We start from the raw sequence: 72089 nt of genomic DNA, 5'->3' as shown, positions 1-72089 counted from the left end.
ATTCCGCCAGCGTCCCTGCCAGGTACCCATCTCCAACAGCCTTCTTCCCTTTTTTTTTTTTTGAGCACTTGAATTGTATGGAGCCAACTTGAAGGAAAATTGTAAAAGTGGCAGAACTTGGCCAATAGTGAACCCCTTTCTCCCACTCCCTCTCTAAGCTTAGTCACTAACAATTCATTGTATAAGTGTTGTCACTTATACTTAAAATTATTCTGCCCTTTCCTTTCTTCCAATTGTCAGGTCCCCTGAAAGAAGGTTAGGAGAATTTAAAAGGATCCTTATCACCTGTTAGGGATGGATTTTCTTTATTGCTTGCTGTGTTTCCACAGGCTTGTGTGGGAAGTAGCAGGAACACTATTACTGCAGTTTGTTTAGAATCATCACAAGATGCAAAGTTGGTAGTTATCCATAGAAAATTCACCTTCTCTAAATCACTTTAAGAGCAGAGAAAAATTGAGGGGTTGATACCTTGAAAGGGATAAGTCCTGAAGTCTTATTCTAATTGACAACTGAAATAGTCATTCTGAAAGCAAACTAAAACACAGTTTGGGAAATTTGGGTCAATATTTGCAAAAGTGTAAACATAGTTATTCAGGAGGCATTTAAAACAACTGTTTACATATAGGCCACTGTGTAGGATGATTCCTAGTCACCTAGGAGTGCAGATTGTGAAATCTTCAGGAATTTTGTGAGCTGGTTAAAAACACTTGTCATTAAATATTAATTTATTTTAAAAAAACCCACAAATAAGTAGCATCAAGACAAGGCAAATAAAATCTAGAAATGTATCATTTCCTATTTTTTTTACTACATTTTAGTGTTATCAATATTCTTGAGATTGTTTACATCTATTATTATATCTATTGTCTCTTGAAAGTATTTACATCAAAAATACTGTATTAACCAGTGAGCTATTTGAGCATCTCATCCCAACACTGTGCTTAGTGACTTCATGCTGAGGGCTTGAAATCAGCAAATGCTACAAAGAAGTGCTTTTCAGTCCCCCAATGCGGGTGGCTATGCAGTTATCATCACACCACTGTTCACAAAACTTTAACATAATTATATTAAAGAAAAACAACCCTAATAACACATATGTAAGGAAAAAGGAAGACACCGAATATCAGCAATTTTATCAGTGGACCCTCATTCTTGTATGTTCATTTTGATACCACTATGCCTTTTAGCTGAATTATGTTATTGACTTATTTTACTAATAGCTTTTTTATTATAATAATTATGATAGAATATACAGTTAATAAAATGTAAAATGAGAAAATTAAAAATACAATCAAAATAAGTTTGATTATTAGAAGCAAAGTTGTGTCACTTTGTAACCTGAATAAGTTAATTCTTGAAAGAACTTATTTGCTTCAAAATTTTCTATGAGCAAAATACAAGGGAAACTCAATTATAATGTGATTTTTTTTTTCCCCATTTTTCTGAAGCTGGAAACAGGGAGAGACAGTCAGACAGACTCCCGCATGCGCCCGACCAGGATCCACCCGGCACGCCCACCATCGGGTGATGCTCTGCCCACCAGGGGGCGATGCTCTGCCCATCCTGGGCGTCGCCATGTTGCGACCAGAGCCACTCCAGCGCCTGAGGCAGAGGCCACAGAGCCATCCCCAGCTCCCAGGCCATCCTTGCTCCAACGGAGCCTTGGCTGCGGGAGGGGAAGAGAAAGACAGAGAGGAAAGCGTGGCGGAGGGGTGGAGAAGCAAATGGGCACTTCTCCTGTGTGCTCTGGCCGGGAATCGAACCCGGGTCCTCCACACGCTAGGCCGACGCTCTACCGCTGAGCCAACCGGCCAGGGCTATAATGTGATTTTTATGTGAAGAGGCATTTATTGATATTTTTCTTGCCATTGAATACAGGTGGTAATGCATTACATGGGTCATTATGAAATTGGTATTAACTTACATGGTTTGAATGTAAGTCTCTAGGGGCACTAGATTAAAACCTGGTATATAAGCCCCAAATATTTATTTTTTTGAATCAATAAATTCATGAGCAGACTATACCTAAATGAACATTTTTCTAATTATCTATGTAAATCCAAAGTATAATTTCTTTAACATATTGAAGACTTTCTTTGATAGAGTTGGAAAACGGAGAGAAGTATTTATTTTTCAAAAAGTATATTATCTTCTTTGAACTACAGACTTAAGGATTTTATGACACAGATATGTTTCTGGTTCATGAGGCCTAAAACATAAAGTGAGATACTTTTACTATTCTTATTTTTACTCTATGCTGAATGATAGAACCTATTCCGAGTCTCACTAAGACTTGCTCAAAGGCACATGGCAGGTAAGTGGTGATGCCTGAACTGCATCCAGCCAGTCTGGCATCAAATATTGCCTTAGATGCTATCAAGATCTCAGTCTCGCCCTGGCTGGTTGGCTCAGTGGTAGAGCGTCGGCCTGGCGTGCAGAAGTCCTGGGTTCGATTCCCGGCCAGGGCACACAGGAGAAACACCCATCTGCTTCTCCACCCCTCCCCCTCTCCTTCCTCTCTGTCTCTCTCTTCCCCTCCCGCAGCCAAGGCTCCATTGGAGCAAAGATGGCCCGGGCGCTGGGGATGGCTCCTCGGCTCTGCCCCAGGTGCTAGAGTGGCTCTGATCTCGACAGAGCGACGCCCCGGAGGGGCAGAACATCGCCCCCTGGTGGGCATGCCGGGTGGATCCCGGTCGGGCACATGCGGGAGTCTGTCTGACTGTCTCTCCCCATTTCCGGCTTCAGAAAAATACAGAAAAAAAAAAAATCTCAGTCTCAATCAAGTAGCCTCATTATCTTTGTGGTCTGAGAAGAGATCCATGGGTTTACACTATCATGTATATAGGAATCAAAATTGACATTTTTCAAAAGAAAACTTTAAGTAGTAAGTTATTTTCACCCATATGGGTAAGCCAGGCTTCATATGCAAAGAGGTGGCCTACAGTTGTGTTTTAGAAAAAAGTAGGTATTTCTCCACAAAATGAGACAAACTATCTCAAAGGCCATGCAACAGAAAGCTCACAGACCAACTTAAGATGCTTAAATCATACACAATCACACACACCTACGCATACAAAAACAAACACAAACTTCAAGAGCATAGATAATACTGTAATGTAGTAAAATTTGGGGTCAATATTTGCAGATTTATTGCTATGATCCACCAAAACGTTCTGTTTGTTTATGCAGAATAAGTTCACCTATACTGACTTAGACACTCTCCATTTAATTTATGAAGTCAGCATAATTTTAATACCAAAACTATATATCTGGCAAATGTACAAAAATAAAATTATATATCAATTGCATTGTGTAAAAAGGGCAACCTCTTTTTAAAATTTTTATTTAGAAATTTTTTTTTAAAATAAATTTTTAGAAAATTTAACTTAACAGGGTGACATTGATCAATAAGAGTACATAGGTAAATGTTGCTATAACATTTCAACTGTTGATTATGTTGTATATTTATCACCCAAAGTCAAATAATTTTCCATCACCTTATATTTGTCTCTCTTTCCCTCATTACAACCTTCCCCCTACCCACTCCCTCCAAGTCCCCCTAACCCTGGTCATCACTTCACTGTTATCTATGTCCATAAGTCTCATTTTATATATAAAATATATGTGTAATATCATATAGCTCTTAGCTTTTCTTGATTTCCTTATTTCACTCAGTATAATGTTCTCAAGTTCCATCCATATTATTGGAAATGTCACTATGTCATCATTTCTTATGGCTGAGTAGTATTCCATTATATATATGTACTATGTCTTCTTTATCCAATCCTCTATCAAGGGACACTTTGGTTGTTTCCATGTCTTGGCCACTGTGAATAATGCTGCAATGAACATGGGAGTGCATGTATGTTTACTTATCAATATTTTTGAGTTTTGGGGGTAGATAGTAGAGGGATTGCTGGGTCATATAGTAGTTCTATTCTTAATATTTTGAAGAAACACCATATTTTCTTCTATAATGGTTGTATTAATTAGCAATCCCACCAGCAATGAATGAGGGTTCCCTTTTCTCCACAACTTCTACAACACTTGTTATTACCTGTCTTGTTGATGATAGCCAGTCTAATAGGTATGAGATGGTATCTCATTATAGTTTTGATTTGCATTTCTCAAATAGCTCATGAAGATAAGTATCTTTTCATATATCTGTTGGCTATTTGTATGTCCTCTTGAGAGAAGTGTTGTTCAGGTCCTCTCCTCTTTTTTTAATTGCATTGTTGACTTGTTTTTGCTAAGCTTTATGAGTTATTTATATATTTTGGATATTAACTTCTTGTCTGAACTGTTCGTTGTTTGCAAACATCATCTCCCATTTAGTTGACTGCTTATGTGTTTTGTTGTCATTTTCTTTTGCTGTGCTTTCTAGTTTGATATAGTCCCATTCATTTATTTTTACCTTTACATTATTTGCCTTTGGGGTCAAATTCATAAATTGTTTTTTACGGCCAAGGTCCATGAGTTTAGTACCTATGTTTTCTTCCATATAATTTATTATTTTAGCTTATATTTAGGTCTTTGATCTCTGTTGGATTAAATTTTGTTCAGGGGGACAAACTGTAGTTAAGTTTCATTCTTCTGCATGTGGCTTTCCGATTTTCCTAGCACCATATATGGAAGAGGTCCTTCTTTTCTCCATTGTGTGTTTTGGCTTCTTTATCCAAGATGATTTGCCCATACATATGTGGTTTTATTTCTGGGCTCTTGATTCTGTTTCATTGGTCCATATGTCTGTTTTTCTGCCAATACCATGCTATTTTGATTATCGTGGCTTTGTAGTATAATTTGAAGTCAGGTAGTGTGATACCTCTGGCTTCATTCTTTTTTCTTAGGATTGCTTTGGCTATTTGTGATTTTTTTTATGGTTCCATACAAATCTGATAATTTTTTGTTTTATTTATTTAAAAAATAACAGTGAGATTTTGATGGGGATTACATTAAATTTGATATTGTTTGGGGTAATATGACTATTTTTACTATTTAATTCTTTCAATCCATAAACATGGAATATTTTTCCATTTCATTGTATCTTTTTCTATTTCTTTTAATAATGCTTTGTAGTTTTCAGGATACAGTCAACATCGTGGTTCACTTCTCACAGTCTCACTGTATCGTGGATTTTTAAATTGTATATATCAAATTTTGTATTGTAGATTTTTAGCTATATCACAGGACTTTTTGGTATATAGGTATTTTTATATATTATTTTAATAAGTTTTGTGGCAAAATAAGTGTGGGAAAGGTTAATAACAGTGTGGGAAAGGTTTATAAGAGTGTGGGTAGAGTTTATAAAGCCTTAAAATATATATAAATAATAAAATAAATATAAGGTCAATATTTTGCCAATTTTTGCCTATCACAGGGGTTCTGGAACCTAACCCCCACAATGGATGAGGGACCACTGTATAGGTCCTTCACATTCTCTGTTAAGTTTATTCTTAGGTATTTTTGTTGTTGTTGTTGTAATTGTAAAAGAAATAATTTTTTTTGGTTTATTTTCCAATGTTTCATCATTGACATATAGGAAAGCAATAGACTTTTATTATTGATTTTGTATCTTGTAACTTTAATGTTTATTTTTAACAGGTTTTTTTGTGGAGTCTTTGGGATTTCTATGTACAGGATTATGCATCTTCAAAAATTATACCTTTACTTCTTCTTTCCTAGTATGCATGCTTTTTATTTCTTTCTCTAGCCCAGTTTCTCTGGCTAAGACTTCCAGAACTATGTTTAATAAGAGTGGAAGAACAGCCTTGTCTTGTTCTGAAAACGCAATCTCTAAAATAAAATACTACCAAATAGCAATATAGTGAAATAATAATATTTTAAGTAGTGTTCATTCTGGTAGTGCAGGGTAGCTCATTATTTTAAATCTGTCAGAATAACTTTAGTCAAAATATTAAAAAATAAATCTCAGAAATCACATGAAATGCTACCAATGCATTTAATAAAATTCATGTAGAACTGTAACACTCTAGAACATATGCAGAAAACAGGTTACCTAAGTAAGATAAAAATTTAATGTGACACAAAGCATATGTTGTTAATGTATTCCCAAAGTTGATTTAATGGTCATAAAATAAATTTAAAATAAGTCTAAAATACTTTCATTTTCAAATGTCAAGGAAAATATCACAGGAAATTAAGATATAAGTGCTTCACAAGATCCAGATTAAAAATAAAGTGTAAAATCTGGAAATATTAATGTAAATGTCTGTTTTGGGTGTGCATGAAGAAAATATTATTCTGGGAAACCATAAAAGCCAGATGACTTATATTACAAAATATTTTATATCAGAAGCACCAGTTCTGGAACTGTTGCTTGATATTTCAATTTCTGCTCAGGATAAATCTCAGCAAAAAAGTACTTTAGAATTTAATCAGTAATTCCAGTAGCCCCAAAACTCCAGCATCTGTATGTACTATTTCTGTATTAATGATAAAAATCACTTGCATCAGAACTCTGCATCTTTCAAGCTCCTGTAAGAATCCAGACTCACAATGTCGATTGCAAGCAATCACAAGTTACTGAATACTCTGTGTGGGAGTTAAGAGACTTTTATATCTTTCTGTAAATCTTTCAGAAAAGTATTTAGATAATCCCCAAAGTCCTCTCAGTTCTCAGAAGAGTTCTCTTGATTGTATGGCCTCTAGTGTTAGTGCAAGTCCTTTGCTTTAACCAGTTCTCCCACAGTGGGCCAGCCCATCTGGCTGGTTTTTCTCTCTTGCATGATATAGATACTCTGCCCCTCAACATGCATGGATAAAGTCAATATCATTGCAAGTAAAACTAAGTATCCTCCTGTTAAAATGACTTACTTTGCTTAAAAGGTAGGTTTAGGCATTATTTAGATTACTGAAGCCTAGGTTGGAGTCTCATTCTCCATTCAAAGAGACCTTATTTCAAAAGAAAATATTATAATAAAGGGCTCTCCCAAATGGGAATTTTGAAAAATAAAAATGTCTCCACACTTTATAAAGAGGCCTCTTAACTCTTATGTTTTGAATTTGAGCATTCATGAACCTGAGTCTCATTATCCAAATAAAAGAAATAACCTTCAGCAGATTGCTAAAATAAGTTAAAAAAAATATGTATGAAGGCCTAGCACATAGTATTCAACTAAATTATAAATAGTTATAATAATTATTAGACAGAAGTTGCGAGTTCAACTCTTTTATCATTTACTGAAGGTAATAACAGAGCATGAACTCTGAGTTCACTGCTGCATCTTAAACACTTAGCAGTTTTTCTGGAACATAGTTAGCAACAAGAACTAAACACAACACAACAAAACATGATGACAAGGACAAGAACAAAAACTATGTGTTGAATGTTGGATGGATTTTGATTCCTTTAGCTACACAGCTAGGATCCAATTCATTTAGCCTTCGTACCCTTCAAGTTGTGCTATAATCTTACAAGTAGAAGCATCAGGGCACACTTTTCTTGTATGGCCAGTGTGAGGAGCAATATTATTATCCTACATATTTCTGGTTTTGTGACATTATTGTCTAATTAATTCCTGTAGAAAATCAAGTCTAGATATTTAGCATGGCATGCAGAACCAACAAGGAATAAAATAACATTATGTTTACTCTTCTAACTCCATTTTCCATCACCGTCTTTGACATAATACACCCACTAGTCCTACAATACTGCTTAAAATTTCATATAGCTATACCTTTATATATATTTATACATTTGATTTTTTTAAAGAAATTATTTTAGGAGAGCTTTAGAGTTAGAGAAAAATTGAGTCTCCACATACCTCAAACCTGATTTTTCTTATTATTAATATCTAACGTAAATATTGTATCGTTGTTACAATTAACGGACCACTATAGATATACTAATATTATCTAAAGTTTATCTTTTATTCAGATTTCTTTAATTTTACTTACTGTCTGTTTTTCTATTCCAGATTCTCATGCGAGATTCTATATAGCATTTGGTTATCATGTTTTCTTATGCTCCTTTTGGCTGTTACAGTTTTTCACACTTTTCTTGTTTTTGATAGCTTTTAGTTTGAGGCATAGCGGTGAGGTATTTGGTAAAATGTACCTCCACTGATACTTTTCTGATGTTTTGCCGATGTTCAGACCAGTATTATATGGTCTTGGGAAGAAGTCTAGAGAGGTAAAGTGTCATTTCCATCACCTCAAGGTTGATGATTTTCATCTTATGAAGGGTATATACTATTAATATGACTTATACTGTAGATGTTGACCTTGAGCACCTGGCTGAGGTAGTATTTATAGGTTTCTTCACTGTAAAATTAATCTATTTTTGCTCCTTTCCATATCTTTTTAAAAGAACATTGCTGTAAGCAGCTCACATTTAAAGAGTGAAGTGTTGCCTGACCTGTGTGGCGCAGTGGATAAAGCGTCGACCTGGAAATGCTGAGGTTGCCGGTTCGAAACCCTGGGCTTGCCCGGTCAAGGCACATATGGGAGTTGATGCTTCCAGCTCCTTCTCTCCTCTCTCTTTCTCTCTCTCTCTGTCTCTCCCTCTCCTCTCTAAAATGAATAAATAAATACATTTTAAAGAGTGAGGAGTTAACTTTACCTTTCAGGGTGGAGGACATATATAAATTATTTAGGATTTTTCTGCATGGGTGCTTTGTGTTTTTTCTCCTATTTATTCATTCATTCATTTATTAATTTATATCAACATTGAATTATGAATATTTATTTTATATTTATGGCTCTAATTGTTTTAGAGTTAGTCATTGAGAGCTCTCTCAGTTGGTCCCTGTGTCACTTTGACATTTTCTCATTATTATGTCTTTTTCTTTTCTTAAAACACTTTCTAACTTTCTAGAACTACAAGATGCTCCAGGTTCATTTTATCTATATCCTGTTCCAATTCTAGAATCAGACATTTTTTTTTCTAAAAAATCCTGATTCCTTTTATTAGAGAATAATTGGAAACCAAGATCCGAGAACTATATTGGCTTGTTGCTATTGAGATGTCATGGCTCTTTCAATTAACAGACCTGTAAAATATATATAAATACTATATATTTATATAAAAATATATATTTGGCATTTTATATATAACAATTCATATATTAATAATATATAAATAGATATATGTATATGCATTCCACTTTATTTTTTTGTAAACAAATGAGAAACCTGTTACATGAACGTTAAGTCCTAACTTAAGAATTCTTTGTTCTAATAAAACCTTTATACTGAGTAACCCATTGAAGTTAATTACCCCATTCTTTGTACCAAAACTTGATTATTATATTATGGTACTTACTTTGTAAATTTAAATTATTTTTATATTTTTCTATTAGACTTGGCATTTTTTTTTGGTGTCTTTTTCTCTGCTAGCTCATGAACCAAATAAAAATGAGGGATAAAAATTGAGAGACTGTTTATGCAAAACCAATATAAATGTCCATTACATAAAAACATATTGAGTTAGTTTATTAACTATGTATTCTTTATGATAGCAATGCTCTACAGCTGATAAACTTTTCAAATTGTATATATTAAAAGTGTTTTAACTATATAGTTTGATGAGTTTTTACACATGTATATATCTCTGTTTATTAAGGCTTTTTAACTATAATTTTTACTTATTATAATATCTTTGCCAAGTTTCTATTTTAGGGTAATTTTGTTCTTATGAGGGACTTGCAACATGTTCTCTTTTTTATTTTATAAAGCAATTGTGTAAAACCATCATTCATCTCTAAATATTTTATAAAATTCACCAGTGAAATAATCTTGATGTGAGCTTTCTTTTTGGTACAGTTTTAAAAATAAATTTAGTTTCTTTCATTAGTTATAGAGCAATTCACATATTCTATTTTTTTGTATCAATTTTGTTATATTTTTTTGAGAAATTTATCTACAAATATTTTTTGCTTATAATTTTAGTATTTTTTAAGAAACTTTATTCTAAATTGTTAAATATATTTTATATAGTTGTTCATAATATTTCCTTAAAATATCTTCAAGATCAGCAGTGATACTCCTCTCTCATTCTTGATACTGGTGAGTTGTGCCTTATTCCTTTAATTTTTTTTAACCAATTTAAATACTTTTATAATATAGTTGATATTCTGAATGATATGTTTTAGAGTGTTGATTTTTTATAGAGAAATTACTGCCTGACAACTTTGAACTTAAAGAGGATAGATCTTTTGGTTTTTCCTCCTAGTTTTCAATGAATCCCTTGGTCCTGACATATTTTATGCTTATAATGCAGTAATTCTAAGACTTATATAGAAAGTCAGTTTTTTTATCAAGGCCTTCTAACAAGGGTGGACTCAAACTCCAGACACCTTTCTTTATTCTGCCTTTGCTGCCTTTCAACTATTGCTTTTTGCTGGTTCCTTGAAGTTCCCTCCATCATCAAAAACACACTTTCAGTTCAGCCAAAGCTTTCATGGGAGTTAATATGCAAATTTGAGGTTTCCCACTCCGTGGCTCTCTCTCCTTTCCTGGATAGTCCTCCTCTATTTAGGTTTTATGAGAAACTCTAAAATTCATTCTAGGACAGCTTAGGCCAAAAATCCATGCGTCTCTTTCTGAGTTTTAGTCAAACTGTACTACATCGACTGTGCAACTATGCTCAGGAGAAAAATTATATAATTATGAAGTCCACCCAGTAAAGTTCTCTTCTTTCAAAAGTATAATCCTCTCAAGTTATTTCTACTACTGGTAGTATTTTATTCTGACACTAATATAAAGTATTTAAATTAATGTAATATAACATAAATACATTAAATTCAAATAAAATATACAAATTTTATGGTTGTATCCATTGGTCCATTTATTAGTATTTACAAACCTTAATTATTTTAGTTGACTAGTAAAATGAGTCTTTGCTATAAAGCATATCTAATAATTTAAAAAAGAGAACTTACAATGCAAGATACTAAAAGGTTTTGTATCCCCTACATTAGGAATTTTGGGGATTTTATTGTAGAAAACTAATTAATTAATACTGTAAAGGAACTGTGGCAACTAACAGAATTCTAACAAATTCAAAAGACGTAACTTCTAAAGTATTATACAAAATAAAACAGCTGTACTAATGAGCTTTGAATGTGTTTTCTTTTTAATCATATTGTTATTAACTTAACCATGACGCACAAAGTTACTTTTGTCAAAAAATTTTAAAATCTTAAGGAAGTTTCATCTAATAAATGCCTAACCTATTTGCAACTTAACATTATCTATCTTTGGCTTCCGATTTATTTTTCCTGTTTTGTAAATGCAGATTTTTTTTTAAATCAAAAGAATGCGGTCATTATGGGCTTGCCTCTCCCATGAATAAATCTGAACAGAGTTGGAACATAGAAATGATAGATTCAGGAGGGAAGAAAGCATGTTACTAAGGTTTGAGGGTCAGTACCTGTGATAAGCCTCAGCATGCTCTCATTTTAGAGTGCATTACCCAGGTTGTTGGAATCTCTCAGAATCTTGGTGGGGGGTCCACTGTAGGTTCATCCTATGACCCAGGTCCAAAAGTTCCAGCTTTCTCTCCCACTTCCAGAGCTACCTTTAGATCCTTGTCAAACAGCTCACACGTGATGGGCATTTCCAGGGAGCAGAATGGATTCTTAAGGGCAAAGTTTGAGTAAACTTCATAAATCTTTTGGAGTGGGAGAATCTACTGCAGTTTGCCTAGGGTCTGCCAACACCACCAACTTGATCCCTGTCTGAGTCTAGAAGCTGGGCAGTTTGAACGTCTTTCTCTGGCATCTCAATGCCTGTGCCATCCTGATCTGGAGGAAACTGGGAGCTGTTTATCGAATAGCAAGTGGAACGTGTAGGCCAGCATGAGCTTCTCATTGGAAGTGAGGTGGGGCCGGCCTAATTCAACAGACAGTAGTTGGCAAGGCTGCCCAGCTACTCCAGCACCTTTTTTCTATCACTGATGTACTTGCCATCTGTCTCCATGTCATTGATGGCCAGCGCTATGTGGCCCCCTGCAAAAATGAAGCAGGGGTCACCAAAGCCCCACCCTAGGGATTCCACTGAAGTACAGCTATTCTTTATGGTCCTCCACATAAAACTATGAAGTCATGTCTTTGCTGTCATTTATATATTGTGCCATGTCAGCTCTTACTCTCGCCTTCAAGAAGAAGAAAAATCATAATCAGAAACATAGGCACAGAGGTGAAACACAACAAATTCATACTCAATTTTTGTACATTGTTCTATTTGTATAAGACGTTACCCAAATCTGTAATTCTATTCTGAGCTAGATCAGAATCCACAGAATACTCTAGCCCTCTAGTCATGCACTCTGCCCTCTCACTACATGCCTGCCCTGGAAGTATGATATATACTCTGACTCAGCTCCTAGTCCTCAGCTGGGGGTGTAAAGAAACAACATCACCGATTTGAGCATGCTTATACTGCAGAACAAAGCATATGTATGAGGACGAGCAAACACTACTCCTCAGTGAAACATGAAGTACAAAAAACAGGTGAAGTGTCATGAAACTTGAGTTGAATGAGTGACACTTGGACCAAAGCTGGGTCTCAAAGAATATAGACTGTATTGGTGAAAAGAAAAGCCTGCAGTAAAAGAAACAAGTTTTCAAGATCAGAGAGTTCAACCTGAGCAAAGGCAGAGTGGTAGAAAAAGAATGATGTGTGTAGGGCAAACAAAATGAGTAGACTATCTCGGCAAATTGTAGAGGGCCCGTAGAGGGAAAAAGAGGGTGGTATATAACTGAAATATGTGGTGAGTCTGGATTGTACATTCACAAACTTTTTGTCAGAAATATAAAAAGCAGCTTATGACAAAGAGGTAACACCTATCATACCGACTCTTTTAAAAAGTTTCTATTTCTGAAAACTAAAAATTATAAGTGATCCTATTGGAAAATAAAATATATCATCTCTGAGCAAGCATCTTTTTTTTTTTTTTTTTTGTATTTTTCTGAAGTTGGAAACGGGGAGGCAGTCAGACAGATTCCCGCATGCACCCAACCAGGATCCACCCAGCATGCCCACCAGGGGGCAATGCTCTGCCCATCTGGGATGTTGCTCTGTTGCAACCAGGGCCATTCTAGTGCCTGAGGCAGAGGCCATGGAGCCATCCTCAGTGCCCGGGCCAACTTTGCTCCAATGGAGCCTTGGCTGTGGGAGGGGAAGAGAAAGAGAGGAAGGAGAGGGGAAGGGATGGAGAAGCAGATGGGCGCCTCTCCTGTGTGCCCTGGCCAGGAATTGAACCTGGGACTCCTGCACGCCAGGCTGATGCTCTACTACTGAGCCAACCAGCCAGGGCTGAGCAAGTATCTTTTGATGACTAAGCTGATCTCTGAGGTAACTTTGTGTGGGCTTCTCTGTTAATTGCCATTTTTAACTGAGTTCTAGAACACTGGAGATTTATTTTCACAGTACAGATCACACAGGTGTTTCACCAGATTTATCCAATTGATCAGAAGCTCTTAAGATAACTCACAAAAATCAGTAAATTATGGTCATGCAGGGATTTCCTACTAGATAATTTTTTTCTATATTTTGACAGAATGTGTGGTGAATGGATGAAAGGATGGCTATCTCATTAGTAATTTAAAGATAGCTCTTCAGATATAAGATGACTTCAACCATGGGGCACAAAGCCAACACTCATTGTAGTTTGTTGTAACTTGAACTAAGGTACACAATATCAAGGATATATAAAAATTTTTAATAACCTCAAAAATAAGTTGCTTTTATGTCAGCTTGCTATAACTCTACTATTCTCTTTAGAATATTTAGCATCAATATAAAGATTTGGTAAATTTGCATTAATATCAAAAGGAAAGATAAAGTGTTTATGTTAAGAATTCAATGATTTGAGTCATTTAAATGAATATTTATTAAGCACCTGTATTGTATAACCCACTGGTTTTTGTTCTGGAGATAAACAAATATGGGCAATATACAGTTCTTGTTCTCAAGAAATTTGTAGTCTAATGATATGAACAGAATCCATAGCTTATTGTGAGGTAGACAAAATGTGGTAAGTGCCGTACAAAACAAATAAAATATTATGGAATTACAGACAGTAGTACAAGCAGTGAGAGGGAAGGAATTGTGGAGAAAGAGGAAGGAAGAGGAAATGTTTTGCTCTGGGACAGGCTCTGTGTTAAACGTTGTATGCACATTATCTCATTTAATCTTATTAATAGTTTTATGTTATAATCACTATTGTTATTTCAAAATATTTTTAAATGAAGAACCTGGGGCTCAGTAAATTTAGTAACAAACTCCTACAACTAGAAAGCTCACATTTTTCTGACTTTAAAAGTTCCTCCTAAGCCCTGCATGATACTGCCTCCTAGGGGAAAGTTTCATGGAGAATATAACCTCACTTACATGAAGTAAAGATAAAGATAAAAAAAAAAAATTCTGCAAAGTCACAAATATAAGGAAACAGTATGGCTCAGGAAATATTAATAGAAAAATAAACTAGAGGTTCAGGGGTATGATGCTGAACAAGAATAGAATGTACATACTTTATACACACTATGAAACATAAGACTGGACTTGCAGGGCCTCAAGCCCCAGGAAAGAAGCTTGGACTTGACTATATGTGTTGAGGCTCCATTCATATGGAAATAGATGTATTTGAGCTACTATTTGGTGGTTTTAAGTAAATCAGTATCTTCCCCATTTTTATATTTTTTATCCATATTTCTTTATGGTAAGTACAGCATTTTCAGAATGTCTTAACCAGTTTTTTCAAATTTCCCCAAACTGAATTTGATAAATAGAAAGAAATTAACATAACAAAGAAATCATCATAATATTCAAACCAGGTGTTATATTCAAACCTCCTCTCACTTAAAAAAAAAAAAAGAAGAAGAAGAAGAAGAAGAAGAAGAATCCTCAGCCACTAGTTTTATATTGTAATCTGTTAAAAATTGTTTCCATATTGGGTTTAAAAAGAAAACTGTTTTGATACCTTTCACAGTAATGCAGTTCATTCTTTCTTTTTGCGAATGTACAACTGATGTGCTTTTCCAATCCAATAAAACGTGTTCCTCAACTTTGCCGGTTGGTTCAGCAGTAGAGCATCAGCCAGGTATGTGGAAATTCCAGGTTCAATTCCCAGCCAGGGCACACAGTAGAAGTGCCCATCTGCTTCTCCACCCTTACCCCTCTCCTTTATCTCTGTCTCTCTCTTACCCTCCTGCAACCAAGGCTCCATTGGAGCAAAGTTGGCCGGGGTGCTGAAGATGTCTCCATGGCCTCAACTCAGGTGCTAGAATGGTTCCAGTTGCAACAGAACAATGGCCCAGACGGACATAGCACTGCCCCCTGGTGGGCATGCCAGGTGGATCCTGGTCTGGTGCATCTGGGAGTCTCTCTTCTTCCCCACTTCTCAGTTCAGAAAAATACAAAACAAATAAACAAACAAACAAAAAAGTGTTCCTCCTTACATATGTGGATTTTTGAACACATCAATCATTAATTTCTTAGTTTCTTTGGCTAGAGATTTCTTCACAGATTCTATCAACACCAGGTACTCTACCAAATGCTAGTAGCAATAATTTAATGAGGTTGGTTATGTTCCAAGTCCAGTGTTTGATTTTCCTTTGAGGAGTCATAATGGAGAATAGAAGCATCATTGTTGTCTGGCCAATTAAGCAACAAACAGCCCTGCCATTGCCTGGCTTATATAATTTTTAGTATCATACATGATTTTTATTTTCATTTTTTTAACTTTTATTTTAGATTTTAGTTATTCATTTTTATTAGAGAGAGAGAAAGAGAGAGAGGAAGAGATAGAGATAACAGGGGAGGAGCAGGAAGCATCAACTTCCATATGTGCCTTGATCAGGCAAGCCTGGGGTTTCAAACTGGTGACCTCAGCATTCCAGGTCGATGCTTTATCCACTGTGCCACCACAGGTCAGGCCTCATACATGATTTTTAAATTACTTTCAATTTCTTCATAAGATTTTCTTTTTCCTATCCATCTGACTTTGAGAATCACTGAATCTGAATTATTTATCTTCTGAACTCATTTTGGTCCAATTCTATCATTTAAAAGAAGAGCATTCTGATGGCCAGAAAGTTGAAATTATTGACCATGACCTCCCAGCTGATCAATACTCATATGGAATTTGAACCTGAGCTCCCAGCCCAACTATGTTACACTTCTTTTTCCATGACTCTGCCTTCTTGCAGCTCAAGTCATTTCTCACCATCAAGTCTATTACGTGACAAAAGTTTGTTAGTGAATGTATGAATTAGGTAAATCAGAAAATAACTTATTTTGCCCCCAAATTTTTTTGAAAAATTTCACACATACAGCAAAGTTATAAAAAGTACACAATAAAAATACATATACCTTTTTTTTGGGTCATTAATTCTTAATACTTTGCTATACTTTCTTCTCTTCCCTTCTTTCTTTTTTTCTTCCTTTTCCCTCCCTTTTAATATATATACATACATACAAATACATATATTTGAGAACAGAAATATATACATGAAATGTAAATACAAACATATACAACATGTATCCATACACATATGTATTTATAAATGTGTATGTATTATTTACTCTGATAACGAGAAAATATTTCAGACACGCAATTTCACCCCTAAGTACTTTATTATACATTTTGACCTATTTGCCTCTCCAAGTTCTTCTATATTACCATAATGCAATTATCACATGCAAGAAATTTAAATTGATACAATACTATTATCTAATATACAGTCTATATTCAAAAAACCACTGATATCCCAAATTGATCTTATTATACAGTATAACTATATATTTATCTTCCCTTCTATTTCAAGACCCAACCAAGGATCAAAATTATTTGCTATCATTTCTCTTCAGTCTTCTTGCTTCTAATAGAATTTTGCTTTTATTTAAATTTTTTTTTTATTTTTCTGAAGTAGGAAGGGGGGAGGCAGAGAGACAGACTCCACATGCACCTGACCAGGATCCACTCGGCAAGCCCACTAGGGGGTAATGCTCTCCCCATTTGGGGCATTGCTAGGTTGCAACCAGAGCCATTCAAGCACCTGAGGCAGAGGCCATGAAGCCGTCCTCAACACCCAGCCTAACTTTGCTCCAGTGGAGCCTTGGCTGCAGAAAGGGAGGAGAGAGATAGACAGAAGGGAGATGAGGAAAGGTGGAGAAGCAGATGGGTGCTTCTTCTGTGTGCTCTGGCTGTGAATCGACCCCAGACTTCCACATGCCAGGCCGACACTTTTCCACTGAGCCAACCAGCCAGGCCTACTTTTTATCTTTTTAAGTCTTTTATGACATTGGTATTTTTTAAGACTCTAGGTCACTTGTTTCATTATTTGGATTCAACTGCTTTTTCCTCATCATTAGAATAGGGTTAAACATTTTCAGCAGGAACACTGCCGAAGCAATATTGCATTTTTCTCAGTTCATTAATTCAAAAAGCACGTGAAATCAACCTAACCCATTGTTGGTGATATTTAATCAACCATGTAGTTAGGTGAAAAAAGCCTGTTAAGTGGTTAAATATTATCTGCATTCTAAATTTGTTGTATAGTACTGATTGTCTTTATATTTTAATTTTTATATTCTCTATATTTTATAAATTAGAAGTGTTGGTTACATAGTAAAATAGTCCATTTTTAGCATTATACATTGTACCTCAAGGTTGATTTTTCTCAATCCTCACCTCCTTTCTCTATGTTAAGGTTTAATATATGCTGAAATATAAAATTCATTATTTGTATACTTCTAATTTCTGACAACAGATTTTGTTTTAGTATTTTGACATGGTTTTACTTGCTGCTATAGTGGAAAGCATGTCCTTCGAAGTCATTTATTTGATTTGTGTTGTTATTTCTATTAATCTAATAAAATCAAACATCACTAAATGGAGAATATCTTGACCATGGATATAAACATGACATGTTAAGCTTTTCAGCCTACTAATAATATATTTTCACAAAACAAATGCACGGAATTACACAATGAATTACACATTGTGTTCTGTTAATGCTGCATTAAACATCGAGTGATCAATTAATGACATTTTTTAAAACTGTGTGATTCCAATTAACAATTAGCATAGGCATTGAAAACACCAAGGATCACTGACTTTTTTTTTTTTTTTGCACTTTTCTGAAGCCGGAAACGGGGAGAGACAGTCAGACAGACTCTCGCATGCGCCCCACCGGGATCCACCCGGCACGCCCACCAGGGGCGACACTCTGCCCACCAGGGGGCGATGCTCTGCCCCTCCGGGGCGTCGCTCTGCCGCGACCAGAGCCACTCCAGCGCCTGGGGCAGAGGCCAAGGAGCCATCCCGAGCGCCCGGGCCATCTTTGCTCCAATGGAGCCTTGGCTGCGGGAGGGGAAGAGAGAGACAGAGAGGAAGGAAGGGGTGGGGGTGGAGAAGCAAATAGGCGCCTCTCCTATGTGCCCGGGCCGGGAATCGAACCTGGGTCCCCCTGCACGCCAGGCCGACGCTCTATCGCTGAGCAAACCGGCCAGGGCCTCACTGACTTCTTTTTATGGGGTACAAACACAAACACTTGCACATCTTCTGAAGTATTTGCCATGGGGGAAATAATTATCTTTCATCAGTATTATATTTTGACCTGTACTTAGTCTAACTGTATTACATTCACTTAAATCTGATAACTTGAAGTTTTGATAAAAGATAGCACCTGATATTACTTGTAACTTCATTCTAATACCATGTTTGTTGCACTGGAAAACCTTGATTGCCAGTGTTTAGTTAGGAGTACCCAGCACTATTTTTGCTAAAAGGAAGATATTCCAAAAAAAGACTTCCTTAAGAGCTTTGGTGTTTATCTTGCGTCACACTAATTCTCTTGCCAAGATGGCTATCTGTCCTTCAGGCTGTTTGCCACTGTGCACTCCGTGTGTTGCCTAACTCTACCTCTTCAACACTGACACATTTTTCTTGATCTCAAAAGTTGATCAAGGTTTTCACAAACAATAAGACATTAATGTTTTTCAGAGATTTTTTCCTCTTTAATAAAGGCTGGAACTCTAAAAAGAACTAATTTTTTCAATAAAATATGATAAACTCTGACTTTATGCTTCGATGAAAAAAATATCATACTTGGAAAGCTTTTTTCTTAAGGTTGTAAGTAAAAATTGCGAGTAACTCATTCTCCGTATTTTTTTTCTTCCATTATCTTATTTGTTAATAGGCCTCATTGAAGGAAAGGCATTAAGTGAGGCCATATGGGAAAACTGCTCACTGCTGCATGCTTCTTATAGTGCATGCATGTCTCACAACTAGGTGTAGTACCATGCCTAACAGTAACATTTCAGCATGACTACCAGGGATGCTCCATTGTGGCTGTTAACTAAGGAGGAATCACTGCAAACACTTCCTAATAACCTGCCAGATTCTAATGAACTATTTCTAAAACATAATCATCCCATGTGCTATAATCTCATAACAGAATTGAACAGGCTTAGAAAAGATTAATTTTATAATTTGGAAGGGTTATTTAGTTCAGTGTTTCTTAAACCTGAAATATAACCAGAGTCCTCTGGGGAGAGCTTTTAGAATATAGATTATCCAACCTCACACCTACTGAATCAAAAGCTCCAGGAACCTGTGTTTGATTTGTAAGTTTGTTCAGCCTTCTAAGAAGTTAGGAATGACAGAAGACCTAGCTCAATAAACACAATTTTTTTTTTGTATCATACCTCTCACACGGTAAACTATCATGTTAACATGGCACACTTGAATAAAAGGCTGGTGCCACTCTAGGCGTTCCAGGTTCCAACCAGTAGCACTCAGGCAGAAAGGAGCAGCACATGATGTAACACATCACTTGCTCATCAGGCAATGCACCAAACTAGATTTAGCTAAAGGGAAAATCTAGCAGTAGAAATAGTCTGGAGTAAGCTTACTCACAGAGCAGCTTGATCATTTGCTTCTCTCATCTGTTTTACTCAACAAGAGAATGATGTTCAAAGACTTCAAAGAGAAATTTAGAACTGATGAAAAATGTTAGAAACATGTCTTCATTAGACCCTTCCCTACAACAGAGATAGAAACACAGCTCACCTTTGCAGAAAAATATTTTAAAAAGAAGTTATTCAATTTCTTTCTCTGTGTCTGGATTTTGCTTTCCACTGAAGGGCTTCTTTTATAAGCAGGCTTTCTCTACATAACCTTGAGATGGAATTAGATTAGGGAAGTGGGGAGAGAGTAGTGAGGCCCATATTAGAGAGATGTTAGGTACACCACTGTGTGTTTATACTGAATAGAGAACATGTTATTTCTTATCATTAGATACCAGCTTAAACAGAGCTATTTGACTGATAAAGAAGGGCGCTGTCCTTCTGGTTCTAGTTAACAAAATGGTCTGGAATTGTAGAGCAGTGATTGTACAGGGCAAGTTTCTCTCTCAGAGGATTTAGACTCTGCTAATTCAGCACAAACCTCAGCATATTGTAAGATGAGTTTAAATCTATTATAACACTATTATGAATTAATCTGCTCTTTACATTTCAATTTATTTCATATAGTATTTATTACTGGTTCATTAAATGAGAAAAAATTTTATTATAGAAAATATATAATAAAATAGAAAGCAAGCTACACATTCATGGAGAAACCTAATTTTATAGATCACAGGGCTGTAGTCAGATATCAATATTATCCTTGTGGTTACTCACCCCATTTAAAGGTAATTTACAAAGAAAGGGGGATACTGAGCTTTATGAAAACTACTTTTGCGTACATAAATGTAAATGTAAAGTAACATTAAGTATTACTTGACCTAACACAGTCTTCCATAGATAAACAATTGAGTTGCTCTGAATCAAATTGTCATCACAGACTGCTATATTGGGAAGACCCCACCAGGAGAATGACTCCTAACCTCACCAGGTCCTCTGCCAGGGCACAGCCTGTACAAAAAAGTGAGAGAACAAACAAGGGATCGTTAATGAATCAGAACTGTCTGATTTTGTTGGATTTTGCCATGATAATTTGAGTACAGGGCAGTATAGAACATAACTTGTATAAATTTATCTAATAAAATAGAATACCTATGATGACTCATAAGGAATAAACAAATTATTCTTGGTTGTTGAGTTTAATCTGTATATTTAGAGAGATTTATAATGTTGATGCTTATGATGACTTCTTCTAGGTTATCGTTGTTATTTATAGTATTTTTGTAAAGGATATATCAATGGAAAGTGTTATTGAAGAATGCCATCAAATACTAGCAAATTGTTTTAAGATTTGACTTCTAAACTCTCCTTTAGGTTTTGCCTGTGGTAGTATGGACTTGCTAGGCAGATCCAGAATCAGAATCCAGTAGAGTGTCTTGGGCTAAGTCATTGAAGTGTTTTTCATTTTCTGGAAAACTGTGATCCATGATTATAATAACTATAATATTATCTACATCATGGTAATTGAGAGAATGAAATTAGATAATATATATTACTTGTTTGGCATCATGTGTAACACACACTACTGTGAGATATTGATATTATCAACTTTTAAATATTTTTAAAGAAAAGCTACAGTTGAAAAAATCATAAACATATTTTTAAGGTATAAAATACATCTGTACAATTCATCTCACATTTTCATTAATGCTTCAAAGTCAGCATCTTAGTGGTTACAAACATTTTTATATGCATGCATTAACTTATGTTATTCTCCCTAAAATTCCATGAGACAAAACATTCAGAAGACTGGGATAGGTTAAGATTGAGAGATGTTTTCATGGTCATTCTGTTTTTCCAAGTCTCGTGTTTCTATCACTTCAGAGCTCTGTCACCCAAGATTTTTGAGAGTTTTGTATTTTCTCTGAATTGAAGCAACATAGCACTTCAAGAAGTATCATCAATCCTGTCCCTGAATCCCATAATATTGTGTTATACAATAACATACAACGTCTCTTTCTCAATGTTTTCTTTTCTTAAAATGTGCTATATAGAATGTTAGACTTTCATAGTACATTTATTTTAATCTAGTCAGATACAATATGATAATATTTCTTATCCTATGTCATTTTTACCACTTATCTGAAAGTGTTAGAACTACATTAAAATTTAACTCTAACTTCTAAACTCATTTGGGGCAATACCAGTAAGTTAAATATGAAATTAAATTCAAAACTATAGGCTATCTGTGCTGTAAAACACAATATGATATATATATATTTTAAAATAATATTAATAAAATATAATCTTGAAGGAAAAAATTATAACAAGGAATAGTGGTAGAGAAAGGTTATTTTAAATATTGGTATTTGAGGAGGCTTATAGAAGAAGTAGTAAGAGTTAGGTGAGTGACAAAGGGGCATTTATTTATACACTAATACATTTAACAAATATTGATTAACAACTGTTTATTTTCTCATTCATTCATTACTTATTTAGTATATGCCATTCACTGTCCTAAGCAAGGGGATATAGACATCAGCAAAGAAATAGGGGCCTTTTCTCATAGATTGTATATTCCATGGGGCAGGAATAGAAAATAAATAGACAAATGAATAAATATATAATATTTTAGATGAAGAGAATATAAAACATAATGCCAGATGCTTTGAAAAACAATGAAACAGGATGAAGTGGTCACAGGTATTGAATTAATATTCTCAGCCCTGCTTGCACTAAAAGTTACCTCCTGTTTGTTTTCTTGCCTGTATAACATTTCTGGGACAACAGCTGGTCAAAGCTTGCTTATCTTCATATCCCTATTATGTAGCAGAGTGTTTGACACAGAAAAGATCACTCAATATACACTAACTAGTAAGATAGAATCTAACCTGTCTACTTTTTTCAATAACACCATGTTCTTGAGTTTAAATGTGTGTATTATGTATTCAGTAATACACACAATAAATGATTATTGAATGAATGCTTATTAAAGATTCTTTTTCTAGTCCAACTCTGACTGAAATAATTTATACTTTTTCTCCTTTTCTTTTTGTTTCTATTTGCTAAGAATATTAGCCTCACTTCAGGTTAGGACCATATGTTTTTTCTTATCCATCTCAGACTCTTTCAGATGCCTCATATCCTTTTCTTCTCTGTGACCACAAAGAAAAAAATATACCTTCTCAAGTCAAAATCTGTGTAAACAATGTATCTACTGTCTTTTTTTCTGAGTCTTTATTTCTCAACTATATCCGTTAATTCACCCAGACTCCTCCTTCCAATGAGGAGTCTAATTGGAGTCTTTTATGCTCTTGCTAATTTGCCTATATCCAAGTTCAAGTTTGGTTTACATAATAAGAAAATAAAGTATCTAGATCAACATGAAGAAGAGAAAAGAAACCAGAGACAAACTCTGAGTTTTTCTGTACAATATTGTAAATTTCTTGAAGACAAATACTATGTTTATATATCTTTATAATTTCAGGATCCACAGCTTGTCAGACCTATAATAAGTATTAAATAAATGTTTGTTGAGTGAATATCAGCTTAGTGTCTTTGAATTCAGATCAGTTTTTATTTTCATCTAGTGGTGTGATCATAGTTAAATCACCTTTCAAATGAAGAAAAACCAATTCATTTTTAAAGTCTTTTAAGTTCTGAAGTCTGGAATTCCATTATTTTTATTTTCTATAGAAAAGCCTTCCCTGAATTACAATGTAAGATTCTCTCTCTTTAAAGCAGCAATGGAGGAATTTTTCATCAAATGAGTGTTACAGTGACATTATTCTATTATAGTTTAAGCAAAGAATAAAATAACTTACTTTCTTTACTAAGATTTAATCTTTATGAGACAGTGCATTTGTTGAAAGACGATGATGGCAGTGATGATGAGTTATAGTGACCTTCTGATTGTGATAAACCTCTGTGATTTTTGTGATTAGCGAACAATTTAACATTATTAAAAATAGAAAACAATGAATACTAAAGTTTTATATGAAACACATGTGTAATTTTGAAATGGTCATTACATAGAACTAATTTGGAGTAAATTCTTTTTTCACAATCAACAATATAGAGCTCCTAATTATTGCACTTATTTTAAGTAAACATTTGATTTGCAGTCTATTCCAGGATTAGAAGGTTGTAACCATGGAAAGCACCTTCTTTTGTTGGCAAGGAAACAAAATCACAGGATGTTAGTTTACAATTGTGATCTGGAAGAAATAGTAGGGGCATTCATATTGTGAGCAATCCCCAGGGTAACATGGATAAATTCAACATGCAGATATCCACAGAGTTGCTATGTGTGCTTGATAAAAAAGTTCATTTTCATGTCATTTCCATGGCAATCATAAATAAATCTAACTGCTCTGAAATCAACACAGCAACTGCACATACAAACAGATATGTTCAGCAAAAACTGGAGAGTTTAAGCGTACGTCAGTAGTTTGGCTCTAGGCATGCTTGTTTATAATAATAGAGTAAATTGTTGGGTAACATTTACTTCTTAGGTTAATTCCTAAAGCTTCATTTTAGATTTGATTTTGTTCATATATAACAAGGATTTTAAAGAGAGTAGTAATGAGGTCAATTTTCCAAGTAGAAGGACTGTCTCAATAATGGTTTTATTTACTAATGTAAGAAATAGGGGGGGAAATTAGGTTCTATACAAAAATAAAGGTAGTTGGTTGAGCACTCATTTTATTTAACAACAAAACTATTATTTTTACTTATTATTTTCTTGTCAGTATAAGGTAAACATTATGTTAAATTTATTATGTGTATCATATTATTTAGTTATCATAGCAACCTATTGAATTAGGTAACATTGCTATTCCATTTCACAGAGGAAAAAAAAGGTCTAGAGCAATTATATAATTTTTCCAGATCACACAGCTACTAAGAGAAGGAACTAGGCTTTGAACGCAAGTACACAATTGTAATTTAGATTGGGAAAGGCTATTCTAAATAGTACACAGAAATTTAATGTTAAAAAAAAGAAGATGGCTACATTTGTTTACATAAAACTAAAAATAAACATTTGTATGAAAAAAACAAAGTCAGTAGATTTTAAAGAAAACAGTAAATTGTGAACAAATATTTACAACTCACAATTAAGGGTTTATTTCTCTGCTATATAGGGAGTACTTATAAGGCAATAAAAGAAAGATCAAATATACAGTGAAAAAATTGGCAATAGATATAAATAGATAGTACATAGAAAAGTAAATACAGTTAGCTCTTAAATATATAAAAGAAGCAAACATCATTTAATAAGAGAAATTCAACTTAAAACTACACTGAAATTATTTTCTCACCTATCATATTGGCAAATATCAAAAGGGGATAATAATGTATATTGACAAAGGTGTGTAAAAAAGGCATTTGTATATTACTGGTAGGGGTATAAATAGGTACAAACCATATGTAAAATAATATGGAAGTAACTATCAAAACTATAAATTCACTGGCACTTTGACCTAGTAATTCTCCTCTAGGAATTTATACTACACATATATGCATACACATTTAAAAGTACTCATAAATTTCTCATTGCAATAATAGAAAAAGAGTGAAAGTGGTCTAAGTATCAGTAGAAGTCTGGTAAGTAAATTATTGTTTAAGCATACAATGACAGGTACGGCTAATATTTTGTAAACCCTAAAGAATCCCGATTCCTGGTGTTGGCTGAGACACTAAGGCTGTGTGCTCATTTGACCTCATTCTGTTTTCTCCTCATTATTTACCTGATTTCCTTCTACTGTAACCTGATCCGCTTGAACAGACTTTGACATTCTGTCCATTTCTTTTCCTCAAAAGATGATCCTCTCCTTAGTTAAAGCCACATCCATGGAAAGCATGCACATCACTTTGAAATGGTGTTTCAACTGCAACCTACATCTGTAGCTCATCACTTGATAAAGAGGACTCCAGTGTCCTTTTAGGACTCTGAGTACCATATACCTCCAAATATTCCATTTAATTTTTTTTCCTAGATACAAAGCCTTAATCTCTTTATATATAACATATGACAGTAGATTTTTTTTTTCCTTTGGGAGGGATATTTTAGCTCCCTTTTAAATGTGCAAATGATGTTGAATTTATATTCACTTATTCAATAAATATTTATTGCACACTTATATATACCATATAAAAGTTACAGTGCTAAACTGGGGAATGCTATGAAGAATAAATTGGTGGTTCTATCTTAATGAACTAACAGTCCACGAGGGAACAGGGAGGACACAATATGTTATAATGGAGATGTTCTAGTTAGGGGAAGATGCCTAATCTATTTTAGCAAGTGAAAGGTGGGTCAATAAAGGTTTCAGAGAGAAAGTGAGAGTTGAGCAGGGATTGGGAGCAGAAAGGTAAGTGGATAAAGAGAAAGATCTGAACTTCTAAGATACTTTGATATAAATTACTTAACAGGAAGTTTAAAGGGCTGAGGAATTTCTTGTTAAAGTTCACTAGCTGATATCACGTAGTAAATGCTGTCCGTTTAGCTATTTTAGTCTTGAAGAACATTCACATTGGATCAAAATGAAACCTTTGATCTTCTTAGAGCATAATAGAATGTTGATTTTGCATCTCTGTTCTTTTTTTAAACTGATGACAACAATGAATAAGTTCTCTCGCTGAAACTACATTATCAATTTGTTGTAGACAGAAATGCAATTACTGACGATGGACTTTAGCCAGGCCACCTAAATTAATAACCAGCCTGAATCTTTTTGCGCTAAGTGAGGGTGGAACAGAGCTATTTATTGACCACAAGCAGTCATGACTTAAGCTACCTTTTGTACTCAAAATACTACAGAAGGAAGTCAACTGAACGCCGTAACATTTGAATCAAGTGAGAAATGCATGTATACAATCCATGAGTCCAAACTAACACTTTTCTGAAGTTGCACCACTACTTTTAGGTACCATGATTAAAATTTGCTTTTTTAACATTTCTAAAAAATTACTAAAATTTTTTTTGCTATATTGCTACTATTTTTTATGTCCCATGTTAAAATTTACCTTCTTTTGGTGTTTGACTTTTTATGCCAGATGAACAGAAAATGGAAAATACCCAAATTCTCACTTTCTAGTCATGTACATTCAAGCTTGGTTTGAGAAATACAGTCTCAATAGGCAAATTAATCAAATGGTCTATTGCTAGCTTTGATTATATTTGCCAAAAGCTAAAGCCAAAATATCCAAGGCAAATATCCTCTGAGATTTGATTTAACACTACTTTGATTGCAATAGTAGAAATACAATTCAAATTAACTCAAGTAATTAATAAAGTAATTTCTGATCCACTTTACGAAACCATTACAAGAACAAACAGTTGCTGGTCTGGGGAAGTCGAAACCAGGAATTCCAGGGCCATTAAGACTCCTTTTTGGTCTCCCATTTCTATCTTCCTTTGTATTTCAGTTTTGTCACTCAATCTGACATCTCTAGCCTGGCTGAGAAGTGGTCCATGGGTAGAAAAAGACCTATTCTCCTGCTTCATTTAGAAATATTTCAAAAAGCCATTGATAAGCTCAAATTGGCTCATAATTACCCAAGTATTAGGTCAGAAAACTAGGGCTGGAACAGACAAGGAAAAATAATTTCCAAACAGAAGGAGATGTTGCTATGAGAAGCAATAGTACTGGGCAGACAAAACTGTCAACAATCTGTGTGAGTGTTAACACATCAAAACTGCATCTGTTCAAACTAAAAATAATTCTCAATTTTTTTTTTCATTTTTAGATGCAAAAAGATTTGCTAAGGTAGCAGAGTGCTTGAGGACAGATGTATCCTTAAGAGGGAAAGCTGTTGATTTGTTGTTTATTGAGTGATGTTAATCCTTTACAAAGTATAATAGTGCATGTTGGTGTGAACACCAAAACATTTTAGAAAATCCTGAACTGTTTTCACATTTTTTAGTCTTCTGGTAGTTATTATCTATGAAAACAAACAAATTTAAAAATAAATATACAAGAAAGAATAAAGTCATTGGAGAAAGGACATATTTTAAAACAAAACTCAAAATAATGAGTCATGCTTTGCAAAGTTTCTTCCTACAAAATAATATTAGTCATGAACAAATAAGCCAATGCTTTATTTGCTGTGAAAATCAACTCAACATCCATTATTTTCATAATTGAGCAAGTATTTGTTGAGTGATTTATTAATAGTAAATTATTGTGTTGGAGGTTAGCAAGTAAATTCAAATAACTCAAATTCCTGTACTTAAGCAGCATATGATAATTTAGGGATAATCAAATGTAATTGTCAATAGATATAATTTTAAAAAGTAGACATTTTTGCCAAGAAGAGCTTATGGAGAGATATGGACTTATTGTCCATGGTAATGTTTATTGTTATATCTTTTTTATATTTAATCTTGAAGGACTTGTCCACCAAATTAGAAGTCAAAATTATGATCATAATTTTGTTACCTATGACATCTTTGACAGTTAGTTACTTGTCTTTATCCTTTAAGTTGCATTCTTGAAGAACTGTTGTTTGGTGCTGAATGGTAAAGGTGGGAATATTTTCCTAGATATACTCAAAATATTTTCACTTGGTGGGTTGATTTCAGGTTTAATGCACATAAGCATGTATGAATGCAAATATGCACTATCATTTATTCCTGAAATAACTATTGAGCAAATAGTGTATTCATTTATTTATTCAACAAATATTTTTTTAATTTATTTATTAAATTTAATGCAGTGACATTGATAAATCAGGGTACATATGTTGAGACAAAACATCTCTAGATTATTTTGACATTTGATTGTGCTGTATACCCCTCCCCCAAAGTTAAATTGTCTTCTGTCACCTTCTATCTGGTTTTCTTTGTGCCCCTCCCCTCCCCCAACCCCTCTCTCCTTCTTCACCCTATCCCCCCTCCCCCCACTCCCTACCCCTGTTGCCATCACATTCTTGATCATGTCTCTGAGTCTCATTTTTATGTCCCTTCTATGTATGGATTCATATAGTTCTTAGTTTTTTTTCTGATTTACTTATTTCACTCCGTATAATGTTATCAAGGTCCATCCATGTTGTTGTAAATGACCCGATGTCATCATTTCTTATGGCTGAGTAGTATTTCATAGTATATATATACCAAAGCTTTTTAATCCACTCGTCCTCTGACGGACACTTGGGCTGTTTCCAGATCTTCACTATTGTGAACAATGCTGCCACAAACATGGGGGTGCATTTCTCCTTTTGGAACCGTTCTATGGTGTCCTTGGGGTATATTCCTAAAAGTGGGATAGCTGGGTCAAAAGGCAGTTCGATTTTCAGTTTTTTGAGGAATCTCCATACTGTTTTCCACAGTGGCTGCACCAGTCTGCATTCCCACCAGCAGTGCAGGAGGGTTCCCTTTTCTCCACATCCTCGCTAGCACTTAGTCTGTGTTGTTTTGTTGATGAGTGCCATTCTGGCTGGTGTGAGGTATCTCATTGTGGTTTTAATTTGCATTTCTCTAATGATTAGTGATGTTGAGCATTTTTTCATATGCCTATTGGCCATCTGTGTCCTCTTTGGAGAAGTGTCTATTCATCTCTTTTGCCCATTTTTGGATTGGGTTGTTTGTCTTCCTGGTGTTGAGATTTACAAGTTCTTTATAAATTTTGGTTATCAACCCCTTATCAGACGTATTGTCAAATATGTTCTCCCATTGTGTAGTTTGTCTCTTTATTCTGTTCTTGTTGTCTTTAGCTGTGCAAAAGGTTTTTAGTTTGATATAGTCCCATTTGTTTATCCTGTCTTTTATTTCACTTCCCTGTGCAGATAAATCAGTAAATATATTGCTCTGAGAGATGTCCCAGAGCTTACTGCCTATGTTTTCTTCTAAAATGATTATGGTTTCACAGCCTACATTTAAGTCTTTTATCCATTTTGAGTTTATTTTTGTGAGTGGTGTAAGCTGGTGGTCTAGTTTCATTTTTTTGCAGGTAGCTGTCCAATTTTCCCAACACCATTTGTTAAAGAGGCTGTTTTACTCCATTGTATTTCCTTACCTCCTTTGTCAAATATCAGTTGTGCATAGAACTGTGGGTTTATTTCTGGGTTCTCTGTTCTGTTCCATTGATCTATATGCCTGTTCTTATGCCAGTACCAGGCTGTTTTGAGTACAACGGCCTTGTAGTATAACTTGATATCAGGAAGTGTGATACCTCCCACTTTATTCTTCTTTTTTAAGATTGCTGAGGCTATTTGTGTTCTTTTTTGATTCCATATAAAGTTTTGGAATATATGTTCTATTTCTTTGAAGTATGTCATCGGTATTTTAATTGGTATTGCATTGAATTTATAGATTGCTTTGGGTAATATAGACATTTTAATGATGTTTATTCTTCTTAACCATGAGCACGGTATATGCTTCTACTTGTTTGTATCTTCCTTGATTTCTTTTATCAATGCTTTGTAATTTTCTGAGTACAAGTCTTTAGTCTCCTTGGTTAAGTTTACTCCTAGGTACTTTATTTTTGTGGTTGTAATTGTGAAGGGGATTGTTTCCTTAATTTCTCTTTCTGACTATTCATTGTTGGTGTATAAAAATGCCTCTGATTTCTGAGTATTGATTTTATATCCTGCCACTTTGCTGAATTCATTTATCAGGTCCAGTAGCTTTTTGACTGAGACTTTAGGGTTTTCTATATACAATATCATATCATCTGCAAATAATGATAGTTTTACTTCTTCTTTTCCAATTTGGATGCCTTTTATTTCTTCTTCTTGTCTGATTGCTGTGGCTAGGACTTCCAGGACTATGTTAAATAAGAGTGGTGAAAGGGGGCACCCCTGCCTTGTTCCTGATCTTAAGGGTATTTCTTTTAATTTTTGCCCATTGAGTATGATGTTGGCTGTGGCTTTTATCATGTTGAGGTATGTTCCCTGTATTCCCACTTTGCTGAGAGTTTTGATCATGAATGGGTGCTGGATTTTATCAAATGCTTTTTCTGCATCTATTGAAATTATCATATGGTTTTTCTCCTTCTTTTTGTTTATGTGATGAATCACATTGATTGATTTACGAATATTGTACCAGCCTTGCCTCCCCAGAATAAATCCCACTTGATCATGGTGTATGATTTTTTCCATATATTGTTGGATCTGGTTTGCTAATATTTTGTTGAGGATTTTAGCATCTATATTCATCAGAGATATTGGCCTATAATTTTCTTTCTTTGTGTTGTCTTTGCCTGGTTTTGGAATCAGAATTATGTTCACCTCATAAAAGGAGCTTGGAAGTCTTCCTTCCTCTTGAATTTTTTGAAATAGTTTGAGAAGGATAGGAGTTAGTTCTTCTTTGAATATTTGGTAGAATTCCGTTGTGAAGCCATCGGGCCCCGGACTTTTCTTTGTTGGGAGTTTTTTGATAACTGTTTCAATCTCATTTGGTGTAATCGGTCTGTTTAGGTTTTCTAATTCTTCCACATTGATTTTTGGAAGATTGTTTGTTTCAAGGAATTTGTCCATTTCATCTAGGTTGTCTAGTTTTTTGGCATACAGTTCTTTATAGTATTTTTTACAATATTTTGTATGTCTGTTGTGTCAGTTGTTATTTCTCCTCTCTCATTTCTAATTTTATTTATTTGAGTCCTCTCTCTCTTTTTCTTGGTGAGTTAAAGGTTCATCAATCTTATTTACCTTTTCAAAGAACCAGCTCCTAGTTTCATTGATCCTCTGTATTGTTTCTTTAGCCTCTATGTCATTTATTTCTGCTCTGATCATTATTATTTCCTTCCTTCTACTACATTTGGGCTTTACTTGCTGTTCTTTTTCTAATTCTTTTAGATGCATGGTTAAGTTGTTTATTTGAGCTTTTTCTAGCTTCTGAAAGTGTGCCTGTAGTGCTATTAACTACCCTCTCAGTACTGCTTTCACTGTGTCCCATATATTTTGAGTTGTTGTATGCTCATTGTCATTCGTTTCTAGGAATTTTTTTATTTCTTCTTTGATCTCATTCTTTTTTTTTTTATCTTTTTTTATATAAATTTTTATTAATGGTAATGGGATGACATTAATAAATCAGGGTACATATATTCAAAGAAAACATGTCTAGGTTATTTTGTCATTAAATTATGTTACGTACCCCTCGCCCAAAGTCAGATTGTCCTCCGTCACCCTCTATCTAGTTCTCTGTGCCCCTCCCCCTCCCCCCTAACTCTCTCCCTCCCTCCCTCCCATGTCCTCCCTCCCCCCACCCCTGGTAACCACCACACTCTTGTCCATGTCTCTTAGTCTCATTTTTATGTTCCACCAATGTATGGAATCATGTAGTTCTTGTTTTTTTCTGATTTACTTATTTCACTCCTTATAATGTTATCAAGATCCCACCATTTTGCTGTAAAAGATCTGATGTCATCATTTCTTATGGCTGAGTAGTATTCCATAGTGTATATGTGCCACATCTTCTTTATCCAGTCTTCTATTGAACGGCTTTTTGGTTGTTTCCATGTCTTGGCCACTGTGAACAGTGCTGCAATGAACATGGGGCTACATGTGTCTTCACGTATCAATGTTTCTGAGGTTTTGGGGTATATGCCCAGTAGAGGGATTGCTGGGTCATAAGGTAGTTCTATTTGCAGTTTTTTGAGGAACCACCATACTTTCCTCCATAATGGTTGTACTACTTTACAGTCCCACCAACAGTGAATGAGGGTTCCTTTTTCTCCACAGCCTCTCCAACATTTGCTATTACCTGTCTTGTTGATAATAGCTAATCTAACAGGGGTGAAGTGGTATCTCATTGTAGTTTTGATTTGCATTTCTCTAATAACTAATGAAGCGGAGCATCTTTTCATATATCTGTTGGCCATTTGTATCTCTTCCTGGGAGAAGTGTCTGTTCATGTCCTCTTCCCATTTTTTTATTGGATTGTTTGTTTGTTTGTTGTTGAGTTTTATGAGTTCTTTGTAAATTTTGGAAATTAGGCCCTTATCTGAGATGTTGTTTGTAAATATCATTTCCCATTTAGTTGGCTGTCTGTTTATTTTTATATCAGTTTCTCTTGCTGAGCAAAAACTTTTTATTCTGATGTAGTCCCATTCATTTATCTTTGCCTTCACTTCTTTTGCCATTGGAGTCAAGTTCATAAAATGTTCTTTAAAACCCAGGTCCATGATTTTAGTACCTATGTGTTCTTCTATGTACTTTATTGTTTCAGGTCTTATATTTAGGTCTTTGATCCATTTTGAACTAATTTTAGTACACGGGAACAGGCTATAGTCGAGTTTCATTCTTTTGCATGTGGCTTTCCAGTTTTCCCAACACCATTTGTTGAAGAGGCTTTCTTTTCTGCATTGTATGTTGTTGGCCCCTTTATCAAAGATTATTTGACCATATATATGTGGTTTTATTTCTGGGCTTTCTATTCTGTTCCATTGGTCTGAGTGTCTATTTTTCTGCCAATACCATGCTGTTTTGATTATCGTGGCCCTATAATATAGTTTAAAGTCAGGTATTGTAATGCCCCCAGCTTCATTCTTTTTCCTTAGGATTGTTTTGGCTATTCTGGGTTTTTTATAGTTCCATATAAATCTGATGAATTTTTGTTCCATTTCTTTAAAAAATCTCATAGGGATTTTGATGGGAATTGCATTAAATTTGTATATTGCTTTGGGTAATATGGCCATTTTGATTATATTTATTCTTCCTATCCAAGAACAAGGAATATTTTTCCATCTCATTGTATCTTTTTTGATTTCCCTTAACAATGCTTTGTAATTTTCATTATATAGGTCCTTTACATTCTTTGTTATGTTTATTCCTAGGTATTTTATTTTTTTTGTTGCAATCGTGAAGGGGATTATTTTTTTGAGTTCGTTCTCTAATATTTCATTGTTGGCATATAGAAAGGCTATGGACTTTTGTATGTTAATTTTGTATCCTGCGATCTTACTGTATTGGTTTATTGTTTCTAATAATCTTTTTGTGGAGTCCTTCGGGTTTTCGATGTATAGGATCATATCATCAGCAAAAAGTGATACCTTTACTTCTTCTTTTCCGATATGGATGCCTTTTATTTCTTTGTCTTGTCTGATTGCTCTGGCCAGAACTTCTAGCACCACGTTGAATAAGAGTGGAGAGAGTGGACAACCTGACTTGTTCCTGATTTAGGGTAGAAAGTCCTCAGTTTTATGCCGTTTAATAGGATGTTGGCTGATGGTTTATCATATATGGCCTTTATCATGTTGAGATATTTTCCTTCTATACCCATTTTGTTGAGAGTCTTAAACATAAAATTGTGTTGTATTTTATCAAAAGCCTTTTCTGCATCTATTGATAAGATCATGTGGTTTTTGTTCTTTGTTTTGTTGATATGGTGTATTACGTTAACCGTTTTGCGTATGTTGAACCATCCTTGAGATTCTGGGATGAATCCCACTTGATCATGATGTATTATTTTTTTAATATGTTGTTGTATTCGGTTTGCCAGTATTTTGTTTAGTATTTCAGCATCTGTATTCATTAGAGATATTGGTCTGTAGTTTTCTTTTTTTGTGCCATCCTTGCCAGGTTTTGGTATGAGGGTTATGTTGGCCTCATAAAATGTGTTTGGAAGTATTGCTTCTTCTTCAATTTTTTGGAAGACTTTGAGTAGAATAGGAACCAAGTCTTCTTTGAATGTTTGATAGAATTCACTAGTATAACCGTCTGGGCCTGGACTTTTATTTTTGAGGAGGTTTTTAGTAGTTTTTTCTATTTCCTCCCTGCTGATTGGTCTGTTTAGGCTTTCTGCTTCTTCATGAGTCAGTCTAGGAAGGTTGTATTGTTCTAGGAATTTATCCATTTCTTCTAGATTGTTGTATTTGGTGGCATATAATTTTTCATAGTATTCTACAATAATTCTTTGTATATCTATGATGTCTATGGTGATCTCTCCTCTTTCATTTTGGATTTTATTTATTTGAGTCCTGTGCCTTTTTTCCTTGGTAAGTCTTGCCAAGGGTTTGTCAATTTTGTTGATCTTTTCAAAGAACCAGCTCCTTGTTTTATTGATTTTTTCTATAGTTTTTCTGTTCTCTATTTCATTTATTTCTGCTCTGATTTTTATTATCTCCTTTCTTCGGCTGGTTTTGGGTTGTCTTTGTTCTTCTTTTTCTAGTTCCTTAAGGTGTGAAGTTAAGTGGTTTACTTCGGCTCTCTCTTGTTTGTTCATATAGGCCTGAAGTGATATGAACTTTCCTCTTATTACTGCTTTTGCTGCATCCCAGAGATTCTGATATGTCGTATTTTCATTTTCATTTGTCTGTATATATCTTTTGATTTCTGCGCTTATTTCTTCTTTGACCCATTCATTTTTTAGAAGTATGTTCTTTAGTTTCCACATTTTTGTGGGTTTTTCCCCCTCTTTTTTGCAGTTGAATTCTAGTTTCAAGGCTTTATGATCAGAAAATATGCTTGGTACAATTTCAATTTTTCTAAATTTGCTGATATTGTCTTTGTGGCCCAACATATGGTCAATTCTTGAGAATGTTCCATGTACACTAGAGAAAAATGTATACTCTGTCGCTTTGGGATGAAGTGTCCTGTAGATGTCTATCATATCCAGGTGTTCTAGTATTTCGTTTAAGGCCACTATATCTTTATTGATTCTCTGTTTGGATGACCGATCTAGAGCCGTCAGCGGTGTATTGAGGTCTCCAAGTATGATTGTATTTTTGTTAGTTTTTGTTTTAAGGTCAATAAGTAGCTGTCTTATATATTTTGGTGCTCCTTGGTTTGGTGCATATATATTAAGGATTGTTATGTCTTCTTGATTCAACTTCCCCTTAATCATTATGAAATGACCATTTTTGTCTCTGAGTACTTTTTCTGTCTTGTAGTCAGCATTATTAGATATGAGTATTGCTACACCTGCTTTTTTTTGGGTGTTGTTTGCTTGGAGTATTGTTTTCCAGCATTTCACTTTGAATTTGTTTTTATCCTTGTTGCTTAGATGTGTTTCTTGTAGGCAGCATATAGTTGGATTTTCTTTTTTAATCCATTCTGCTACTCTGTGTCTTTTTATTGGTAAGTTTAATCCATTTACATTTAGTGTAATTATTGACACTTGTGTGTTCCCTACTGCCATTTTATAAATTGCTTTCTGTTAGTTTTGTATCTAGTTTGATTCTTCTCTTTTGTTTTTCTATCATTTGTTTTTGTTTGTTTGTGTTCCATACTTCTTTCCTCTGTTGCTACCTTTTTTAAGTCAAGTGTTTTTGTGGTGGTTTTTTTAAGGGTGGTTACCATTAATTAATGAAAAGGGTACCTACCATATTCATTGTAGTACCCTATCTTATAAGTATTTCTGCACTTCATCGTCCTTTGCTACTGTTAATCTCCATCCTCTCCCCCCTTTTTTTCCTTTGTTGTCACAGTTTAAGTTTGGTTTTATTGTGTTCTTGGTGGAGCTGTTACTTGTGGTGTTTTTTTCTTTTGTTCTTTGAATCTGGTTGGAAAACCCCCTTTAGTATTTCCTGGAGTGGGGGCTTTCTGTTGATAAATTCTCTCATCTTTTCTATATTTGTGAATGTTTTTATATCTCCTTCATACTTGAAGGATAGCTTTGATGGGTATAGTATTCTTGGCTGAAAGTTCCTCTCTTTCAGGGCTTTAAATATTGGGGTCCACTCTCTTCTAGCTTGTAGAGTTTCTGCTGAGAAGTCTGATGATAATCTAATAGGCCTTCCTTTATATGTTGTACTCTTCTTTTCCCTGGCTGCCTTGAGAATTTTTTCTTTGTCATTGGTTTGTGTCATCTTTATTATGATGTGCCTTGGAGTGGGTTTGTTGGGGTTAAGAAAACTCGGTGTTCTGTTTGCTTCTTGAATTTGAGGCTTTAGTTCTTTCCACAGGCTTGGGAAGTTCTCGTCTATTTTTTGTTTGAGTATATTCTCCATTCCATTTTCTTTCTCTTCTCCTCTGATATACCTATTATTCTTATGTTATTCTTTCTGATGGAGTCAGACAATTCCTGTAGGGCTTTCTCGTTTTTTATTATTTTTGAGTCTCTTTCTTCTTCTCTCTGTTGTGCCTCAAGTTTTTTGTCTTCTATTTCACTAATCCTATCTTCAATCTGGGCTGTTCTGTTAGCTAAGCTTGTTACCTCGTTTTTCAGCTCGTGAATTGAGTTTTTCATTTCTGTTTGATTTGTTTTAATAGTTTCAATTTCCTTGGTAATATATTCTTTGTGTTCATTGAGTTGGTTTCTGATCTCCCTAAATTGCCTTACTGTGTTTTCTTGTATATCTCTGAGTATTTTTAATATTTCTATTTTACATTCTCTGTCACTTAGCTCCAAGGCTTCCAATATGTTAAGTCTTTTCTCCATAGATTTTTCCACATCTATTTGTGTTACCTCTCTTTCTTTTGTATCCATAATATTTGATTTCCTCTTTCTTATTGGCATCTGAGGGTGGTCTTGTTGATAGCACTAATTAGAATTAATAAAGAGTAAAAAGTAAAAAACAAAACAAAACAAAAAAGGTAAAACACCCCACAAAAAAAAACAGTAATAATTTATTATTTTCCCCCTTTTTTTTTCTTCTCTTTTCCTCCTCTCTCCTCCTCTGGGAAATATCGTGCCTATAATGGAGGGCCTGATTTGGGGTGAAGAGTTCAAGGGGCAAAAAAAGGGAGTAGGGACCTACTAAATGCAAAAAAAAAAAAAAAAAAGGAACAAAATTTTAGACAAGCATAAGATGATTTGCTTATAAGTGATGGTCAACTAAGAGATATAATGAGAGGGATCAGAGGGAACCAGAAAAAAGGACCAAACAAAGAATAATAAAGAAGAAAAAAATAAAAATAATAAGTAAAAATCTGTTGTATTAAGTGGAGCGAAGACTAAATACAATGGAGACCTTGGGTTGGGAGGACCCAAAATGCCACAAAAATAAACAAACAAGCAAAAAACAAAAACAAAAGCAAAAAAGAAAAATAAAGCCAAAAAAAGCCTTGAGTCCCAAATTAACTAATTTGTTCGTGATTGAGGATTAAATGGGAGGAAAGTAAAACGAGAAAAGAAAAAACGAATAGAAAGGAAAAAATAAGAAAAAGAGTAAAACGAAGGAAGTAATAAAAAAGGAAGAGAAAAATACAAAATAAAGCAAATCAAAAAAAAACAAAAGAGGAGAGAGTGAGAGTTAAGTGTTTTTGGAGTATAACCTTAAAGGAGGGTGAGGATGAAGAAGAGAAATAAAATGTAACAGTTATAGGTAGTGTAGTTCAAGAAAAGGGAAGCATAAGATGGGCAGAGAATAGAAGGACTGAGGTGGAGGAAATAAAGGCAATAAGATAGAAGAAACCAACAACAACAAAAAAAAAAATTAGTGGAACAAGTTGTAAAGTCTGTGGATTTTTCTTGATTTTGAGAGGTTAACTTCTTCCTTTTTCTTTTCTCTCCCTCTTCCTGGTCGGTGACTCTGTACCCCAGGCTCTGCCCCTGTGTCACACTTAGGTAGGGATTTGCAGTTGATGGGATTCTATGGCAATGTCATATAATTGGTTTTAGTCTTGCTGGTAGTCAAGGCTTGTTGGCGTTTGCAGGGTCCAACGATGAGAGAGTTTGCTTTCCTGGATTCTCTCTCCTAGTCCCCCCTTCCTGAATTAGCAGCCTGGTGATTTAGCTATAAGGCTGCAACTGCTTCTGCCTGGAGAGTAAGAGGCTCAAAGAGCTGGGAAATCCCCACTCTATCCCCACTCAGTGCAAGGCTTTGGGAAAGGCTCTGGCAGTCAGGGCCTCCAGTGTAATCAGGCAGGGGTGGGAGTCAATTGTTGTCAAGGTGACTGTTCAGCGCCTATCATTCAGTTGGACCTCTCAACCCAGGCTTTCCACACTTTGTAGCCTGTTTTTGCTGGGAAGAAGAGGCACTAGTCTCTGCTTGCGACTAGTGTAGTATAGATCTTATTATCTGCCAAGTCCCTCTTGTTAGCGTTTATCCCTGAATATGGAGGCTCTATCAATCAGAAGTTGCCCCCGCCCCTTTAGCGAGAGGCACTAAAAAATATCACGCCTCTTGTCTTGGGTCGCTGAACTGAGAGAGATCTTATCAATTAGAACCGAGGGTGCGCAGATTTCATGGGTTAAGCTAATTTCAGTGATTGGGTCGCAGCTGTGCTCCCGAAGGTATTTTAGGCTGCCTGCGGGCGCCCCTCCCCCAACGCTTGATTGTTAGCTTGAATGGCTGGGTGAGGTGCCCCGCCCATGGAGAGAATCTCCCAAGTAGAAGACCACCCTGGTGCCTCTCCTGCTCGCCCTGCCGCTGGCGGCTGAATCGCACCAGGTGCAGGATAATGGGGCACCCTGGGTGTGCGGGCCAGTAAGGCGCTCTGGGCGTGTGGAATGCCCAGGGCAGGCGCGCGAATGGGGTGCTCCGGGCACTGGTGGCTGGCGACTCTCACTCGCAGTGCGCCGGCCGCTGGGAACGTTAGCGGTGCTCGCTCTGCAACCGGACCGGGCGCGCACGCCGGCTGCTACTCACTACTCCCGAGTGTTGGCGGTGCTCGCTCTGCAACCATACCGGGCGCGTGCCTGCGGCTGCTCGCGGCTCCGGAGTGTGGGCTGACTCACCACAGGCGCACTCCCTAGCGGCTTGAATGAACGTCGCTGAGGTAGCTTCCTCCACACCCTCGTCTCTCAGATTCAAGTGATAACAGTCCTTTCGCTTTCAGTTTGTGTGGAACTCCGGAATGCTCCGAGGATAAATTTTTCTGTTTCTAGTTGATAAATTTGTTGTGATTTAGGGGAGATCTGTCGGACGCGCTGCTCACAGTGCCATTTCCGTGACGTCACTCCTGATCTCATTCTTAATCCATTCATTATTTAACAACCTGCTATTTAGTTTCCATATGTTTGAGAATTTTTGAGCTTTTCTGTTGTGGTTCATTTCTAGTTTTATGCCGTTGTGATCGGACAAAGTGCTTGATATGATTTCAGTCTTCTTAAATTTGTTAAGAGCACTTTTGTGCCCTAACATGTGGTCTATCCTAGAGAATGTACCATGAGCACTTGAAAAGAATGTATATTCTGCTGCTTTAGGGTGAAAGGTTCTGAAGATATCTATTAAATCGAGTTGATCTAGTGTTTCCAATAAGTCTGCTGTTTCTTTGTTAATTTTCTTTCTTGAGGATCTATCTAGTGATGTTAGTGGGGTATTGAAATCCTCTACTATTATAGTATTGCTGTTGATCTCGCCCTTTAAAGCCATCAAAGTCTGCTTTATATATTTAGGTGCTCCTATATTAGGTGCATAGATATTTATAATAGTTATATCTTCCTGTTGGATTACTCCCTTTATCATTATGTAGTGGCCTTCTTTATCTCTTACTATATCCTTTGTTGTAAAGTCCAATTTGTCTGATATAAGTATTGCTACCCCAGCTTTTTTTTCATTTCCGTTTGCATGAAATGTTTTTTTCCATCCTTTTATCTTCAATCTATGTGTATCTTTTGTTCTAAGTTGTGTCTCTTGTAGACAGCATATGTATGGGCCCTGTTTTCTTATCCATGCAGCTACCCTATGTCTTTTGGTTGGGTCATTTAATCCATTTACATTTAAGGTTATAATTGATATGTATTTGTTTATTGCCATTTTCTTCTTTAAAGGTGTATTCCTTTTTTGCTATAGTCTTTTCCCACTTTGATCTGTTTACAACAGGCCCCTTAACACTTCCTGCAGCATTGGTTTGGTTGTAATGAATTCCTTGAGTTGTTTTTTTGTCTGGAAAGCTAGTCTTGGTTGTAGGTTCTTGTACTGCATTACTTTGAATATTTCTTGCCATTCCCTTCTGGCCTCAAGTGCTTCTGTTGAGAAGTCGGATGTCATCCTATGGGGGCTCCTTTGTAGGTGATAACTTTTTTTTCTCTTGCAGCTTTTAATATTTTCTCTTTATCGCTTAGCTTTGGTTTTTTAATTATGATGTGTCATGGTGTAGGTTTCTTTGGGTTTCTCTTTAATGGAGTCCTCTGTGCTTCTTGGACTTGTGAGAGTTTCTCTTGCATTAATTTAGGGAAGTTTTCAGCTATGATATGATTGAACAAAGTCTCTGTCCCTTGTTCTTTTTCTTCTTCTTCAGGAACCTCTATGATGCGGATGTTATTTCTCTTCATGTTGTCATAGAGCTCTCTAAGAGTTTCCTCTGACTCTTTGAGTCTCTTTTCTCTTTTCTTCTCTGCTTTCATCCCTGCATTCCAGTTGTCCTCCAACTCGCTGATTCGATCCTCAGCTCTATCTATCCTGTTTTTAATTCCTTCCATTGTGGTCTTTATTTCTGATATTGTATTTGTCATCTCCGACTGATTCTTTTTTATACTTGCTATTTCTTTATTTAGGTGTTCATAATGACCATCCTTTGTTATTCTAAAATCCCTAAGCATCCTTAAAATCATTATTTTGCACTCCGCATCTGGAAGTTTGATTATTTCCATATCACTCAGTTCATCTCCTGAAAGTATCTCTTGTGGTTTCATTTGGATTGCACTTCTTTGTCTTCTCATTCTCTGTTTTGGGGTGTTTTATTTGTAGAGTTGGTTGAGTCTAGGCTTGGTGTTTTCTGCCTCCAGTTTTCAGTTGTGTTATTTCTAGGTCTTTTTGGGTTGGTATCAGCTGTTATCTGCAATCCACTTTCAGATTTGGGCAGCTTTGACATCTTGATTTGTTTGTTTTCTTAACAGGTGATAGTCTTGTTTACTTATCTCAGCAGGGGGCTTCCTTGAAACTGTATCCAGGAATGCGATGGGTGTAACCCGAGACTCTGCAGGCCTCTTTAGCCAGCTAATCTCACTGGGGGCAGGGTGTTTTCTCAGCTTCAATAGGGGGAGGTGTATCTCAGATCTCCATGGAGACCTGAGTTACTGCCCCTCCTCCCCACTTCTTGTTTTCAGCTGTGTCTTGTTGCACTGATTGGAGCTGGATAGATGTCCGGAGATCTCTGATCTGGAAGCAATTCAGCTCTGTTTTGTGAAAGGTTCAGTCCCACCCCCAGCTATGGCCACCTCCAGCACGAATGAGTCAGCTTTTTTAGGTCATCTCTTTCATTCCTTAGCCCTTCACAGTCTGTCCCTCCCTCTTTCCTTTCCACTTGGGAGAAAAGCTGGTCTTTTCAACACACCTCGCTCCCTGGTCGCCAGACAAGTGGCTGTGAGCAGTAGTTTTCTGCTCTTTTCCCTTGTGTGTGAGATCCCCTCTGGGCTCTCAGCCTCACCCCCCCATTCCTGTAAGCAGGGGAGATTCAGGCGCTCCCTACCAGGATTGTTGTGGCTTCTTCTTTGCTCCTTGGTTTTTGAGAGCTGTTCTTGCAGTTCAGAGTTGGTTTTTCATGCTGATTTTTCCTAAATTGATTTATATTCCAGTTTGGTGGTGAGAGCTGGGTGTCTGTGCGTCCGCCTACTCTGCTGCCATCTTTTTCCTCAACAAATATTTTTTAAAGACTTTATTCATTTAGAGAGGAGAGTGAGAGAGAAAGAGAATGGTGGGGTAGCAGGAAGCATCAACACCTATATATGCATTAACCAGGCAAGCCCAGGGTTTTGAACCAATGACCTCAACATTCCAGATCAACACTTTATCCACTGCACCACCACAGCTCAGGCTTATTTAACAAATATTTAATATATATTGAGTATATGCAGGTAAAATAGACCAAACTTCCTGCTCTCATGGAGATTACAGTCTGTGGAAGAGATGAGTTTATAATCCTGTAGGAATGTCAATAAATAAATGCAATATAATAAATAAATACAATTTGAGGTAGTTAAAAGTCTTTTGAAGAAAATAATATATGACCCTGGCTGGTTGGCTCAGTGGTAGAGCATTGGCTGGATATGTGAATATCCTGGGTTCAATTCCTGGTCAGGGCACATGGGAGAAAAGACCATCTGCTTCTCTCTCTCCCTTCTCTCTATCTCTCTCTTCACCTCTGCAGCCAAGGTTCCACTGGAGCAAGTTGGCCCAGGCGCTGAGGATGGCACCATGGCCTCACCTCAGGTGGTAAAATTGCTCCAGTTACAACTGAGCAATGGCCCAGATGGGCAAAACATTGCCTCCTAGTGGACTGGCTGGATGGAACTTGGTCAGGTGCATGCAGGAGTCTGTCTCTCTGACTTTCCAGTCCTCACTTGAGAAAAAAATAAAAAGAAAATAAAGAAAAGAAAATGCAGCAAAGAAATAAAGAGTATAGAAGAAAGACTCTAGGCTGAATCTTAGAAACAGAAAGGCCTTACTGATGAAACAGAGAAAAAGGAGAACACCATTTATGTGCAGTATATACTATCATAAGAAATTATACTATACTAGTTGCTGAGATTTATAAAAAATACATATTTGGTATGGTCTTTACTTAGGCACCAGAAGTTTTTAATTAAATTGGAGAAAGAGCCATATGCATAGTAACTAAATGTAGAGCTTAGTACAGTGAAAACTCTAGCTGGGTATAAATTATCAGAACACATGCAATTATGCAGTTATAAGGCTGAGAAAAATAATTCATTATTTTATAAATGTATATATGATAATTATGAGTAAAACTATTAAATTAGTACCCAAGAACATATTCTCTCCAATTAAACCCAATGTTAATCTTTGCCAGTGGGTCTCTTGCATGTTGCTGAAGCTATATTAATGCCAACTTTGATCTTTCTTGGTTTCCTATCTCTGAGATCACCCAAAGGTCTCAGCCAGGAAACCAGATCTCCCTCTTAACATCTCTTCTACACTTGCCCCTCATATTTAGTCCAACGCTAAGGCCTCATACTTGCTAAATTGTTTCTAAATATTATTCTCTCCATTTTCACAACTTTCTGTAGCAAGTTATTTTATAAAATTATTACTTATGAAAACTAATGCAATATCCTTCTTATGGTTTTTCTGCATCCACTCTTGCCTTCTTCCATCATTTCTTTTAAGGAGGCCAATATAAGCTTTATAAAGTTTAAATCTAATCATCCCATGTAAGACTGGCCAGATGGTGATGCAGTAGATAGAGCATTGGCTTAGAACACTGTGGACTTGCATTCCAAACCCTGAGGTTGCTGGCTTGAGTGCAGGCTCAGCTTGAGCATTTGCTCACCAGCTTGAGCATGGGGTCACTAGCTTAAGCATGGGATCATAGACATGATCCCATGGTCACTGTCTTGAGCCCAAAGGTCTCTGTCTTGAAACGCAAAGTTGCTAGCTTGAACCCAAGGTCACTGTCCTGAGCTGACTCTGCTGGAGCCCCCAGGTCAAGGCACATATGAGAAAGCAATCAATGAACAACTAAAGTGCCACGTCAACACTTTGATGCATTTCATCTCTCTCCATTTCAGCCTATATGTCCTATATGTCTCTCTCTCTCTCTCTCTCTCTCTATATATATATATATATATATATATATATACACTTAACTATCTATCATATATATACATAGTTTAAAAAATTATCCCATGTAATAGAATATCCTATATGTCTCTCTCTCTCTCTCTCTCTATATATATATATATACTTAACTATCTATCTATCTATCATATATATATATATATATAGTTTAAAAAATTATCCCATGTAATAGAATAAAATAATCAGTTTTTCTGACTATTTTGTTTGAGCCTGATATGTTGGTTAGCAACTTCTGTTTAGTCCTGCACATAGCATAGATATGCTAATCATTAAATGAATCTAACCTATAGCCTAGAAATTCCTGAAATAACCTCACTGCTCAAAGTTACATCTCAAGGAGATAAAGAAGGTCTGTACAAAAAATAATAATTGTTTATCAAAAGATTTATGAGAACCTTGTGACTGAAATCCTGGCAGCCAGAGTTTGAAGTTTCACTATCTCCCTTGGATCTTTGTTGACAACCAGATGTCTGTGGCTATCAATCACCTCTTGACCTCAAACACTTCCCAATCTTCCCTTCCCTTGAAGTAATAAAAGAAGGCTGGTCTGACCTGTGGTGGTGCAGTAGATAGAGTGTCAACCTGGAATGCTGAGGCTGCTGGTTCATAACCCTAGGCTTGCCTGGCCAAGGTACATAAGACAAGCAATCAAGAAACAACTAAAAGTGAAGCAACTATGAGTTCATACTTCTCGCTCCTCACCCCCTTCTTTCCTGTCTTTGTAAAATCAATGAATAAAAAAAGAAAAGATTATTTTGACATTTGATTATGTTGCATACCCCTCACCCAAAGTCAAGTTGTCTTCAGTCACCTTCTATCTGATTTTCCTTGTGCCCCTCCCCTCCCCTAATCCCCTCCCTCTCCTTCCTTCCCCCCTCTCTCCCCACCCCAGTTACCATCACATTTTTGTCCGTGTCTTTGAGTCTCATTTTTATGTCCCATCTATGTATAGAATCATATAGTTCTTAGTTTTTTCTGATTTGTCAAAATAATAAGGAGGTATTTTCTCTGAACATATGTACCCTGATTTATCAATGTCACCCCATTAAAATTAATAAAAAATAAATTAAAAAAGAAGAAATAAAGAACCTTTAAAAAAATGAAGGCCAAATTCTGTTTTTTCTAAAGTTCATTTTTAGCATGTTAGTTCACCTTTAGTCAGCAAGTCTTGGCTTGCTGGCTTTCCAAATAAAGTACCAACTTTCCTTGACCCAATGCCTTGTCACTCAACATATTGGCTGTCCTGTGGTGAGCCGAACAAGCTTTCACTTGACTACACCTGTACCTTTCCATCACTTTCCTTTGCCATTTGCATTTGAAAAATGACAAACTTTCAGCACCATAAGCCCATTGGCAGACCCCTTTCCTGCTCACACCATACTTGGCTTGCCCTTTGTACTCCAGACATAATGGGGTTCTTTCAGATCCCAGAATATGTGATGCTACCATTTGCCATAGGCATTCATCAAGTGGTGCTGTTTTCACTTGTCTCTGCTACACCTTGCCTGCCTAGAATATCTGCTCACCTTTCACATCTCAGGTAGTTTCTTTTCCTCTGGGAAGTCTTCCTTGATGTAACCTCATAGAAACTTCATTTCCCTAATAGGACTTTTACCGCTTTCTTTCCTTTTGATTCAAACTGGCTTCATCCAGTATCCTGACTCACCTACTTCTTTCTCCTTTGCATGACCACTCCCTTAATCATGAAGCCCTCAAGACAATGAGGTTTTTGTTGACAAAAGAACAAAGTCTCTGGTCTTTTGGCCTCTGAGACAGCCTCAGCCCAACTAGAAATAACATTTAGGCCTCAGTTGCATTTTAATATCAGGCCCAGAAAAGTGGCAAAACCAGATGAAGAGATGCCATGGCTGACATCAGGACCAGAAACACTGATCAACCATCCTCTAGCCAAGCTCAGACCAATCAATACAGACTATGACCCTGACTACAATCCTAACTCCCTTAGTCACCATGATGAATGATATCTCTCCCCTGGACGCCACCAGGAAGCCAAGTCTGGATCATTAGCTCCCCTGTCTCTATGCATGAACTAATTCCTAAAAATAAAACCTTAGTTTTTGCAGCAGGCTTCTGTTTCCATCTTATTGGACTTTGATGCACTCAGGCAAATGAACCCCTTTTAATTTGGTAACACTGACTCCCTAAGAGCTGCTGTGTATATTTCCCCAAGCTGTTATTTTACTTATAATTTTTCTTTATTGTAATTTTGCTCTGTTATTATTTTGTTAATATACGACTATTATAATGTAAGTGCTAATGAAGATAAGGACTGTTTATTTTATTAACCTAGCATAAAACCTTTTATACTGTTTGTTTGTTGAATGATTTAAAATGTCATTTTATTTAAATCTCTGTTCAACTTTATTATTCTCTGCATTAAACAATTGGATTCTGACTTAATATGATTGAGAGACATAGTTTTACCTGGAATGGTAAAATGATAACCTTTTAACACTATGGTTCTCTAATGAGGAAAATATTTTATTTTTTTCAGTGACTTTTTCACTTACTTTGAAGAAAATTTAATAAGATGTCTAACAACTACAACACCTTGTATTTTACTTGAAATATATGATATTATACTTGTTAGAATGAGTACAAATAAGATTTTCTGTCTAACTAAACTCAAATGGTCATATTATTTTTTTCTTTTTACCTGTAGAAACAAATGATGCCTGCTTATTTGCCAAAGCCATGTCATTTATCTTTAAACCTCTCCAAAGCAGGGAAAGATTCTAGAAGTGTTGCATATGTACTTGATTCAGACAAGTACAATGGATTCCAATAACTCCAGCTATTTCCCATACCAAGATTCCTGTCCCAACCTATTTCTTTCCAGGTATACAGTCATTGTGTTTATACTTATTTTAGTATGACCTCAAAGATTTGACATAGTCTTTCTTATAAGGACTCAAGTACATATAAATTCCATTTCTTTTAAAGTCTTCTAAATCAACTACCCCAGAGTAACTCAAATGATGAGAAATCAATGATGAAGTTTTTTTCAATTAGCACCACAAAATGAAAGTCTAAATAATTCTACTCTGACCATAATAATTGCTGGAAAGACTTCTTCTGGAGTTATCTTAAAATAAAACACATACAAAAAGATATCTACTATTACTTTTTTTTTCTTCTGAAGCTGGAAACGGGGAGAGACAGTCAGACAGACTCCCGCATGTGCCCGACCGGGATCCACCCGGCACGCCCACCAGGGGCGAGGCTCTGCCCACCTGGGGGTGATGCTCTGCCCCTCTGGGGCATTGCTCTGCCGCGACCAGAGCCACTCTAGCGCCTGGGGCAGAGGCCAAGGAGCCATCCCCAGCGCCCGGGCCATCTTTGCTCCAATGGAGCCTTGGCTGCGGGAGGGGAAGAGAGAGACAGAGAGTAAGGGGGGGTGGAGAAGCAAATGGGCACTTCTCCTGTGTGCCCTGGCCGGAATCAAACCCGGGCCCCCCGCACGCCAGGCCGACGCTCTACCGCTGAGCCAACCGGCCAGGGCCTCTACTATTACTTTTTGAAAACATGCTGACTAAATGAGGAGAGATTGCTGATTCCAGGAAGGTGCTGTTAATAAAAATAGTGCTTTTAATTTTAAAAATATATTTCTATTTCACCTGGTTTCACAAAGAAATTGGAATGTTTATTTTTGTTTTAATTACCCATTGCTGGCCCTGGCTGATGGGCTCTGTGGTAGAGCATCGCCTGGTGTTTGAACATCCCAGGTTTGATTCCTGGTCAGGGCACACAGGAGAAGTGACCATCTGCTTCTCCACCTTCCTTTCCTTCTCCCTATATCTCTCTTCTCCTACAGCCATGGCTTGGTTAGAGCAAGTTGGCTCTGGATGCTGAGGATGGCTCCATGGCCTGCCTTAAGCACTAAAAATAGCTTGGTTGCCAAACAATGGAGCTACACCCCCTGTTGGGCAGAGCATCACTCTGTAATGAGCTTGCCAGGTGGATCCCATTCAGATGTATGCAGGAGTCTATCTCTCTGCCTCCCCACTTCACACTTAAGAAATAAATAAATAAATAAATAAATAATCCATTGCTGCATAACAAAACATCCCAAAACTTAGTGGCTTAGGACAACAAAAATTTTCATTTTGCTCATTAGTCTACAAGTTCACATATCATGAGATGACTTGCTTTTGCTGTGTGTGACATCACCTGGGGACTTTGTGGTTCGACTACGGGCTGCAATATCTACTACCAAGATGACTTACTCATGTGCCTGGAAAGCTGCTCTGGATAGCAAGCCAGCAAAGACTGCAGACCTGGGGTGTTGGCTCCTCTCCCCAAGGCTTTGCTTAGACTTTTCCTCACAGAATAACATCTAAGTTCCAAGAATAAACATCTTGAGAGAGCAAGGGAGAAGTGCATGGCATTTTTATAACCTAGCATCTGATGTTACATGGGGCATGTCTGTTTAGTAATAATTAATTACCATCCAAGTTCAAGGAATAATAGAATGGATCCTATCATTTGATGGGAGTAGTTTCAATTTCAAATTGTAAGAACAAATGGGATGGAAACTATTGTTATGCCCACCTTTGTAAAGTACACACTCTGCTCTTTAACCACACAATTAAAAGTACAGTTATTCCTCTCTTAAGAGTCTCAACATCAAAAAGTCACATCTATAAATCTTTTTTATATCTTAAACTCCTTGTGAAATTAATTTAAGAATTCCTGTATTGGGATTCTTAAAATCTCAATATTAAATAGAGAGAATCTATGAGATGTATTAAAGCTTCTTAGAGAGGCTTCTATAAGTTTCTGTGAAGTATTATTGCTTTAGAGATTTTTGATTTACTAGAGAACTTTATAGTCCAGTTCTGAATTTGATCTTTGCTCTGAAATCATTTCTTAATGTGAAGATTGAGTGGCTGAGAATGAGAAAACATTTTATTTTTGAACTCAGAAGCTTCCAGTCTCTCTATATTTTAAGTTTATTATTTGGCTCCTCTCTCGTATTTTAATCATACATAGTAAGATGAAGCCAGATGTCACTTGGCTAGATCACTAAGTTGATTTCCTCTTTTCACCTTACTGCAGGAATAGTGTTGCCAAACTTTCCACATCCACATAATAAGGTGCCCTTTTCTGGTGGTACTAATAATATTTCCCTTGCTTTTCTTGAATATCTCACCCTCAGTCTCCTCAAGTCTTTTTTTCAGTAAACTCTCAAAGTTCTTAAGAGTGTCTTCGAAGTCGTCTCGGCTTCCCAAAATCTTTTGATTGCAAAGCCAACACCACGGTGTTTTCTTCTTCATTTTGTCACTTTTATTTATTTGTACTGAATTTGTCTTATTTTTTTTCAGGTCTATTTTCATAATTTATCAATCTTTATGTAGATCAAAATTATATTCAAGTTCAACATTTTTGAATTAGACTATTCTTCTTTAGACCAAAGCATCAACCCTTTCTTTGCTGCATACCTGTGGTTTGGATTGGGCTGGCATTTTCTTTTTCCTTACTGTATAGTCGCTGCCTAAAATTTTACTGTTTCTTAGAAGTAAGTTTTGTTATTCAAGCACAATACTAAATCTCTCCTATCAGGGTTACTCTGCTTTTAATGACTATTAGAAAATATGTTTTGAGGCTTTACTGAATTCTAGGCATTGTTTTAGGTGTTAGAGCTAGATAGGTAAATAAAGTAAATGTTTTGGGCACAAATCTCAATCTGCTAACTCAGAAGGGCAAAGAATATAAAATACTTAAAAAAAAGTTTATTAATTTAGTGAATTGTTAATTCACTAAAAGTAACAGTACTAAGCTCATTACATGTTAAATAAACATCATAGTTTATGAAAAATAGCTCTATTTCCTAAGCAAAACACAGTTAGGAAAGACTCTTAGTCTTTCCTGGTTGTTATAATAGAACTGAGTGTATTTATGCAAAACAAATATTTATTTCTCACATTTCTGGACGGTGGGAAGTCCAAGATCAAGGTGTCAACAGATTGGGTATCTGGTAAGAACCTGTTTCCTGTTTATAGATGACCATCTTTTTACTGTGTCCTCATCACAGCAGAAAGGAGAAGAGGGCTCTCTAGGATCTCTTTTCAAAAGGGATTACTTCCATAAGTGATGGTTCTCCTTTCATTACCTAATTAGTTGTCAAAGTCCCCACCTCTTAATACCATCATTTTGAGGATCAGGTTTCACTACATATGAATATAGAAGGGACACATATTCAGTCTGTAGTATTCCAGTCTTGGCCCCCTAAATTCATGTCTTTCTCGCATACAAAATACATTCATTTTAATACATGCACACACCACTCTGATAGGATGTTTCTTTTCAGGATACTGTGTTATTTTCTTATATCTTTTTCTGGTTTTAGTATGTGGGTAATTCTAGTCTCACAAACATTTGTAGCAAAAATTTATTACAAGAATATTTTTTGTTTTTGTTTTTAAATCAAACATTTAATGTATTGTTTCCAAACTATTTTGATAAATAAAGCTTTCTGAAAGGTCTTTGTGTATTGTAATACAAGCTCTGTAGAGCTCTTTTAATATAGGCCTAAGAGCTCAAATTCATTTCTCTGGCTATATATTTTATACCTTATAATTATTAAATGCTATTTCATCTCTAGTATAGACACTTGATTTTGATATAATATGTGAAGTTCTCTAAATGTTTCCATCTTAAAATCTGGCTTCTCTAAATTCTACAAAACACTACATAGAATTATGATGCACTAAGATGGTTAATGAGGCAACTTCTCTTTGTAAATGTCACTGTTATAATCAGACTTTAGAAATGAGGGAAATGGAAAATAATGAATTACTATCAATCAATTGAACTTATGAATACAAACCATAAAGCTTAAATGCTATAATGGCAAAATCTCCTTCCACATGATTTGGGAGAAAATAGAGATAAAATATAGCACTACTAAAATATGATCAGATTAAAAACCCTCTATGAAACTCCCTTTCTGTTTGATGGAACAAACAAGATCTTACAAAGTAATGATCTACCTAAGGAGCACTTTTGAGAATGACATTGTAAAAAAATTATGCATTATTTTTTGAGTAAATTCCATTATAAAAAATCTATGAATACAGTAAAATATTATAGTCAAGTAAATAAAGTTTTAAGAAATTCAAATATTTTTGTACAAAATGATTACCTCCCACAATTTGTTTCTGGTGATGGAAAAGCTGAATTAGACCTTTGGAAAGTAACTGAAGTCATGCTGATCCAAATATGTAACAAATCCCATTTCATTTGCAGCAAGTCTCCCGTTCTGTTCTATTCATTTAAAGGGTGACCTTTACATTCTTTCTTGTAAAATGGGAAAATATGAAAGATTATGCTCAGTCTTGTGTTAAGTGACAAAGATTTTGGACAGTCTAAGGCAGCACATTTTAAGTGTGATCTAGAGAACCCGGGTGGGTCACAAAATCCTTATAGGATTCAAGAGTTCTCCATTATAATGTTAATGGAATGTTTATATTTCTACTCTCATTCTCTCACAAATACAGAGTTTTATCAGAGGCTTCAAATATGTAATAATTTCAGTTAATTAAATACAGAACAGGTTTGGGAATCAAATTTATCTTCAATTAAACCAGACATTCAATAGATATACAAAAGTAGAATAAGCAGGTTAGAATGATCCATGAGTAATGGTTAGAGTTGGACACATTAGCATGAAGCCATGGTTAGCTTAATATGTAGATGTGGTTGGTTATAAATAGAAACATTTATAGATATATGAATATACCCTGGTTAATACACATATACATAATTCTTTGCTATGTCAGCTGAGAGGGACTGGAAGCAATAAAACTCTCTTAGCAACAAGCACACCTAACATCCAGATCTTGGTTTCTAATACTGTTCTCCAACACAAAAACCAAGGCTAATTGTAAAAAAGGCTGATTCTAAGACTGAGGCAAAAAATTGTCCCAGGAACTTTTTTTTTACTTTAGATTTTGAGTATTAAGAGTCTTTAAGCAAATGTGAAACAAAATCAGAAGTGATCAAGAGGTCAGCTAAGACCTTTCATGGGTATGATGCAAAATTATTGGCAAAAATAACAAACAAGGGTAAACTGGCCTGATTCTTAAAGCACTAGTGATATAAGGTTGTCTGAAAAAGGCAGTTGGTCCAGAGATTACAGTGTCAAATTGTGTCTGTTTAATATATTCTCTGTTTGTCAAGTAATTAATTGAGTCAACAAATTGGTAGGTGGTTATACATGCCAAGTATTGTTTTTAGAGGTTTTTAATATTATGATGCTTATTGTCAAAAGTCTAAAGAGAAAAAATTTTAAACAATCTTCTTCCATACCTATATTATCTGATCTAATCTCTGTAATCTTTATTTTAACATTGGCAAGTCATCTATTAAAAGACTTTTTTTTTATAATTTTATTTTTTTAATGGGGTGACATCAATAAATCAGGATACATATATTCAAAGATAACAAGTCCAGGTTATCTTGTCGTTCAATTATGTTGCATACCCACCACCCAAAGTCAGATTGTCCTCTGTCACCTTCTATCTTGTTTTCTTTGTGCCCCTCCCCACCCCCTATCCCTCTCCCATTTCCCCCTCCCCCCCATAACCACCACACTCTAAAAGACATATTTTTCTCATATTAACATCCCTAACATCAAAATAGTCCAGACAACAAATGATGTCTTAGAATTCTGTCAAAATTATTTGGTGATGCTTCATCTTTCCTTAGTGTTATATAAAATTATGATTAATCTTAAAATCAATGACATTTTAGATTAGATAAAGTACAGCATGTATATCTTCTTTGAAATTTATTTTTTAATTTAAAATTAATATTTCATAAAATGAATAGTAAATTCTCATCCAGCTATTGATTATAAGAAACTTGGTAGACAGGCTCAGATCTGTGATACCTTGACATTAGCTTCCAACCGTTGATGCCCAATGTCCAAATTCAGCGATTCTAGAAAGAAACAAATACTTCTATGATTGTGCTTGAATCTCTAGGTTCTTCTCAGAGTTTAATGCTCAGTGTTCTACCAGATGAGTTTTGTCAACCTTTATAATAAAAAAATTGAACTTAAAGTTTACAATAATTGCAATGATTAAAATAATAGAAATTAGTGCTTTTTTGAGGAACTAATTGGTCAATATGCTAGGCACAACTACTGAAATTTTTTGGTCTATTCACACAATAACATCGTAAAATAAGTATTATTGATGCACATAAACTGGTTCAACTCCTGATTAGATAGTAGAGCAAGATGTGCAGCTATGCCTCTACCCCTTAATACAATGTGTTACATCCTCCCAGAAAGACACAGGGAAAAACATTCAAATACAAGCAATAAAATAATGGAACTACCAGAAAATAATTAAGTATTAGACTGTGTTCTGCATGAGGGAATTTCTAACATAGATTAGCCAATCAATTATTCCTTTTGATTTAAAGACTGAATTTAACTATCAGTGTGGAGACTAAGGGTAGATCCAAGTAACACAGTAGGGTTAACCGCCTGTAGAAATCTATTCAAATGGAAAAATAATAGAAAGAAACTTATAGTTAATGAGGTAGACAAGTCCCTTAAGGCTACTAAGAAAGATGTCTCAAGTTTGAGTGCTCTAATGAAGAAAATAAACAAAGAGAAAGAACCACCAACAAAGCTCATTACCTTACATATATCCTTAAAAGCTCTTTGCTTTTTGATCTCTCTGTGATTTAAGAGGAGGCATTTTAACTGAGATGGCATGATATTTAAGGGAGGGAACTCAGAGTAAACACTTGTTTTACCTGGCAGAGTGTCAAATACAAATTCCAAATAACTTGCTTGCCTTTATTTCACATATACTAAAACTAACAAACAAACAAAAAACACAATAAAAGGTATAGTGAGCCATCCTATGTTGTTATTGGTCATATATATATGAATCAGTCTTTTTATTTCTTTTAAAGGTATATTATTATTATTTGAGTTTGAAAAGAAAACCATGAAGCTCTTAATATTTGAACTGCTAAAAATAACCAGGTTTCTTCTGCCAGATGACAGAAAGGTCATATTTGTGACGCAGACCTTATGATTACATGCAATTCAAACCTCACAAATGGAAAGGTCAGTGTAATCAGTAATAAACCTTTACTTATGCAAAAATATAGACTAATATGCAGGTGGTTCTCCCCAATCTTTTTTAAACAAGTTGTTAAATATATACTAAACCTTAAAATACATATTTTTGAGATTTTGTCAGTAAGAATAATTTATATTATTTGTTAGCATATGTAGTCATTTGTCTATAAAAAAAGAAAAATAAAAGAAATTATTAGTGTTTAAAAATTAAATTTGCTCTTTACTCATGAAGCCATTACTTTTTCAGAAGGATTCTTCTTTAAAACTATTTATGTGTTTAATTTCCAACATAAAGAAACCATAAAGGATTTCTAAAGATTTAAGTAAAAGACTCTACCTAGGCTGACTGTATATTATTTTTAGGTTTTATTTAAATGATTGAATTTACTCTGAAATACATTGTCATAGTAGAAAGGTATTATATTTCAAAGTACATTTATCTTTCACTGTTTACTCATGATGTCTTCATATGTACACAATGCAATGCATATAATGAACCATTATAGCATTTTACAGAATGTCAAAACAAAATCCCTTAAGACTATCTCTTGACATAAAGTGAGGGTTTTTACATGGTTCTGTGTTAAGGCAATGAGTGTATGTTTTCAATAGTCTCGTGTAAAAGTGGATTGCTTTTGCTTTTACTTATTACTATATTTTGGGAACTCATTTTCCAGATCAATAACCGCATACAAAGTGTCATGAGCTGTGTGGATCTTTCCAGTGGAGATATGTAGTATGCCAGCTGCCGATGGCTAGTTTAATATAGCTACATATTAATCTACCATCATTCACCATAATCAATCTGGTTTTTGCAGAAGACAGGTAGGTCAGTGACTTTAACTGAGAAGTGGTAGATATCATGTCCTCTACATTCATTAAGATGTTGATAATTCCTCCTGAAATTCTATTTTATTTTAACTGTGGTTTGAAAGGGGCTTTTATAATACTGGTAGAAGAACAAGAATGAGTTTTCTGCCAGTTGCAAAAATATATGCACTTAAGGATGAGGGAAATAAATACAGGGTGGAGTTGCTGACCCACTGAACTCACTCAATATGACATTAGTTATAAAAATTCTTCAAAATATAATCTATTTTTTTCTGGAAAAAAAAATATCTGTTTCTGTTCTTGGATTGAATTGACATATGACTCTTGTTTATGACCTGGAGGCAATGAGGGGTGGCAGAAATGAGTTGCAAGGAGGATATTCATTATCCCTTAGCTAAGCTTTTCTTTTTTTCTTTTTTTTTTTTTTAAGTGAGAGGAAGGGAGATAGTGAGATGGACTTCCACATACACACTGACCAGGATCCACTTGGCAACCCCTGTCTTGGGCCAATGCTTGAATCAACCAAGCTATTTTTAGCACCTGAGGCTGACCCACTAGGATCAATTGAGCTGTCCTCAGTGCCCGAAGGACACACAAACCAATCAAAGCACTAGCTGTGGGAGAGGAAGAGAGAGAGAAAGGGGAGAGGGGAGGAGAGAAACAAACATTCACTTCTCATGTGTACCCTGACCAGGAATAAAATCCGGATGTCCATATCCACTAAGCAACCAGCCAGGGCAAAAAAAAAAATCACTAAAAAAAAAATTATATAGCTCCAAGTCCACACTTCTGGGTGAAATATATATTTTTTCCAACTTTATTGAAATGAAATTGACATAACATTAACACATACAAAGTATTTTATACATGTATAAATTACAGAATGACAAAAAATGTTAGTTAATACATTTATTACTTTCACATAATTGCATTTGTATGTGTATGTGGTGAGAATATTTATTCACACTCTTAACAACTTCTAAATATATAGTCACCATATTGAATATTAGATTTGCAGAAGTTTTCACCTATAACTGGTAGTTTGTACCCTTGGAACAATATCTCCCCATTTCCCCACATACTCCAGCCCCTGGAAACCATCATTCTATTTTCTGTTTCTATGAGTTTGGGTTCCCTTCAAGTTCCATATATAAGTGAAATGAAATAGCACTTCTCTGTCTGACTTATTTCACTTAGCATAATACCTCAAGGTCCATCTATGTTGTTGCAAATAGAAAAATTTTCTTCTTTCCGGCTAAATAAATTCATATATATAATACATATATAAAATCATGTATAGCCCTGGCCGGTTGGCTCAGCGGTAGAGCGTCGGCCTAGCGTGTGGAGGACCCGGGTTCGATTCCCGGCCAGGGCACACAGGAGAAGCACCCATTTGCTTCTCCACCCCTCCGCCGCGCTTTCCTCTCTGTCTCTCTCTTCCCCTCCCGCAGCCAAGGCTCCATTGGAGCAAAGATGGCCCGGGCGCTGGGGATGGCTCTGTGGCCTCTGCCTCAGGCGCTAGAGTGGCTCTGGTCGCAACATGGCGACGCCCAGGATGGGCAGAGCATCGCCCCCTGGTGGGCAGAGCGTCGCCCCTGGTGGGCGTGCCGGGTGGATCCCGGTCGGGCGCATGCGGGAGTCTGTCTGACTGTCATTCCCTGTTTCCAGCTTCAGAAAAATGAAAAAATAAATAAATAAATAAATAAATAAATAAATAAATAAAAATCATGTATATAAACATTGTATATCTGTAATGATGAGCATCTTTTCATGTATTAATTGCCATTTATATGTCTTTTTGGATAAATGTCTCTTCTGGTCATCTACTTATTTTTTAAATTGAATTATTTGGGGTTCTTCTGGCTTGAGCATGGGCTCACCAGCTTGAGTGCAGGGTCACTGGCTTGAGTGTGGGATCATAGACATGACCCCATGGTCGCTTGCTTCAGCCCAAGGTCGTTGGCTTGAGCAACAGGTCATTCACTCTGCTGTAGCCCTCTGGTCAAGGCACATATGAGAAAAAAAATCAATGAACAACCAAGGAGCTGCAAAGAAGAATTGATGCTTCTCAACTTTCTCCCTTCCTCTCTGTCTGTCCCAAACTATCTCTCTCTCTCTGTATCTCCCTCTGTCTTTGTAGCAAACAAACAAAAAATGCAACCCTAATTCCTTAGGTAAAAGAATTAAAATGCAGAACAAGATCAACATTGCAAAAAGACTAGTACAAGGAATCATATTCTGGTTAAAGAACTATACATTCCAACTAAGGGAGAAAAGGCATGTTTTTGATAGTTCTCTCAGATAGCTAAGACTTACATTTTGTTTTGAAAATGTGCAAACAACCAATTCACTAGGAATTGTATTGAAGGTTTGTTCGTTTTTAAAGTGTAAATCATCCTTGAAAGTTACAGTTCATTTTAACACTGATGACATTTCATTTTAAAATTCTAGCTTGCTAATAATATTTTCCCCAAAATATTCTTTTTCGTGATATTTTGTTTTCTTGTTATCTCGTTCATTAGGAGATTAGTGATATTTGAAGGTCACATTGGCAGGACATGGAGCAGATCATGGAATACATTTGCATTTGGACTGGTGAACTGTCACCTAGGCAGGTGATAAAAAAGAGAGCAAATTAATGAAAACATCTTCACAAACCTAAAGAAGATAAAGTAATGGAAAAGAAAATGTCAAATTGACATTTGCATCTTTACTTTGAATACTTTAATTATCTTTCACTTCTCATAAACATGTCATTTTACATTTCCAATAATTAGATCTCTACACAAAATGTACAAATCTGTTCTTCTAAAATATCTATATGTATTTATTTTCTTCTGAAATATTTTTGTAAATAGTTGTGTGGCATCTCAAACTATTGCTCAAAAGAACTATTATATTTTCTTTCTGATACGTAGTATATTCTGACCATTTTAAACCAATTTTTTGGATTTTAATACATTTAAAGATGTGAAGACTTTATAATAGAGAAAACCCATAAACTGTATTTCATACTTTTATTTATTTATAAGACAACTTTAAGAAATTATATTTTCATATTGTGATTTTTAAATTAATAAAAATATGATACAAAATTACTATTTCCAACTATAGTGGTAAAGTAATTACACCCTCTTTATGAGATGCTAATAGACCAAGGTTTTAAAAAATATTTTTATATATTTTAATATTTTGATAATTTAAATATGTTGCATAATTAACCCACATACAGCAAAAAAAAACCTGATAAAATTATAAGGCAAAGTTGACAAATGTACTATATTACTTGGAGCCTTCAAAACCTCTCCATTAGTAATTAATAAACACAGCAGAGTGAAAATCAGTTAAGAACATCAATGACTTGTATTATCAATTAACTCAATCTAATTGACCTTTCTAGAATAGAAGGTCAGCATAGAATACAAATCCTTATCAACTTGTCATAGAAAATTCACTAAGAAAGATCACATTCTCGGACATAAAACATACCTTAAAAATTTTAAAGCATAAAAATCAAAGTATGTAGGACCTGGCTGTTTAGCTCAGTCAGTAAGAGTGTAGTCTGGAAACAACAAGGTTGTGGGTTGATTCCCATCAGGAACACGTGGGAAGCAGCCAGTGAGTGCAGACAGAGTGGAACAGCAATGAATGCTGCACTTTCCCCTCCCCTCTCACTCCCTTCCTCTGTCTCTCTAATAATAAATCAGTCAATTAAAATAAAAACTAGGCTGTGGCCTGATAGGTTGGTTTGTTGGAGCATCGGTCCGGGGCGCAGAGGTTGTCAGTCTGATTCCCCTATCAAGGCACATGCAGGAGCAGCTCCATGTTTCTATCTGTCTCTCCTTGCCCCTCTCAAAAGAAAAAGAAAAAAAAAGCATGTTGTACGATCTCAAGAAAATTAAACTAGACAGCTGGATGATCTCCAAATATTTGACAATTAAACAATACATTTTTATATAACTCATAGGTCAAATGAAAAGTTAAAAGAGAAATTTCAAAAAATAGTTTGAACTTAAAAATGAGAACACAGCTTACCCAAATGTGTGGTATGCAGTTAAATCAGTTTTTAGAAAGAAATTTACAGTATGAGGGTGTGTATTTAGATTTTTTAAAAGGTCTAAAATTCTATAACCTAAGTTTCTGCCTTAAGAAAATAGAAAAGAAAAAAAATCGAGACTAAAAAAAGGGAAATAAATAAGTAAAAATTAGAGTGAAAAACAAAAAAATAAAAACCAGAAAACAACAAACAAAAAATATCCAAAACTTAGTTCTTTGAAAAAAGAAACAACATGGATAAATCTCTAACCAAGCTAACTCAGAAAAGAAAGGATATAAATTACTCATATCAGAAATGAAAGAAGGGCCATTGCTATTACTTCTGATTCCATGAACATTAAAATTATAATAAAGGAATGTTATAAAAAAACTCTGTATCTATAAATTTGATAGACTATACTATATTCCTTGGAAGACACAGCTATCAAAACTTTCAAAAGAATAAATAGAAAACTGGAATAGCTATAACAGGCAAGATTCATAAAAGAAGAGACAAATAGATCTATAGAAAAGAATTGAGAGCGCAGAAATAGACCTGAAGAAATATAGTCCATTGAATTTTTTACAAAGGCACAAAGATAATTCAATGGAGAAAAAAAAGTCATCTTTTCCATAAATGGTGCTAGAATATTGGAAATTCATATGTGCAAAATAGACTCTAAATATAGACCATACACTTTACACAACAATTAAAATTGATCATGGATCTAAATGCAAAAACCTTGAAAATTTTAGAAAAAGAAACATGGACAAAAGTCCATATTACCTGGGTTTTGGTTATAAGTTTTTAAATATTTATATAACACCAAAATACAACTTATGAAAGAAAACATATGTAGAGCTTATTGTAAAATTAAAAACTTCTGCTCTGTGAAAGATACTGAAAATAGAATAAATAGTTAAGCCACAGACTTGGAAAACATATTTGTAAAGTATACATCTGAAACACTTTTTGTATGTATAATCAAAACATACAAAGAATTTTTAAAAGAATAAAAATAGTACCATTGACTCTTGAACAATGCAGGGTTAAGTGCATTGATACCTCATTTCAGTTAAAAATTAGCATTATGCCCCCCCAGACTTGACTACTAATAGCCTACTGTTACAGATAACAAAATAGCTGATTAACACATATTTTATATGTTAAATGTATTATATATTATCTTCTTTCAATAAAGTAAGCTATAGAAAGAAATGTTATTAAGAAAATTATAAGAAAGGAATAATACATTTACTGTTTTTATTGAAAATAATCTGTGTGTAAGTGAATTCACAATTCAAACCCATGTTGTTCAAGGGTCAGGAATGAACAAATTAGAACATAGGCAGCCTGATATGTGGTGGAGCAGTGGATAAAGCATCGACCTGGAATGCTGAGGTTGCTGGTTCAAAACTCTGGGCTTGCCTGGTCAAGGCATATATGGGAGTTGATGCTTCCGGCTCCTCCTTTCTCTCTCTCTCTCTCTTTCTCTCTCTCTCTCTCTCTCCTCTCTAAAATGAATAAATAAATAAAATCTTAAAAAAAAAAAAGAACACAGGCAAAGGATCTGAACAGATACTTCATCCAAAAAAAACATATAGATGACAAATAAGCATATGACAAAATGTTTATCACAATTTGTCACTAGAGAATGGAATTTAAAACAACAATGAGATATGGCTGAACACTTATTAGAATGTGTAAATTTTCAAACCTGACGGTACAGAATGCAGATGTTGAAGAGCAACAGCTCCCATTCAATGCTAGTGGGAATGCGAAATAATGTACCACCTTGGAAAGGAAATTTCTTATATAGCTAAACATAATATTATCTTATGATCCAACAATCACACTTCTTCTAAAAATTTACTCAACTGATATAAAAATGTATGTCCACACAAAATCTTACACACAAAAGTATATAGCAGCTTTATTTATAATTGCCCCAAACTAAGAGTAATGAAGTTGCCTTTCAAAAGGTGAATATATAAACAACCTATTATACATTCACACAATGTAATACTATTCAATGATTTTAAAAAGTGAACTATCAAGCCGTGTAAGAAAATGGATGAATCTTAAATGCATATTGTCAGGTGAAAGAAGACAGTCCGAAAAAGCTACATACAAATGATTCACTTTACATGAAATATTGATAGAGGTCAAACTCTATAGATGGTAACAGATCAGTGGTTGCTAAGGAGTTCAGTGGCAGGAGTGGTGTTAAATAAGTAAAATACAAGTGTGTTTTTTTAAGAACTGTAAAGTTACTCTGTAGGGTACTATAGTAGCAGAAAACACTAGGCATTTTTCAAAACCCATCGAACATTACAGCATAAAATGAACCTTAACATACATAAATTAAAAATAATAATACACTAGAAGGTCAGGGAATTCCAGCATGAAATGCAGACTCTGACAAAATAATCCGATTTTATTATAAAAATATGAAATAACCTCACTGAAGGGGATGTAAGGAAAAAAACATTGGCCTAAGTAACCTTGACAATAAGTCAGGACTATAAGACTAAAGACAGAAAGGTATTTACATAAACATTTTACTGTAGTTTATAAAGTTGTTTCCAGTGGGGGAACATGATGACAATTTCTGAAACCATTGTATGTGCATCTTGGAATTGGACATTTAAGTAAATGAATAAGGGAACTAGATTTTCTCACTGATGTGAGGTTTTATTTTTTTTATTTTTTATTTTTTATTTTTGTATTTTTCTGAAGCTGGAAACGGGGAAAGACAGTCAGACAGACTCCCGCATGCGCCCGACCGGGATCCACCCGGCACGCCCACCAGGGGGCGACGCTCTGCCCACCAGGGGGCGATGCTCTGCCCCTCCGGGGGGTCGCTCTGCCGCGACCAGAGCCACTCTAGCGCCTGGGGCAGAGGCCAAGGAGCCATCCCCAGAGCCCGGGCCGTCTTTGCTCCAGTGGAGCCTTGGCTGCGGGAGGGAAAGAGAGAGACAGAGAGGAATGAGGGGGGTGGGGTGGAGAAGCCAATGGGCACTTCTCCTATGTGCCCTGGCCCGGAATCGAACCCGGGTCCCCGGGCCGACGCTCTACCGCTGAGCCAACCGGCCTGATGTGAGGTTTTAGACAAGCAAAGTGAGAAGGTTAAAATGATCCATTTGCTGATGGAGTAGAGTTGGAGACATAAATATGAAGTCAGGATTATCTTAAGATAGATATGATGGTGACATACAGAAATATTTACACATATATGTATACTCACAGATCAGGATATATATCCATATATTTCCTTTCTCTGTCAGCTGAGAATGCCTAGAAGAAATGGTACTTCAGTAAGTAATAAAAAGACCTAGCAACCTACACATATGCTTACACATAGTAACTTTCTTTTAAAAGGTACAACATGGAAAGGAAAATAAAGAGTAACTTTATTGTAGGAAAACCTGTCAAACAAATCAAGGTCAACACCAACAGTGATAAATTTTGGGAAGTAGTGAGTTTTCCCAAAGAGCAAGTAAGGATTATATAAACTATACTTCTAATTTGGAACTTTTAAAATGTTGCAGTGCTGCCTGACCTGTGGTGGCACAGTGGATAAACCATCAAACTGGAATGCTAAGGTGGCCAGTTTGAAACTACAGGCCTGCCAGTCAAGGCACGTACAAGAAGCAACTTGAGGCTTCCTGCCCCTCCCCCTACCTCTTGTCTCTCTCTCCTCTCTCTTAAATCAATAAATTTAAAAAGTTTCTTTAAAAATAAATTAATTTTTAAAATGTTGCAGTGTTATGCCTGACCTGTGGTGGCGCAGTGGATAAAACGTCGACCTGGAAATGCTGAGGTTGCGGGTTCGAAACCCTGGGCTTGCCTGGTCAAGGCACATATGGGAGTTGATGCTTCCAGCTCCTCCCCCCTTCTCTCTCTCTCTGTCTCTCTCTCTCTCCCTCTTTCTGTCCTCTTTAAAAATGAATAAATAAATAAATAATTAAAAAATATTTAAAAAAATGTTGCAGTGTTAAAAGTAATTGCTGTATGCAAAAATCAATGCCTCACTCCATTGACACACTAAACTAAAATACTTCCAGCCATCTGTGCTTTTTAAACTTTTTCCTTTTTTTCTTTTCTTCCCTTCCCTTCCCTCCCTTCCTTTTCCTTCCCTTCCTTTGACTTCCTTTCTATTTATTTATTTATTATTTGTTTGTTTATTAGAGAAAGAAGCGGAGAGAGAGAGACAAAAAGACAAGAACCTGTGTTCTCATATATGCCTTGACTGGGGATCGAACTGACAACCTCTGTGCTTCAGAAGGATACTCCAACCAATTGAGCTATTCATCCAAGCCTTAATTTTTTTTTAATTTATTGATTTATTTTTAAACAGATAGAGAGAGGAAGAGAGTGAGAGGGGGAGGGGAGGGGGAGGGAAGCATTCATTTCTTATTCCAATTAGTTGTTTATTCATTGGTTGCTTCTTGTGGGCCGGTTAAACAAACTTTTAAAATCATTTTTCTTCTCTGCCAACTTATCTCCTTCCATCTAAAGCAAAATTTCTTAAACTCGTCTGTACCAGTTGTCTCACAATGAAGGTGAACAAAGCCCAGAGATTGTGGTAGACTAGTCTCTTCAGTGCAAGAAAAAAATTATTAAAACTTCCATTTCCATTTACTTACATCATAAGATAACAAAAAATAAAGTTTTCGAACAATATATTTCAAACATCATAGTCACGTATGTTGGATGACAGTTCCTCCCAGTTTGCTCACAGTAATCCTAGTTTGCTCTCCTTCCCTTTCACTTTCAAAATGGGCCTAGTTCAGACAAGTCTAAGGTTCACATATAACCTGTATATATGTGCACATGAGGATACCCTGAGGAACAGTGGGCGTCTCACAAATGGAAGGATCCACTCAATCACTATTTCTCCTTTGATCACTTCAGTGTATTTCAACACATTACTATTAACTAAATATCAAAAATATAAAGTTTAGGCCTGAAAAGTATTACTGCAAATATCTGTAGATTGTCTTTATAATCATAATGTAAGCATGAAGAAACAACCAGAAAATGGCTAAGGGGATACTTTCAATCTTTAAGCATCTACAGCCATTTGACAACCTCATTATATGATGAAAGCTATAAAGAAATCTGCTATAAAAATTATTAAAAATATTTATTGAAATATGAATTTATATCCATTATCATTAATTTTATACCTTGATCTAGGAATCTATATTGATTTTTAGAGGTATAAACCATCCTGATTAGCAAGATATTTAAAAATAAGAAATGAAAAAATAAAGACTCAACTTTCAATTGTTTTGCAACACTGTTTAGTAAATCAATGCCTAATCCAAGTACTTTATAAAATATCACTAGTTTTATTAAATGTTAGAATTATAATGATAATAGTATTTTTGAACACAGTATTTTCAAGAGAATATTAGAATAAATAACATATTTTCATGTGGTCCTTAAAACAACTTTATAGGGTAGTTGATGATGAAACTGAATCTTAAAGATTTGAAATTTTTTTTCCAAGGTGACACAGCTATTCTTGGTCAAAGCCAGAATGAAGAATTTTAAAAATTTACTATTAGAGTAATATATTAATATAATTTACATAAAACTTTATTAATGCAAGGCATTTTAGATTGACTCTGTTTTTACTCTGTTTAAGTAAACAATAAGAACAACCATTTTTAGTCTTGGAGTTTAATTTACAGATTAATCTGCAAAAATATGAAATGATCACATATAAATTTGCTTATTGCAACCTTGTTTGTAATGGCAACATTTGGGAATAATCTAGATGTCCATCATTTAAGGATTAAACAAACTACAGGGAAAAAAGACAGCCATACAAAAGAATTAGACAACTTTTGTTATATTTTTATGTGATGAAAAGTAAGTTACAAAATGATGTGTATAATATGTTGCCTTTTTTTGGTAAATGATGGGAAATAATCTGTATTTATATTTACATGTATATTCATAAAGGCACTCTGGAAAAAAATAAAAGGAGAGTGGGATGATCAGAACTAGTAACAGTGTTTGCCTTGAGCAGTTGGAAGAGGGATGGCTGGCGGGGATACTGGAATAGAAGGGGGGTTTTCTCTTTTTGTTTTGTAGTTATTACCTATGGTCTTATATTGCCCATCCAAAATTAAATTAAATTTTAAGAAGCTATTTAAAACTATTGCATCATAAATGATCATACCAGCAAAGAGAAGTCAAAAAACTTCAGAAAATAATTTGTCACACTAGAAAATTAAGAATGAGAGGTAAACAACCTTTTTCCTGTTTGAGTGGCTCCAATGTCAGGGCCATTAAAGGGAAAGTAGAGGAATGGCACTTGTTTTGTCATGAGGCCACAAAGATTATTTGATTGACTGCCAGTACAAGGACTCTCATTTAAGAGTGAAAGCTCATCCTCCATTTCCAGTGGAAATTAAATTCACACAAGGAAGTTATTTGCTCTCCACGGAGCATGAGTACATCCACCATTGTCCATGGAACATAATTACATCTCCAGGTTTTAGTTAACATCTGCACACGAGTGATCTTAGGTGATCTGCAATGTCTGTATATGAATATCTCTTCAACATCTGCCATTTACATACATTCTCAAATTTATTATTCTTTCTTAACAGTTCACATAATTATCCTTGACTCTGAACTTCAAAATTTGGGCTCCTCAAAGTTACCTTGTTTTATCTCTCAAAATCATCAGGCAAGGAAACCTTGCTGGTTTTTTCTTATTACCTTGCTGTTTTTTACCCAAATATCCGTTCCTGTTCATTATCTTCCTACTAAATTCTGTTATACATAACCTTTGTTATATCAAAAACACAATTTTATTGTCATATTTTTTCTTTCCTTTTCTTCAGTATGTCATTCCCTTTTTAAATGTCTCACAATAGTTTTAACCTCCTAATGAAACTTAATGATGAATCTATCTCATTATATATTATTGGTTTAGTGTGATGAACGTGGTGTGCTCACACATAAGATAAACCAAAGTGAATGGATATTATAGAAAAATGATATCTCTTCTCTGGTCATATATGGGTTATTTTATGTTCAACGGATAGTGTGTTATTTTCAAATGCATAAACATAAAATATTACTATCTTTAATAGAATTTTCCCAGGAAAAAGATTATATAAGAACAAGTGTTTTGTGGAAAAGGTAAATTGAGTATAGGAATACCAGTTGTTAAGTTTAAATTGGGTTACTGAAGGCCGGAGACTTAGAAGGAAAAAAAAATCAGAAAAACATAATAAAGACTTCTAATATCCCTACGGCCAGAGTCTAGGTTGTGGGTCTACTCTATAGTCCCTATAGTCCTTATTAACAAGTGCCTTTTCTCCTCCACTAACTGCACTTTCTTAGGCGATGCCAAGGAGGTATCCTCCTCGTTTCAAATCCAGATTTGTGAAGCACAGTGCTACAATAGGGTTTCAGTGTGTCTGATACTAAAATGTATTAAGTACTACAGAGTTCTGCAACATGTTCTTTGGGAATTTCAGCACCATTTAATTGCACATTTGCCTTCACTAAATTACAAGAATAGCAAAAATCTTGAAAGTGGTAGTTGGATTTTGTTGACAAAAGAAAATTACAGTGAGGGGATCAAGTTCTTCATAAGTTAATTTTTAATGTGATGATAATGACAACTCTGAAATTAACCAAAAATTGTTCCATTTGTTAGTTGTATAACCTCATTATCAATGTAACTTTTAGTGCTACTTTGGAGCAAAATGAATTTCAAATGATTTTAGAATATAAGGTATGTTCTATTGTTCCTGGTTTATTAGGGTTTACTTTGTCATATTCATTAGAAAGGAAGTATATATCAACTGAAAATAATCATAGACTTCACAAAAAATTTTATTATATTTTTGAAAGGATTTTAAAATGCATGCAAATGGTGAGTTTCCCAATGATTACAATAGAAAGGGGCACTACTATTATAATAAAGAGCACTCACATATTTCTTAAAAATTTATTGTTAATGTGGACAAACTGTAAAAAGCATTTACTATTTTTCTTCTAATGTATCTTTGAAATGGTAATAATGTACTAGAAAAAATTATTGTTATAATAGAAGTAAACTATTTTATTAATAGATTAATTTTTAATTTAATCTATGGTGCTGGTTTATCCCCTGAATAAAAATCTGGACAAATTCCATGAAGTCTTTGCTTTCTTTTAGGCCATAAAACATTCTTAAATACAGAATAATATTGGTTCAAAAAATTCAGAAGTTCAGTTCCAATAATAATCAAACTTAAAAATTCATTTCCATGTATTCCTTTTCTTTCCATTTATAGATGCCTGAAGTGAAAAGCAACATATTTCGCATCTTTTTAACTTATTTGATTTTGAGCTTGTTTTCCATCGTAAGTGTAGGGGAAGAAACAGAGGAGGAGGAGTATCAGGAAAGGCCTTAATTGACCAGCAATCTGGCTCAGCCGCCTAGCACTTGGCAACTGTTTAAAACTGCTTTTTCTTATCATGAGTATCTCCATGATCTCTTGAAAACATAGCCTCTTACTGGACATCTTTTACCTACAGGTTCTTCCTTGGATGTGGACAAGTGATCTTCTCCTGCAGTTTACTTATCATTTTGTTCTGAGCCTCTGGGAATCCAGAGCTCTTCTTCCAACATTAGTGTTTGTGTTTCCCTCTAGGTATCCTCTGGGTAGCATCTAAAAATAGCCTATGTCAGCATGCTGTTGTATGTAGCCCATGTAGAGACCTTGAGAAATACTCAGATTTGCTCCAACAAATTCTACAATAGAAACCCCTCGGTGCAGCACCCTTTCTGTGTTTGTCACCAGGGGATCCAGTCTGTGGCCCTTTCGACTTGCCTGGTGAGTCAGACTGTTCATTGTGTCCACAAAATTGTGAGGCCAAATATTAAGTTTTCCAATTGGTTACACTAAGTCCCATTAAAACTCCTTTAAGTATTTCCTATGTTATCCCTTAGAGAAGAGGGAGTGTGAGTGGTAGGGTCAAAAAAGTCTACGAACTCCCTCCAAAATCTCTCCTAATCTCCATTTCTGTTCTCATTTTCTTCAAACCTTTTTTAAAGGCTGAAGGTGGTGGTCAGCAAAGTGTCACATAACTAATTTTCTTCCATCTCTTTTCCCAAATCCTGTTTGATGGCCTCCCTTTCAAATTGATATCTATTGAAATAAAGCTTAAACTGAAAATGAAACAATAATAGTTTCATATCTGCATCCTGTTATTTTGCTAAGCTTAGGGACCTGCATATCAAATGCACAGGACTCTAAATTTGGTTCGAGACTGTAACTTCTCAGTGGTGACCTTGATAAGACAGTGTGCTGTATCATAATTTCAGGTATTACTGATATATTTTATAGGAATATCTGTGTGATATACATTTTATCTACTGATAATATATTAACTATAAAATATTTTCCTATACAAATATTTTGATAGCATAAGATAACAAATAGATATAGATGCAGAAAGAACACATTTTTACCTTTATAATTAGAAGGGCATTAGAGAAAAATAAGGTAATGTGGCTTTTAAATAAAACCTTTTTATGAAATTCATTTGAAGCTATTTTAATGGGATTTAGTTAGATTGTGCACCCCTAAATGACCACTAAGCTAAGTGTTACTCTAAAAACAAATGAAAGATTGGCTTCCTGCCAGTCTTTCCCCTTGACTGATGTTGATGGAATGACAAAGAGCATCTGCCTGTTCCTTTGCAGAACGTTATGTTACCATTGCATCTGGCTCAGTCACTTGGAGTTCATTTTCACTGTTTCCAACCTTGGGCAAAGATTCCTAACTGCACCAGAGTGGCTCAAACATTTTGGGAAGTTCTTACTATGAGATAAAGGATTAACACAGATAAGACTGCTTATCTGTGTTATAAGGTACCTTATAAATTGGTAGCTGTACATTTTTTCCCGTAAAAAGAGAAAGTAAGAAGTAATGTAATGAAAACAGTTTTGGCAGACATTGGCATAAATCCCAGATTTAGGACTTCAAAGGGGTGCAATGGAGCCAAGCCTGCAGCTTCACTGTTGATATCATCCTTACCTAGTGGAAAACCACACTCTTCCAAAGACAGAAGAGAACGGAGAGGGCTGCAGCGTGGACCTCCTATGACTTCTCTGCCCAAACACTTCCTATTTTCACTTCTTGTTGATCTTCCTTATTACTCAGCATGGAATTTCTCTTTATCTTTTGCACAATTCTTTTTCTGAGTTTAAACCACATTGCCCTGGCTGGATAGCTTGGTTGGTTAGAGCATCATCTGAAAGCACTGAGGTTGCCGGTTTGATCCCTGATCAGGGCACATACAAGAACAGATTTGTTTCTGTCTCTCTCTCTCCCATCCTCTCTCACTAAAGTCAATCAATAATTTTTTTTAAAAAAAAGAAACCACATTAATGTTTTTTCTAAATGTAGCCCAGCCATTCTTAACCCTTCTTTTTCTTTTTCCTAACCTTTCTCTTATACTTCACAAATCATATAGCAATACACATTCTTGAGTTTAACTGATAATGTAAGATCCTGCCCTTTATCAAGCTTGGGCACTTCCACAATTTATGAAATAGAAAAAGTTAGATAGAGTTCTTAACCTCTACTAGGCTCAGTTTCTTCCGCCCTAAAATGAGAAAATTATTATAGCCTTTATTAGTTTTGTTAATGAGATACTGTAGGTGAGGCCCTAATACAGTTCAGAACATATTAAGGATTCAACAAATATAAATAGCTTTTCTTTTGCTTTCCATAAATAAAATAATATTTTGGAGATGAGAGAGAAAAGTTCCATCTAGGAGACAAAGGCAGTTTTTAAGAGAAAGTGTCATTTATTTGAAGCTTGGAGCAAAAGTAGAAGTTGGAGTTGTGAAAATGTAGGAAAAGACTTTTTTATATATATATATATATTTTTTTCTTTTCTTTATTTATTTATCTATTCATTTTAGAGAGGAGAGAGAGAAAGAGAGAGCGAGAGAGAGAGAGAGAGAGAGAGAGAGAGAGAGAGAGAAGGGGGGAGGAGGAGGAAGCATCAACTCCCATATGTGCCTTGACCAGGCAGGTCCAGGGTTTCGAACCGGCGACCTCAGTGTTTCCAGATGCTTTATCCACTGCGCCACCACAGGTCAGGCGGAAAAGACATTTTTAGAAAAGGAAACACTGTAAGCAAAGAAACTAATCTAATGTGTTGGAAGTAAAAGGTATGTAAGAAGTACATCTGTATTTCAATTTATAAGAAGCATACTATACATTAAATTAGTGATAGGGAAGGCAATTAATGGACAGAGATTTTTAAGGTATTAAAATCATCATTGAAAAATATGGCCTAAAGTTATAAAGAACAAATAACTGTTAAAGTTTTGTTTGTTTTTTGATGTGCTCAGAGTGTGATTCAAGAAGAAAAATCCAAGAATAATATATTTAGAGTGAATAGAAGTTGTGTAGAAGAAACAGATTATAAGTCCTTAGGAAGCTCTGTAGGAAATAAATAAGAGGAATGGATTTGGAAAACTCTGTGAAAATGGTGGAGTCATGACTACTGAAGATACAAGAAAGGGAGCATCACGGAACTCACACTTATCTCCCCTCCCCCCAAGGAAACAAATTGGCATAGCTCTGCATACATGGAAATTAACAATGAATCACTACTTGTGGCTCTACTCAGGCATTATTTACTCTTCTTTTTGATGTTATGTTTCGTAATTATGGTGAATAGTTTAATATTTTTATTGCACCAGAGATGAGCCAAGGATCTTACTTTATATTATATATAGGTATCTTTTGTAGAGACAAGTAGCCCTAACTTTTATGCATGTGGCATTAATTTTGATATTGCTTTGAGAAATCACTGACATTCATTTTAACTTGATTCTTTGTTTTATTTATTTATATTGCCTCCCTAATAATACACAAATTTTAAGAGAATTTCTGTGTGACTCTCATAACACTAGACATTAAATATTTGATTTATTTTCACATATGTAAAAAGCTTGTATATAATTGTTTTAACTGTCACTTTAAATAAATATCTCAATTAACACCAAATCTCACTTAGAGTAGGTTTGTAGAATCCTTTATTCTATCAATTGGATATGTTTCATTAATTTATTGATGGTCTTCAGTAAGAATTTTCTGATTAAAACATTTCATCTTCATGCTAAATTTAAAGTAAAAATAACATTTTAAATTTTAGTAGTAAACTTTCACTCTTATATAATTCATAAATATAATTTACATATGGATTTTATATGATTCTGTGATAAAAATATACATTTTAATTAAAAATTATAACTTTATGTCATATAATACTTTTGAGTTTTTAAAAATGTTAATAGCTTTTTAATACTTCTTATATCCCATTATATATCTTGAATTTATTTTTCTTCCTGCTACAGTATATTTTATAGTAATGATTTAGACAAATTACAAATGGGTAAGCCTTCTAAATATTTTTGTTGAAAGTATCTTTATCTACCTTTGATCTTGAAGTAATAGTCTGATGAACACAGAATTATTGTGTTAAATTTTTTCTCAGTATTTCAAATATATTGCTCTATTGCCTTCTTATGTTCTTCTCATGGCTTGTGAGGAAAGGATAGTTTTCACATATGGTTAATGAAAATGTAAAGTTTTACAACCTATTTTAGAAAGCAGTCTGACAACATCTCTTAATATTAAAAGTACATTAAGATCTTTGACCAAGAAATTTTATTCCCAGGAATCCATTACATGGAAATAAAAACATCAATAAGTAATAATCCCTTTACATAGTATGAATAAAGAGAAATTAGAAAAATAAGTGAATGCAAATCAATATAGAAATAAATAATAAATAAAGTCATAGTTAC

At 35.2% G+C, this 72089-nt stretch overlaps 1 pseudogene; it reads right to left on the bottom strand.

Annotated features, from left to right (window-relative positions):
• Nucleotides 1–11488: 11488 nt before the first annotated feature.
• Nucleotides 11489–49540, bottom strand: LOC136319221 (trafficking protein particle complex subunit 4 pseudogene; annotated as a pseudogene).
• Nucleotides 49541–72089: the final 22549 nt, after the last annotated feature.

This window comes from Saccopteryx bilineata, chromosome 1 (assembly GCF_036850765.1).
Source record: "Saccopteryx bilineata isolate mSacBil1 chromosome 1, mSacBil1_pri_phased_curated, whole genome shotgun sequence".
Taxonomy (NCBI): domain Eukaryota; kingdom Metazoa; phylum Chordata; class Mammalia; order Chiroptera; family Emballonuridae; genus Saccopteryx; species Saccopteryx bilineata.
This window is presented reverse-complemented; position numbering and strand designations above follow the sequence as displayed.